This window comes from Symphalangus syndactylus, chromosome 10, assembly GCF_028878055.3.
Source record: "Symphalangus syndactylus isolate Jambi chromosome 10, NHGRI_mSymSyn1-v2.1_pri, whole genome shotgun sequence".
Lineage (NCBI taxonomy): Eukaryota > Metazoa > Chordata > Mammalia > Primates > Hylobatidae > Symphalangus > Symphalangus syndactylus.
This window is the reverse complement of record NC_072432.2, coordinates 93,717,384-93,789,472: the sequence shown is the minus strand read 5'-3', so window position 1 is coordinate 93,789,472 and position 72,089 is coordinate 93,717,384. Positions and strand designations below refer to the sequence as shown.

Below are 72,089 nucleotides of genomic sequence, written 5' to 3'. Positions count from 1 at the left end.
GGAGGCAAACAAGTTCCTAGGCAGGAAGGGGTGGATCCCCAATGAGGCCCAGACTTCAAATCAGAGATGACCTGAAGTCTGGGGGCTGGACTGCCAGTTCCACGTGGGGTCTACAATCCAGAGTGAGAATTTCCTTGATGCCTTTCAGCCAATTGGATTGTGATTTATTCAGTCCTGTGCATGGTCACCAATTACCAATCAGCATACACTTCCTCCTGCCCACAGACCAATCAGCACACACTTTCTTCATTCTGAGCCCATAAAAACCCCAGACTCAGCCAGACTCAGACACTGGCCTGACTGCCTGCCTGGCACTGGTGTGCCTGGCTATTCACAGTGGCTGGACCCCATGCTTGCTCATTTACACACCCATTACCACTCCATAACTGTCTCACCTTTGGCAGGTGTGGGATCTGCCCAGGTAGCACAAACTGAACACAGCCTGCTGGACCAAGTGGGCAGAACAGGTCTAGTGGATGCTAGCAAAACTCAAGCAGAGGCACCACTGGCCACAGAAGTTTCTGGCTAGTGAAGTGACACCCTAAGGATCCTGTGACAGTATTACCATTTTAATATTAATTCTTCCAATCCATTAGAATGAGATATCTTTCCATTTTTTGTGTGTCCTCTTCAAATCTTTCAACAGGGTTTTATAGTTTTCTTTGTATAGATTATTGACATGTTTGGTTAAATTGATTCCTAGGTATTTTATATTCTATGTAGCTACTGGAAATGGCAGTGCTTTCTTGACTTCCTTTTCAGATTGGTCACTGTTGGAATATGTAAATGCTACTGATATCTGTATGTTGATTTTGTGTCTTGCAAATTTACTGAATTTATTTATCAGTTCTGATAGTTGTTTATGGATTTTTTTGTGTTTTTCTAAACGTAAGATCATATATTATCAGTGTACAAGTCTAATTTGACTTTGTCATTTCCAACGTGAACACACTTTATATTTTTGTCTTGCCTAATTGCTCCAGCCAAGACTTCCAATATTATGTTGAACAAAGATGATAAAAGTGGGCATCCTTGTTTTGTTTCTGATCTTAGAGTAAAAGTTTTCAGTTTTTTTCCATGTAGTATTATGTTCACTGTGGGCTTGTGGATGGCCTTTATTATTTTGAAGTATGCTCCTTCTATGTCCAATTTGTTGAGGGTTTTTATCATAAAGGGAAGTTAAATTTTATTGAATTATTTCTCAACATCTATTAAAATGATCATAAGACTTTTGTTCTTGGTTCTGTTAATGTAATGTTTCATTATTGATTTGTGTTTATAGAATCATCCTCGCATCCCAGGGATGAATGCTAATTGATCATGGTGAATGATCTTTTTAATGTGTTATTGAATTCAGTTTGCCAGTATTTAAATGAGGATTTCTGCATCTATGTTCATCAGTGATATTGGCTTGTAGGTTTCTTTTGTTGTTGTTGTTGTGTCTTTTTCTGGTTTTGATATCAGGGTACTCCTAGCTTCATATAAAGAGTTTGGATGTGTTCCCTCCTCTTCTTTATATTGCAGGACTTGAGTAGCATTGGTATTGGTTCTTCTTCAAATATTTGGTAGAATTCAGCAGTGAAGCCATCACGTCCTGAGCTTTGCTTTGAGGGGAGACCTTTTATTACAGCTTCAAATTTGTCACACATTCTTGGTTTGTCGAGGTTTTCTATTTCATCCAGGTTTAATCTTGGTAGATTTTATGTCTCAAGGGATTTATCATTTCATTTAGATTTTTCAATTTGTTGATATATAGTTGTCCAGAATAGTCTTTAATGATTTTTACATTTTTGTGGTCTCAGTTGTGTGTTTTCTGATGTCATTTATTTGATTCTTCTCTTTGTTTTCTTAGTCTAGCTAAAGGTTTGTTAATTTGTTTATATATTTTTAAAAAGCAACTTATATTTTTCTAGGTATTCTGTAATGCTTTTTTAGTCTTTAATTTATTTATACTCTGGTCCTTTATTTTACTTCTACTAATTTGTGTTTGGTTTGTTATTACTTTTCTAGTTCCTTTAGGTACATTGTTATGTTGTTTATTTGATGTGTTTCTACTTTTATGTAGATATTTATTGCTGTAAACTTTCCCTTTTGTACCAATTTTGCCTTATCTCTTAGATTTTTGCATGTTGTTTTTTGTTTCAAAAAATTAATTTTCTTTTTTAATTTCTTTATTGACCTGTTGGTCTTTCAGGAGAATTTCTAATTTTCATGTATTTGTACTGCTTCCAAAGTTCCTCTTGTGATTGATTTTTGGCTCACACCTGTAATCCCAGCACTTTGGGAGGCCAAGGTGGGTGGATCACGAGTTCAGGAGATCGAGACCATCCTGGCTAACATGGTGAAACCCCGTCTCTACTAAAAATACAAAAAATTAGCCTGGCATGGTGGCGGGTGCCTGTAGTCCCAGCTACTCAGGAGGCTGAGGCAGAAGAATGGCGTGAACCTGGGAAGCAGAGGTTGCCATGAGCCAAGATCGCACCACTGCACTCCAGTCTGGGCAACAAAGCAAGACTCTGTCTCAAAAAAAAAAAAAAAAAAAAACCTGATATAATTTCCATACTTTTGAATTTGTTGGCACTTGTTTTGTGATCTAATGTATAATCTATTATGAACAGTGTGCTGACAAAAAGAATGAGTATTTTGCAGCAGTTGACAGAAATGTTCTGTGAATGTCAGTTTGGCTTATTTGTTCCGATATGCAGTTTATCCCCAATGTGTTTCTTTGTTAATTTCATGTCTGGATGATCTGTCCATTATTGAGAGTAGGATGCTGCAATCCTCTACTATTATTGTGTTATAATCTCTGTCCTTTTAAATATTAATGTTAGCTTTACATACATGGGAGCTAAAGGGTTGGTCACATTTATACTTGTCATATCCACTTGCTAAATTGACCCCTTTATTATTATAGAGTGACCTTTGTTGTCTCTTTTTACAGTCTTTGACTTGTAGTCTATTTTATCTGATGTTAATAGAGTTATTTCTGCTCGTTTTTATTTCCATTTGCATGCAATCTTATTCCATCCCTTCATTCTCAGTCTACCTGTGTCCTTATAAGTGAGATGAGTTTTCTGAAGCCAGCATATAATTGCATTTCATTTCTTTATCCATTTAGCCACTTTATGTCTTTAATTGGAGTATTGAGTCCATTTACATTGTGTTGTTATTGATAATTGAGAACTTGTGACTGCCATTTTGTTGCTTATTTTCTGGTCGGCCTTCCTTCCTTCCTTCCTTCTTTCCTTCCTTCCTTCCTTCTCTTTACTTTTGTTTTTCTCCTTCCTTCTTTTTCTCCCTCCTTTCTTCCTTTCCTTTCCCTCCCTCCCTCCCTCTCCCTCCTTCCCTTTCTTCCTTTTTATTTTCTGTCTTCTTTTGTGGTTAAGTGATTTTCTCAGGTGGTATGTTTAAATTTGTTTATTTTTAGTGTTTTAATTATGTCTTTGCATTGTGGTTACTGTGAGGATTACCAAATAAAATCTTATAGATATAAGAAGTTTATTTTGAAGAGATGATAATTTATCTTGGATTGCACACACAAAAGAATAGAAACAAAGACAAAAACTTGAAGAAATAACTGTGTTATAATCTATCTCTCTATCTTTCAAAAAATTCTATGCTATAGCTTAATTCTCCCATATTTTTCTTTTTGTTGCCTCAATTTACATATTCACATATATATCCCTTAATAGGTAAACTTATCTCTTAATAGGTTTCTGTAGCTATTATTGTTCCAATAAATTTGTTCTTTGGGCTTTATACTAGAGTTATGAGTGAATTGCACATCACAATTAATATTGGATTAGTCTGGAATTGTCTTTGTATTTAGTTTTACCAGACAGTTTTGTACCATCAAATGTTTTCGATTGCAGATTAGCGTTTTTTGTTTTTGTTTGTTTGTTTTTTGTTTTTTTGACATTGAAGAACTCCCTTTAGTATTTCTTGTAACATGGATCTGGTGGTAGTGAATTTGCTGTTTTTTTTTTTTTTCCAGGAAATACTTTATCTCTCCTTTATATTTGAAGGAAGGCTTTGCTGGGTACACTATTCTTGAATGGCAATTTTTTTCCAGCACTTTGAAAGTGTGATCCCACGTCCTCCTGACTGGTATGGTTTCCATCGAGAGGTCTATTACCAGATGAATTGGGGTTCCTTTATGTTTTATTTGCTTCTTTTCTCTTGCTGCTTCTAGAATCCTCCCTTTGTCCTTGACATTTTAGAGTTTGATTATTATAAGACTTGCGGTACTCTTATTTTGGTTGAATCACTTTGGTGTTCTCTGATGTTCCTCTACAGGCATATTCATACCTTTCTGAAGTTTTATAAAGTTTTCTGTTATTATTTCTTGAACAAGCTTTCTACCCCTTGCTCTCACTCAACTACCTCTTGAACACCAATAATTCTTAGATTTAGTCTGTGGGGTAATTTTCTTTACCTTGAAAAAAATCTTTGTTCTTTCACATTCCTGTTTTTCCCCCTCTATTGATGGTATAATTTCAAACAACTTGTCTTGAAGCTCACTAATTTTTCCCTCTGCTTGATCCATTTTGCTGTGGAGAGCCTCTTATGAATTTTTTTAAGTCAGCAAATGTATTTCTCAGCATGTTTTCTGGTTTTATTTCTTGTATTATTTCAATCTCTTTGAAAATTTCTGAACTACTTTTCTGGGTTACCTTTGAGATTACTGAGTTCCCTTAAAACTGCTATTTTATTTTTATTTTTTGAGATGGAGTCTCACTCTGTTGCCCAGAGGGGAGTGCAGTGCCATGATCTTGGCTCACTACAACCTCTGCCTGAGGTTCAAGTGATACTCCTGCCTCAGCCTCCCAAGTAACTAGGATTACAAGTACATGCCACCACACCTGGGTGGTTTTGTATTTTTAGTAGAGATGGGGTTTCACCATGTTGGCCAGGCTGGTCTCAAATTCCTGACTTCAAGTGATCCACTTTGGCCTCCCAAAGTGCTGAGATTACAAGTGTGAGCCACCATGCCTGGCCCAAAACTGCTATTTTAAATTCTTGGTAATGTAGCAGGCCAATTCTCCCTGACAATCACACAGACAGGCCTGCAAGACAGTCACACAGACAGGCCTGCATAGCACCCCAGATACACAGACAAATTTCTATAGTGCCTTAACGTTAAGCAAATAGTTAAACCTAGAGAAATCAGTGCCCAAACGTCAAAGCTAGAAATGAAACATATGGTCAGTAGGAGACTTGCATGGCCTTCTCCCTTGCTGTAGCAAGCCAAAATAATAGAAACAGTTTTACATTCCTACTGCCAGGACCCATCTTGGGTTGACAAAATCTGAGACAAGTCAAGGTAAAAGAGGCAGCTGTTTGAATAGATTTATTGGAGAGTCTAAGGCAGCTCTCGGGACCAAGCTATAAAAGAGATAAGATAGAAATAATCATATTATGCTACTACAGTAGACAGGCCTTTAAGGTACTGGGGGCCTTTTAATAGGACTTAGCATGCATTTTTTTTTTTGCCTCAGAACTTCCAGGTCAAACAAAATTAGTTACCAGTCAACTTAGGCGAATGCTATACTGCGTGTAGGTACAGAACCCCAACCTATATAAACACTGAGAAAATTGTAACACTTTGAATTGGTCCAGTGGGATTGTCTCCAGACTTCTCCCTGTAACCAGTTACAGCAATAAATTTCCTTCTTTCCTAGTTTTTTTCTCATTACTGGGCCTCGAGAAAATGCAGCCAGTCCTGGCTTGACCCTGGAAACAGTAAGAATACTCACATATCACTATCTTGTTAGGGCCAGTCACTGGTTTATTACTTTGTTTGGGGAGATCGTGGTTTCCTGTTTGCCATTGTTTCTTTTGGATGTATGTGTGTCTTTGCATTGAAGGATTATTTATTCTAGCTTTCTATCCTGCTTGTTTTAGTTTGTAATGGGTTTATTTCCTAAGAGATTCTTTGTGATTTATCAATTGAATGTCTCATTTTGTTTTCTACTAAGTTGCTGACTCCTTTTTGGCACTAGCTGGCACCTTAAGCTGAAGTTTGCCTCAACCCAAGCAATTGATCAGGATCAGAGCGCTGCCAATCCCAAATGGGGGAGGATTTAAAGGGAATTTCCTGGAAGTATGGGAAAGCTGGCTAAGGGTGTGTGCCTATGGGGCCTGTGGAACTTATCTCCTACAGTGTGATGCTGCTGAAGAGCCACTCTGATTTGGTGTCTCCTTTGGCTGAGTTACAGCGCAGAGTTTCCAGGGCTGGGAATAGTAGTCCTGCCTCTCTTCTTTTTTTTCTGGCCATCCTTAGGGATATTTCTTTCTTCACACCCTTGTGATGCTTCCTGTGGGTTGAAACAGGGACAGTTCTTCTGTCAGGAAACCCAAAATGAGGGAAGCTCATTTTCCCCTTCAATATCAAGTTTTCTAGTATAGAAATTGTGAGTTGGCGAAAATTTTCTATGTGTTTGGTGCTGAGTAGATCGAGGGAAGGTGCATTGGGAATATGGAAATCCCAATTTCTTACTGTCTGCTCAGAGTTTTTTTTTGTTGTTGTTGTTTTGTTTTCTTTCTTATCTGTGGACTCAGGAACTGACTCATTCTCATAATCGAGTTCTGGGATATTGCTAGTGATATTCTTGGTGCTATATACTTATTTGGTTTTGGTTTTCTATAGGAAGAGTGAAGCCGGCTTCCTTCAACACCACCATTTTGAAACTTAAATCTACTGATACATTCTTAATAACATACACTTTTTATACTAATATTTTTCTTTATTCTGTAAAATATTGTATTCATGCTTTCTATCTTATAATACTTGTTTTTATATTTATATATTATTTAAATATTTGAAATCATTCAAAAATTTTCTTTATGTTAAATAAACAAAATAGTTTTCCTTTATGTGGCAGCCTTTTGAATTGATTCCTGGATATTTGTAATTCTTAAGTTATTTTATCAATGTGGCATCATATCAATCATTCATACAATTTAATTTTACTTCTAATTTATGTCTTTGTTCTGCTGCATTTGACTGGCCAAATTACAGATTTTGTTTCAGAGATCCTTGACTTTATCATGCTTACATAATGAGGAGAACAAAGAAGGTAATTTACAAGGTAGCATGGCACATTATTTTGTGAGCAGGCTTTAGATGTAGAAAGCTCTGCTTACACTGTTGTTATGCTACTTCCCAATAGTGCATGGTCATATACAAGTTAATTAAGCTTCTGCAGTTTGAGGCTTCCCATCTATCCAATAGAGGAAATAAATGAATCTCAATATTTTTATAATACTAATAAGTATGTGATATGCAGCACAGCATTTGGCACATATAGGAGTATCATAATCATAGGCATATTAACCAATGAAAATTTGATTTGTTCAATTATCCATATAATCATTCAGCAAACATCAGTCATGAATGATGTTAAAATACAACATAATCAAAAAAATACCTAGAAAAATAGGAGTCTAGACCAGACCAGATCTTTGACTCTTCACACAAAGTCAGGGGTGGAAAGATTGTTTACATTAGAAATTCCCTTTCTAACATAATAGCATACTATATATCCTGTAGGATTTTTAAAAATGTAAGATGAAATTTCTATAATATACTCAATAGTGATTAGATCATTTCTAATGATTTTCTCAAAGGCTCAAATCAAAAACTCTTTCTGTTTATGTTATGTAGAAGTATCACGATGAGGTATTGTCTACCTGATTAATTTTCCTAGGATCCTGGTGGCCAAGGCACACAAAACAAGATAAGTGGTTTCTTTTATGAAGCAGTACTTTAGCAATATTATCATCATACATAGCATATAACCTCTTTCGAATTTTTAAATATACAAATAAAATTTATTCATTTTTGTTTAAAACTAAAACAACATACTTTAGAAACTTAATTATTCATACCATAATTTGGGGAGGTTCCTTTGTACATTAAGTAAATGACCATATTAATTTTCAAATAAATGATTCAGGAAAAATTCAGTCTTCCTTTATTGGACTTAATTCAAACTGCTGGTTTAAGGGTTGGGTGAATCTATATGTTTTACTCATAAAGATGATGTGAAAATAAATTGATTTTTTGATTCTGTGTATCTTAAAGTAGCTCATGTATGCTTTTGGCTAAAGTTCTTCCAATGCACTTTATTTGCTGCAGATGAAGCCATATATTTGCTTTAATTTTATAAAGTGTTATGAATTATAAATTTCACATTTGTATTACAATTATTAGATAGTTGAACCCAATATAATATTTTCTCTATTAGCAAGTCATTTCTTGAAAAATAAAACTGAGACAAAATGATTCTGTAATAATGAAATCATACTTATGCTTTTCATAATATCTGAATGAGATTGAAACGTAACAAATACCTTTTAATACGTCTGGAAATCTTAACTTCATAAATCTATGTGAATTTTCTCTATGTCTTATTGATTTGTTGATCAGATTTAGGTAACAAAATTTACTTCCAATTTTTCTGTTACTTCAGTTTCCCAGTGCCTTAATTATTAACACTCACAACTTGATAAGTGACATTTTTACCTGATGTTCATTTTTATTTTAAACATACATTGACCATGAATAAATTATTTTATTTTCTAAATATTAGAAATATTAGAAATTTTTAGAGTCAAAGTTATAGATCAGTGTATTAGTCCATTCTCATGCTGCTATAAGGATATATCCAAGACTGGGTAATTCATAAAGGAAAGCGATTTAATTGAGCCGCAGTTCTGCATGGCTGGAGAGGCCTTGGGAAACTTACAATCACAGCAGAAGTGAAAGTAAACCCATCCTTCTTCACATGGTGGCAGCAGAGAGAAGTGCAGAGTGAAGGGAGGAAAAGCCCTTTATAAAAACATCACATCTCATGAGAACTCACTCGCTATCATGAGAACTGCATGGGGGAAACACCACCATGATTTACTCACCTCCCATGAGGTACCTCCCCCAACATGTGGGGATTACAATTTGGATTCCAATTCAAGATGAGATTTTGGATGGGGAAACAGCCAATCATATTGTTCTGCCTCTGGGCCCTCCCAGATTTCATGATCTCACATTTCAAAACACAATCATGCCTTTTTAACTGTGCCCCAAAGTCTTAATTCATTCCAGGATTAACCCAAATGTCCAAGTCCAAAGTCTCATCTGTGGCAAGGCAAGTCCCTTCTTCCTATGAGTCTATAAAATCAAAAGCAAGTTAGTTACTTCCTTTAGACAATGGGGGTACAGGCATTGGGTGAATACACCCATTTCAAATGGGAGAGATTGGCCAAAATAAAGGGTCTACAGGCCCCATGCAAGTCTGAGATCCAACAGGGCAACTGTTAAACTTTAGAGTCCCCAAATGATCTCCTTTGACTCCATGTCTCACATCCAGGTCATGCTGATGCAAGAAGAGGGTTCCCAAGATATTGGGCAGCTCTTCCCCTGTGGCTTTGTAGGGTACAGCCTCACTCCAGGTTGCTTTCATGGGCTGGCATTGAGTGTCTGCAGCTTTTCTAGGCTCACAATGCAAGCTGTCAGTGGATCTACCATTCTGGGGTCTAGAGGATGTTGGCTGTCTTGTCACAGCTCCATTAGGCAGTGCCCCAGGGGGACCTTGTGTGGGAGCTTCAACCTTACATTACCCTCCATACTGCCCTAGCAAAGGTTCTCCATGAGGGCTCTGCCCGTGTAGCAAACTTCTGCCTGAACATCCAGGCATTTTCATACATCCTCTGAAATGTAGGCAGAAGTTCCCAAACCTCAATTCTTGACTTCTGCACACCCAAGGAAGGCACCAAGGCTTGGGCTTGCACCTTCTGAAGCAATGGCTCAAGCTGTACCTTGGCTCCTTTTAGCCACCGCTGGAGCTGAAGCAGCTGGGATGTCGGGCATCATGGCCTGTGGCTGTACAGAACAGGGGGCCCTGTGCCCATCCTAGGAAACCATTTTTTCCCTCCTAGGCCTCTGGGCCTCTGATGAGAGTGGCTGCAGTGAAGGTCTCTGACATGCCATGGAGACATTTTCCCCATTGTCTAGGTGACTAACATTTGGCTCCTTATTACTTATGCAAATTTCTGCAGTCAGCTTGAATTTCTCCCTAGAAAATTGGTTTTTCTTTTCTGTTGCATCATCAGGCCAGAAATTTTCCAAACTTTTATGCTCTGCCTCCTCTTGAATGCTTTGTCACTTAGAAATTTCTTTTTCCAGGTACCCTAAATTATCTCTCTCAACTTCAAATTCCACACATCTCTAGGGCAGGGGCAAGATGCCACAAGTCTCTTTGCTAAAGCATAGCAGGAGTCACCTTTGCTCCAGTTCACAACAAATTCCTCATCTCTATCGGAGACCACCTCAGCCTGGACTTCATTGTCCATATCACTGTCAGCATTTTGGTCAAAGCCATTCAACAAGTCTCTAGGAAGTTCCAAACTTTCCCACATTTTCCTGTCTTCTTCTGAGTCCCGCAAACTGTTCCAACCTCTGCCTGTTACCCAGTTCCAAAGTCATTTCCGCATTTTTGGGTATTCTTCTAGCAGTGCCCCACTACCTCCTGGTACCAATTTACTGTGTTAGTCCATTCTCACACTGCTATAAGGACATAACTGAGAATGGATCATTTATAAATGAAAGACATTCATTGATTATCAATTTTGTACGGCTGAAGAGACCTCAGGAAACTTACAGTCTTGGTGAATAGGAATCAAATATGTTCTTCACATGGCAGCAGGAGATAGGAGTGTAGAGCCAAAAGGGGAAAAGCCCCTTTCAAAACCATCTGATCATGCAAGAACTCACTCATTATCACAAGAACAGCATGGTGGAACCACCCTCATAATCTAGTCACCTCCTATGAGATCCCTTCCCCAACATGTGGGGATTATAATTCAGGTTACAATTCAAGATGAGATTTTGGGTGGGGACACAGCCACATCTTATCAGTCAAATAAAATTAAGATTGTAACATAACAACATCAGGATATTTGTTTCTATCTGTATCTATGGTCTTTCTCAAGCAAGTAATTCTATTTTTATAAATGAGACATAGTCATCTATTAATACACCTTTTTTAGTCATTGATAATAATTTTTTTTTTTTTTTTTTTTTTTTTGAGACGGAGTCTTACTCTGTCACCCAGGCTGGAGTGCAGTGGCTCAATCTCGGCTCACTGCAAGCTCCGCCTCCCGGGTTGACGCCATTCTCCTGCCTCAGCCTCTCCGAGTAGCTAGGACTACAGGCGCCCGCCACCACGCCCGGCTAATTTTTTTTTTGTATTTTTAGTAGAGACGGGGTTTCACAGTGGTCTCGATCTCCTGACCTCGTGATCCACCCGCCTCGGCCTCCCAAAGTGCTGGGATTACAAGCGTGAGCCACTGCGCCCGGCTAGTCATTGATAACATTTTGAGTGGCTTTACTGTAACAGAGAAATTTTTCTTTCAGTTTTTAATCCTATATCTTTTTTCAATTTAATATCTATATTTTCTTATGATTCATACAAAATTTTTCAAGTATAGATAGAGCATATCTACACATTGTATGTACAGAGTAAATTTAAAATACCAACCTTCACCAATAAAGTAGAAGCAATGGCTTTATTTATGCTCTGCTGATGTTGCTCAGGCTAAAGCTATCTTTCCAATAGATTTTCTTTACCTAAATGTTTTCTTAAAAAATCAATCTGGATTCAGTGCATTCATAGACTACTGAAAAAAATCATCTCCTAATAGTTAATTGTATATACTCCATTTCAGTACATTTGGAATATCATTATTGCATACACATTTAATAAATCATAAAAATTATTTTTATAAAACTTAACTGAACAGGATCTTACTTACATTTTAAAATTTATATGCAACAGCTTCCTAAAATCTAGAATCTATCAATTCATGACTGAGTAATATGGCAGTAAGATAAAAATTACGAGATTTTCCAGGCAATAATTAGTTTAGAAAACTTGAAATCTAGAGAGTTGACAATTCTAGACCCTTTCTCCTTATAACTAGGGCTGCTTTGGGGTATGCTACAGCTATACTCTAAGAAAGAGCTTCCAGGGCAGTCTTCTAAAGCATGCTTTTTCATATTACTCAAGACTGGAAAATTACCTTGATCCTTAAATTTTCACTCATTTTAAACAAAAGGTTCAAAAAAGAATGCCTGGCTAGGGTGGCACATGGAAATTTAATTATTCTGTGCTAAACTTCAAATTCCTAATCTGCTGGACAGCTTAGGAAATTGGTGGCATTTTCTCTGGAGATATAGGAGTATAGTCACTTCATGACTAACTGTCTCTGTGACCTGTTTTGTTCCTATGGAATTATTGTTGGCAAATTGTTCTGCCATTTACACACTTCCGTTTTTAGAGAAACATAAAAGGAAGCACTGATGATTAGAAATGCATTTCATGATTAGATTTGTGTTAGTGTTGATTTGTACATATTCAAATATCACTTTAAGCATCTCTGTGTAATAGTGACATAATGTAGATCAGCAGTTAGCTTATGAAATTGCCTTGAGAGAGAAGGTTCGTATAACACTAATATAGAGAGGCTAATACACTTTCCCAATGAAGTTTGTTTTGGATTATTCGCAGGGATGGCCTGGGTATTTGGAATAATAATTTACAGTAAGAAAAGAAAGTATGGAAAATTCAAGTTAATGAACAATTGGCTTGTATTAGAGAGTAAGACAATTTTGTCATTCAGATTGTCCTCTAGTTCCCCAATGTATATTTGACTAAGGCCTAGAGAGAAAGAGCTACAAATATAAAGCAAGAAACAATGCCAAAAAAAACCCCTGTTTCATTACACTTTCTTTGGGGGCAATAATACAATGTTGGTGTTGATGAATGTAATAGTTTTGATAGACACACTTTATGGAGGTGAGAGATTGGGCAGAGGCCTTGAATAGTATGCTGAGTACTGCATGTGAATAGTCTGACCAGCTGAAAACATCACAAAAAGTCAGTGTAAAAAAAGAAAAGAGTTATTAATTACCACATGTTCAACAAGAGGCTTTGATTCTAAGCATTAGTGAGACATCTACCTAAGTTCTAAGAAATAGTTTGCAGGACTTAAAGGGAGGTCGGGGTTCCCAACATGGAGAATAGGGATAGAACCAGAGAAAAACTGTAGTTATTGGTACCCATGTTTTATTCCAATGCTGACACGGTATTAAAAACAAACAATAATGTGAATGCATAGAGTTTTATGATAGGAACATAGGGAGCCTATATTTCAACTTCATGATTATATACAGGTAAGAATTTGAGTTTCTGATTAGTGAGGTGACTTATCTAAGGACAACAAGTTAGTAGCAGAGACAATGGAAGAAGGAAGGCCTTCAAATTCTCACTCTAGATCCTTTGTACTAAGCTGTGTCTTATTTTTAGCACACATTCATACCTTTTGGTGGTATTATAGCTTAGCGCCTCAGAGCATAAAAATCTGAGTGAGATAGACATGGATCCTATCCAGGTCCTTTTGTTGAAAGCTGTGTACTTCTGGACAAATGACAATCACGCTGTGCCTCAATTTCCTCATCTAGACTATCAAACTGAATATAATATCTGCCTAAAAGGGTTGTTTTAAGCATTAATGTAAATAGTATTAAAATAGAGTCCAACTTCATAAGTATTCAACAAAGTGTACTTACTTTATTTGTTGATATCTTATTAGGGATTATGCCCAAAGTACTTTTCTTCAGATGTCAACATGTTTTCATGTAGCTTTAAAGAAATTTCGGAAACCTAGTGGTATATTAATTTTCCATATTAGGAAATGAAGTTTTGTGGATATAGTGTTGACTAATTTCATCTAGAAATATTCATGAGTCATTTGTGTTAAACATATTTAAAAAATATTCACTAGGGTTACATAGTTTAATAGCATCCTGCCATATGTTTTAATTTCATGTTTAATAATGGACTGATAGACATATTAGAAAACCAAGAACCTAAAATATGGTTTGATCAAGCAATGAAATGAATGATTCTTATATCACTGATCCAGAAATATAAACAACTATCAGAACTCTGTAATAAGAAGGAAATTATTTTTTTGAATGATAAAATGTTTTTTGAAGAATTTACATGATTCTAAGAAGAAAGAGACTATCTTAACTTTTAAAACTTGTTTTAAATGTTGCTATGACCTGAATGTTCATATCTACCCAAAATTCATATGTTTAAACCTAATTCTCAACGCTAGGATATTTGGAGGTAGGGCCTTTGGGAGGTGATTAGGTCATGAATGAAACAGTGCCATCTGTGAACAAGAAAGTGGCCCCTCACCAGACGACAGATTTGTCAGTGCTTGATCCTGGGCTTCCAGCCTCCAAAACTGTGACTTAAAATAAATAAATAAACAAATAAATAAATAAATAATCTGTTGTTTATAAGCTACCCAGGTTGTGGTATTTTTTTTAGGCAGTGCAAACAGACTGAGATAAACGTTTAGCTGAAAACATAGTTTAAACAAGAAAGATAATTACTATTTATGGAGCACAGTAGATAGTATTGAAAAGAGAGTCATCCGTACTAAAATTCCAAGCAATTTATCTCTAATATCTTATTTAGAATACCTAATAGCAAGTTTTTAAGATGCTATTATTAATTTGTATTTTATAAGTAAAGAAAGAAAGGCTTAGAGGGTTAGGTCAGTTGCTCAAGGTGAAAAATTCAGTTCATAAGTGGAGAATGCAAGACATATGTTGTTATGAATCTACAACTTTGCTCAGTCTATGAGGTCAAACAATATGCTCATGGTGATAGTCTTACTATTGACACTTATTTGTAAAGTATGATTTTTGTTGCAATGCACATGTAATGTATAGGTGGTTATTTATATCTACTACATCTTATCAAAGCCAAAAACAGATTTATAAGTAGTTGTATGCTATATTTAAAACATAAATTTCAAAACTTGAGTAAACTAGATTGAATAGAGAATATTTTTATTTTTAGAGTAATTTAAATTTTCTCTAATTTCTAAAAGATTAGAAGCATTATAAGCAAGGAAAAATAGTATAAGTGAATATTAAACTCAGTGCTATTTTTCTATCAAGGAATGTAAATAAAGACCGAGTAACGTGGCTCACAATGTCTATTATGAAGAAGCACAGCTTATCAGAAATGAAAAATAAAAAATAAGAAAAGAAATAAAACCATGACATACACCTAGTGTTGACCTTTAAGGGAAATTTACTAGCAGGCTCTATGTGTAAGACATACTGAAGACCATAATGTATGATAGCCATAGCATTATATGACCTTTTTTTAGGTCAACCAATTATAAACCTTAAGACAAAATGTTAAATCCTAGCTCACTCAGTGAAGGTGTTTCTATGAAAAGCAGAATAATAGAGTCAGGCTACCCAGCTTGCTATCTGTCTGTTCTCTTCGAAAGGTAGGATTTTAGAGAATCTGTAGAAATAAATGGTTATAATGTCCCTTAGGTCAGAGCTTTCAAATATCAATTGTTAAGCTTTGACAGCAGCTGTATGAGACAAAATTTCAAGTTGAGAAGCCTGAGAGGTAAGTAAAAGTTGTTCAGAGTTTTGGATTGAAAGGATCCTCATGCTCCAGAGACCTGGGATATAGGTTGTAAAATTCACATTTTGAAATGAAAATTAAGCAGTATGACTTAATCCAACCAGTGCACACCTCTTCATACAATAGTTATTCTTTCTAGTTAAATGAAAGATTTATAAAAATGACAAAATCATTCTTTTTTTAGTGATTTAAAATTTAAAACTACTGCAAAGAAGCCTGTTTATGTTACCTCCAAGATTTTCATACCTGATGTATAACTTTATTGTGCTATATGAATACATTTTAGAAATCAAGTGCTTATTAAAAAAAATTGTTTTGACTTTCTTAAAGCTGTAATCTTCATGTTATGTAAAATATGTAGTTTGGTAGCATCAGGACATAAATAATTGTGTTTAATATCTATTTCTTCTTTTACTTTTGGTATTACGGGTTTTATATTTTGCCTACTGTATTTTAAGCACCATTATAATCTATGGTAGATTGTTTTTTAGGGTGATCTAACTCTGATTTCCTTCCTTCCACTCTCCCCCATGTTGGAAATGCATATATTGATGAATTCAACTGAAATTTTATTAATGAATGTGGAGAGAAGTTCACACTCATTGATAAAATGACAAGCTAATGTGCAATAACTCTTTTGCTGCAAAACCATTGCTTATGAATGAATACTACTAATTAGAACTACACAGTCATTGGCTATATAAAGAGAGATGGTTGCAGTGTTTATGTTTTGACATCCATCTCTACCCATATGACCAGTTAGAACTATAGAAATCAATTTAAATCAGTTAATATTAGAGAGTCTTCTGTGAGCAATGCATTATTATACCATACAATGTGAGGGATACAAAGATTCAAGTCCTTTATTCAATAAATACTTATTTAGCTTCTACTGTATGTCAACTACTATTCTAGGTACAAGAGACTCAAAGAGAAGGCAGTGAACAAAACAGATATAAAAATGCATTAGTCACAGCCTTCCCTTATGGAGGGACTATATATATATACACATTTATATTTATTATATATATTTATATTATATTAAATATAATATATAAAATTTATATATTAATTTATATATATAAATTTACATATATATAAATTTATATATAGAGAAATTTGTCTTATCTGTACTATGTACATATACATACATGTACATATACATACACTGTATATACATATACGTACACTATATTAGTACAGATAAGTACTATCTATGTGTATACATATACATACACTATATTAGATAGTACAGATAAGACCAATTTCTGAAAACAATGCCAACATCTTGTAAAGAGGCCAAATCCTTCAAAAGTTAACAGCAAAAATAGAATTGACCTTTTGGGTCTTGTCTTAGCCTTTAAAAATAGTTTTTTTAACCAGTAATCATTAAATATACTCTTGATTGAATAAAAACAGCATCAAGCCTAAAGTGACCATTTTCATTTTCTGATTACAGTTTATAATACTATGTTTATAATACTATAGTTTATAATAGGGTTATTAGATGCCATTTGAAACATAGCCTTTACATGATGCCTGTAGACAAGAACTAATCAAGCAATAACCACTTGGAATGTTTCCATCTTCTGGAGAAGTTTCTTACCATGAATATTGATTTAAATTGAAACTTATATTGAGACTATTTATAAGGTAACTCTGGCTGGGCATGGTGGCTCACGCCTGTAATCCCAGCACTTTGGGAAGCCGAGGCAGGTAGAGCACCTGAGGTCACAAGCTCGAGACCAGCCTGAACAACATGATGAAACCTCATCTCTACTAAATACAAAATACAGCCGGGAGTGGTGGCATGTGCCTGTAATCCTAGCTACTTGGGAGACTGAGGCAGGAGAATCACTTGAACCCAGGAGGCAGTGAGCTGAGATTGCACCATTGCACTCCAGCCTGGGCAACAAGAGTAGAACTCCATCTCAAATAAAATAAAATAAAATAAAATAAAATAAAATAAAATAAAATAATAAAATAAAATAACATAACTAACATAACATAACATAACATAACATAAAATAACATAAAATAAAATAAAATTAACTCTGAAGAATTACCCAATTCTATAAAAGGAAATTCTGACTTTTTTTGTACTTCCATAAGAATTGATTGATTGCATACCTCACTAATTCTTTCTAAAATGTATCAGAAAGTACCATACAGTACATGTTCACTGTACAAGGCAATGTACATGCATGTCTGTTTACATCATCAGAGGGCACTACTGGAGGACAAGGGTGGACTTCACTTACTTTGGGTCTCAAACAGCACCCAGCATCATGCCTAACGCATTGTGTAAGTGTGTATTAAACAAATGCAGAACAATTAAACGAATTTTAACAAAACTGGGTGTCTTGAGATCAGCATGGTATCACATTTAAAAGAAACAAAAGGCTGACTCCAAAAGTATTCAAAATATAATGGGTCTTTGTGGAAGTTTCATGCCCTTGTTTCTCCACCCAAAATCACTCTCATCACTGTAGCTGCTTCATTTTCTATTTCCCCTTTGTTTTCTTCTGCTTTTCAAATTCCTGACAGAATCCACATTCTGTAAACTGTTGCTCTTTTCTTGCCATTTCACCTTCATAGATTTATCTTCCCTTGTTTTAATCCATAGCCCTTCTGCACTACTTCAATACCTTTAGCTTCCTGCTGTTCTCACTATCTAAGTTCTACAGGCAAAACAAGGTTCAATTAATGCTGACCCCGAGTCAAAAAAACTCCTTCTCTTTAGGCAACTGGAGAGAGCCGGTGAGTGAAAGTGCTTAAAATAGTTTCTTGTCTTTGTTTTTACTTATATTAGTATCTGTCACACACAAAGGACTCACAGGTTGAAAATGTCTGTTTCTTTGAGGAAAAAAAAATAGGTAAAGGCATTTACTAAACACAGCACCTACGGGTTCCTGTGAAAGAGGAGGCATAGTTGGTGGTCCATTATATTGCAATGCCATAAACTCTAGCCAATGTCTAAGTAGGTTCTTGATACTCTGGCAAATAAGAGAGATGAGGATCAAAATAGCAAGCTTAAGGATCAAGCAAGAATGTCTCTCAAGGGCTGAAAATATTTGCTCTTTCTTTGCCTCTTCTCTTTAGCCAAGGAGTGGATAGCCTCAATCCCCTGAGTGTCAAACCCCCTGATAGTACTGCAGTTCCTACTTATGCTCACCTCTCAAAGACTTTCATTCTGTATTTACTCTCTCAAGATATCTCTGTTAGGTTGTCTCTCTACTGAATCCTGCCCATCAATATTATGAGATGTACGTACAACACTACTGTAGTATCTCTGATCTTGTAAAAAAAACCCTGTCTTAATCCCACATTTTCCTTAAACTATCGCCCCATGATACGGTTTCGTCTGTGTCCCCAACCATATCTTATGCTGAATTGTAATCCCCAGTGTTGAGGGAGGAAACTGGTGGGAGGTGATTGAATCATGGGGTCGAATATCCCCATTGCTGTTCTCATGATAGTGAGTTCTTACAAGATCTGGTTGTGTAAAAGTCTGTAGCCCTTCCCCCTCTCTGTTATGAAGACATGCTTGCTTCCCCTTTGTCCTTCTGCAATGATTGTAAGTTTCCTGAGGCTTTCCAGCCATGTTTCCTGTACAGCATGTGGAACTGTGGTTCAATTAAACCTCTTTTCTTCATAAATTACCCAGTCTCAGGTAGTTCTTTATAGCAATGTGAGAATGGACTAATACACCCCACTTCTCTGTTCTCCCACTTAGCAAAATGACCTCAAAGATTTGACAGGATCAGTCACTTTTAACTTCTTTATTTACTACCTCACTGGAATTTTCTTCTAATTCTCCTTGCTTGACTTCTCCTTAACTCTAAAAGTTGAAATAAATCAAAGCTTTATCCTGTGTAGGGTCCAGCCCTACGGGGCTTAGCGGGTGTTCTCCCCGTGTGCGAAGACAAGAGATTGTAATAAATAAAGACACAAGACAAAGAGATAAAGAGAAAACAGCTGGGCCCCGGGGACCACTACCATCAAGATGTGGAGACCGGTAGTTGCCCCAGACGGCTGGGCTTGCTGATATTTATTGCAGAAAGACAAGGGGGCAGGGTAAGGAGGGTGAATCTTCTAAGTGATTGACAAGGTGAAGCAAGTCACGTGATTACCGGATAGGGGGCCCTTCCCTTTTAGGTAGCCGAAGCAGAGAGAGAAGGTAGCATACATCAGCGTTTTCTTCTCTGAACTTATAAGAAAGATCAAAGACTTTAAGACTTTTGCTATTTCTTCTACCGCTGTCTACTACAAACTTCAAAGAGGAACCAGGAGTACGAGAGGAGCGTGAAAGTGGACAAAGAGTGTGACCATTGAAGCACAGCACCACAGGGAGGGGTTTAAGTCTCCGGATGACCGCGGGCAGGCCTGGATAATATCCAGGCCTTCCACAAGAAGCTGGTGGAGCAGAGTGAACCTCGACTCCTCCAAGGAAAGGAGACTCCCTTTCGAGGTCTGCTAAGTAATGGGTGTTTTCCCAGACACTGGTGTTACTGCTTGACCAAGGAGCCCTCAAGTGGCCCTTATGTGGGCGTGACAGAAGGCTCACCTCTTGTCTTCTAGGTCACTCCTCACAATGTCCCTTCAGCACATGACCCTATACCCGCCAGTTATTCCTAGGTTATATTGGTAATGCAACAAAGAGTAATATTAAAAGCTAATGATGAATAATGTCTATAATAATGATTGATAATTGTTCATGATCATCTCTATATCTAACTTGTATTATGACTATTCTTATTCTAACTATTTTCTTTATTATACTGAAACAGTTTGTGCCTTCAGTCTCTTGCCTCCGCACCTAGGTAATCCTCTGCCCACAATTCTGGGCCCAATTCTCCTTTCCATCTATCTACACAATGTCCACAGGTTATATCATCTATCTACTCCCATTACTTTAAACACCATAATTGTGCAAAATGCTCTTTGAAATCCCACAGTGATATACCAAACAGCCTTCTTGCCATCTTCATGTGTTTGTCTAAATGACATCTTACATATGGTGTTCTTGATTTTTCCCCTTAAATTTGTTCCATATCATTTAGCCTACTCTAATAAAGAGCACAACCATCCTCTCAGAAATATCCTGCTAACTTTTTTTCTCCCTGCTGCAACCTCTGATCCTTCTGCAATACAATTTCCATATGGGAGATAAGATATTAATATTGTACATAAAATATTATACATAAATATGTATCAGATCATGTAACTCCTCTGCTCTAAAGACTCCAGCTGTCTTTCAAAATTAGAACAAGCTCCAAATGTATCATCCTGGCTTACAATGCAAAGTGATCATCCTCTCCTTATCTCTCTGCCATGAAACTCAAGCCTCTACCTTCCTTGCCCAGCATGCATTTGTGAGTGGGACTCTCTTCAGATTTTTTTCAAAGTTGCTAAACCGAGGCCTGTTTAGGGACTTTGATCAAAATATTCCTTCCATATTTGGTCACATATTTTTTTTTCACAAATTAAAAAAAGTAGTAATCTTGAAATTATTAGCATTATCAGAAATCATCAGGCATTTCAAATTATTTATATTCTTATTTACTCAGCCAGGTTGACATACAGATATGCACAGGTCCTCCCTATGATCTTCACATGGCTAGCTCCTTCTCATCATTCAGGAGGCTATAGGAAACCATTCAGTCACTCTTTATCACATCACCCCTTTAATTTCTCTATATATCACTTAGTACCAGTCTGATATTGTTTATTTGTTTATTTGCTTATTGTTTGTCTCCCCCAATTAGAATATGAGCTCTATCAGAAGAGCATCCTTGACTCTCTTGTTCTTTGTTGTGTTCCCAGGACTGATGCCTGACCCAGAGCAGGCACTAATAAATACCATTAAGTATATCATATTGCATTCCTTATGGCATCTAGTGCAATACTTGGCTCATATTTTGAGTTTAACAATAGCTTCAAAATGTTCATATATTATGAATCAAATGTTGTACCCTTTTTATTTTGCCCCTAAAATATTTAGGTTGCTTTCCCTCCCATATCTGATTGTGAAAAATAAAGCTACAGAAGTGGAACATATAGAGTGTCTATTAAAGGAATTAACAGGGAATTCTGGGGAATCTCCAAAAGAAAGAGTAGAAAAAGTCTTTAGGAAACTTAAATTTCAGAAAAAAAAATTCAATACCTCTATTTGAATGGATGTAATATATACTGTAAAAATGTTCTTCACATCTCCAAAAGATAAAAGTATACACACAAACAAAGTAAAACTAAATGGGTGAGTAGTGATTCCATCTACCCATGTATAGAATGTAAGGTTAACATTTCTTCAAAGGTATTCCATTTTTCACTTTTATGTTTCCCATTTCTTTGTATTTGCAACAATTCTTCCAAGAATCACTCTACCTTGATGAAAAATGAGGAGATGTGTCGCCAGTAGGCTTTGTTGCTGCCATTGTTTTGGTTGTTATTTTCAAGTGGTTTCCTTCTCTATACTGTTGGGTTATACCTTACTTTGAACTTACTATTTTATCAGAAACTAAGTTAATTGCAGCCTAAATATTTTAGCAAATATAAAAATCTAAATTCATAGGAATGCCTGTTCTACTCTCAATTGAGACTGCATAGTTTCTATAGAGAAGGGGCTCCAGGGCACAGTCAAATACAAAATGGCTAAATTATTTGTACTAAAATGACATTTCTATAAGAAACAAAATGTTTTTCCTTAGTAGTTTTTATCTGGGGTGGTTTTCAGCAAAGTAAAGATAGTATAGAGGAGGGCACTAAAACTCCCATTCTCTTCTCCCCTCTATTACAATATGCTTTTCTGGTCTTTTCAGAGAGAATTTTGTTTCTGGTTTGTTTGACTTCTCGCCTAGCCTAACCTCCCCCTCCCCCTCCCCCCTTCTCCTCTTTACTGTCCCCTTCCTTTCTTCCTCCCTTCCTTTCTTCCCTCCTTCTTTCCTTCCCTCTCCCTCCGTCCCTCCCTTTCCTCCTCCCTCTCTCCTTGTCTCCCTCGCTTCCTTCTTTTAATTCAAAACTAAAGGCCAAATTACCAGCTTGTTTAAGAAACTTGAATCAAATATATAATAAACCATACTTTAGATAGAGAAACTTCTTGATTTGGTCTTACTTTATATCGTTTACTTTAAATGTAAGGTTTTTTTCCACAAAATATTAATGATTAATATAGAAATGATTATAATCAACAGAAAGCCTCATGCATTTACAATTCAGAAAAAGTAAGCAAAATTGACTTACACATTTGTTACCTTTTTAATACTATTGTATATTAAGTGTCAACTATCATTTACTGAAATCCACGTGTCAGGTGTCAAATGTCTGCAAAACAAATTACTAAGTAGTCAGTGGGCCAGGTCAATTTTCCTTCAAAGGAAATGTATTTGACAGTCCTTGCTAAAAAGTGACCTTATAGCATGAAAGGTGAGAAAACACAAACCCTGATGTATATTCACAAAATACAGATAACAGGATTTTATGATACAGCCTGTCTATGCAGTAGTTTGCTAAGTTTTAGAATGTTACATTTTTACTACAAATGATTCTCTTAAAATATCACTTTGAAAGTCAATGCTTTATCATGATTTTGCCACTCAAATAATGATAAAAGCGAAAGCTAATTTCCAGGATTACATTTATTTTTCTCAGTTATGTGTAATTAAAAACAGTTTTGCTAAGACATCGCAAGAAAACCAGGAAAAATTTAGGCTAAGCGAGAGTTGATTCTGAACATTTACAGTTTGTTTTCACTTCTTGGCTATTGTGAATAATACTAAAATGATCAAGGGTGTACACAGATCTATTTAAGAACCTGATTTTAATTTTTTTCTATAAATACCGAGATGTGGAATTGCTGCATTATATAGTGGTTCTACTTTTAATTTTTTGAGGAACCCCCCCAAACTCTTTTTCATATCAACAACACCATTTTACATTTCTACCAGCACCGTTCAAGAGTTTCAATTTTTCCATAACTTTGCCAATATTTGTTATTTTCTCCTTTGTTGTGTTGTTTTTGTTTTTATAGTGATCATCCTAACAAGCATAAGGTGATATCATTTTGTGGCTTTGATTTTCATTCCCCTGATGATTAGTGATGTCCAGCATATATTCATATACCTGTTGGCCATTTGTATGTTTTCTTTGGAGAAGTATCTATTAAAGTCCCTCGCCTATTTTTTAAAATTGGGTTATTTGTTTTTTTTGCTATTTAGTGGTAGGAGTTCTTTATTACTTAATGGGTATAATATTTCTTATTCCTGTGACAGATCTATTAAAAGCCCTGACTTCACCACTATGCAGTATATCCATGGAACAAAACTACATGTGTACCCATAAATTTATAGAAATTTAAAATTTGTTTAATTTTTTTAGATAGTAACTCCTTCTCAGATATATGGTTTGCAAATATTCTCTCCCATTCTATAGGTTGCCATTTTATTCTACTGATTGATTCTTTTGCTGTGCAGATACCTACATACAATGTAGTATTATTCGGCCATACGAAAGGAAATCCTGTAATGTGCTACAACACGGATGAACCTTGAGGACGTTACGCTAACTAAAATAAGAAAGTCACAGAAGGACAAATACTATGTGATTCTGCTTATATGAGAAATATCTAAAGTAGCCAAACTCATAGAGGCAGGAAGTATAATTGTGGTTTTCAGTGGCTGAGAGGAAGGAGACATGAGAAGTTGCTGTTCGATGGGTACAGAGTCACACAAGATGAAAAATCCTAGATATCTGCTATACAAAATTTTACTTACAATTAACAATACCGTACTGTATATTTAAACATTTTTTAAGAGGGCAGGTTGAATGTGTTACTTATCACAATATAAACGATACAAAAGAAAGTTCAGCCCAAGACAACTCTTTTGTGTAAAGACAAGGAAAAATATATTAGTTGATCAAAATATCTGCATATATGCTAAGAATGCTCTATTTCATAAAAATATTTCTGTAATATATGTACTTTTAACAGAAACATGCATTGTTATAAGCATACTAAAATACACGAGTGGAGATGGTGCCCTTTGGAAACTAGTAGCTCTGACTTTAAGAGCATGTGATTTTCACTGGCAATTCATGTTTACCATTATTTTTACATAGAAGTGAATTTTACTCCCTCATTTATAGCCTCCATTTTGGTACATGTTCTCTCAAATGCTGAATGGTCTTTCAGTAAATATTTTACTGCAGCTAATTAGTATTTAAAAGCTGGCTCATAGTAACCCCTATGACAAGACAAAACACTGATCAAAATTTCAGTATTTCTCTATGTTTTTTATCTCAATAAGATAGTCTTAAATGTTGGACTGAGTTCATGTAAGTTAATTTTCTTTGACACATTTGAAAATATTTTGAGAAATTTAATGTTTTTGATGTTTCATAGTTAAAGTGATCTATTAAATAAACTTGTTATTTTGAAGATGCACATTTTAAATATAGCAATGCAATCAATGATTACTGACATCAGTTTGGGTTTGGATAAAAAGATCAATGACTCAGCATGAATGTCCATCTGAGCACACATGAGGATTGGTCATTGATTTATGAGACTCACCTCTGCAGGGCCTGTGGCTTCTTACATCTCGAGGCTTAGGCTGCTTCTCACCACCACATGTGCTCCATGAGCTGTCTGCTCTCAGCCTCTGCATCAGGTTCAGCTATACAGGGCCATGCTGTGCCTGCACTTCAGGGCTAAGCTCCATGCTTTGTGCTTAAAGAGGTTCTCCATTACCTATGCTTGTCATTACTCTGTGGGAGTTCCTTATTTAACAAGATCATAGGTATTCTGAAACCAACTGCTCCAATATGTGTAGCTCTGCATCACAGTACTGCTACGAGCCTAACCACAATTCTAAAACAGCAACTATGTCTAGACACAATTTTTTTAAATCACTTAGCACCAGACATCAAAATATGGAGAGCATCAAGTTACCTGACTCTGTGCTGAACATCTTACAACCTAAAATGGTAGTTCGGTTGTACATTAGTATATAAGATGACACACTTGACAACAAAACTCCTTTTATGGAACTGAATTAAAATTTTCAGTCATCTTTTTTGTATCTCTGCTATTTAAAATATACAAATGAGCACTTTGTTCAAAATGCATTATTTTCTCATCTATTTTTATTATTATAGAAATGTAAATATGTTGGCAATGCTCTTTACTAGGCTAGTCAACTATAAGAAATCTAATGGGCTGGGCACGGTGGCTCACGCTTGTAATCCCAGCACTTTGGGAGGCCGAGGCGGGCGGATCACGAGGTCAGGAGATCGAGACCATGGTGAAACCCCGTCTCTACTAAAAATACAAAAAATTAGCCGGGCGTGGTGGCGGGCACCTGTAGTCCCAGCTACTCGGAGAGGCTGAGGCAGGAGAATGGCGTGAACCTGGGGGGCGGAGCTTGCAGTGAGCCGAGATTGTGCCACTGCACTCCAGCCTGGGTGACAGAGCGAGACTCCGTCTCAAAAAAAAAAAAAAAAAAAAAAAGAAATCTAATGGCATTTTAATGTGATTTAAATGTAGTCAGTAATCAATAATTTCATCTTCATGCTTATGTTTTTATTGGTTTGATCAGAATTCTTCGATATCCCCCACCCCTTTAAGTAATTGGTTCATATACATGAAGGAGAATTTACTTTTTAGGGCACTTAATCTATAGTGGTTTCCAATTGTAAAATTTTAATTAAGGCTCTGGATGCTGATTGAGTTATGCTGCATTTAAAGTTCTCTAATGGAATTCTTTAAACTTGTCATTTTCAGATGCTTTTTTAATTTTAACATTTCCAGCTGAGCAATAAAATATTTGCACCATATTGACTGCTATGTAGGTATCCCATGGCATGTATAAAACTGAAAGTCTGAATTTCTTTTTTTTTTTTTTTTTTTTTTTTTTTTGAGACGGAGTCTCGCTCTGTCGCCCAGACTGGAGTGCAGTGGCGCAATCTTGGCTCACTGCAAGCTCCGCCTCCCGGGTTCACGCCATTCTCCTGCCTCAGCCCCTCCGAGTAGCTGGGACTACAGGCGCCCGCCACCACGCCCGGCTAATTTTTTGTATTTTTAGTAGAGACGGGGTTTCACCATGGTCTCGATCTCCTGACCTCGTGATCCACCCGCCTCGGCCTCCCAAAGTGCTGGGATTACAAGCGTGAGCCACCGCGCCCAGCCTGAAAGTCTGAATTTCAATGATTTCAAAAATAGATTTTTATTTTCCCTCTTGTGAAAATAATAAACTCAGAGCCAGTTTATCTATACTGTTTTATTTCTCTTTTTTTCCTACATTCAATTCTACTTCAGATTCATGAAAGAAAATTAGAAAAATTCTAAATTCAATTTAAAAATTTTAAATACTGAGACTCCTAAGTGTCCTCAAAGAAATTCACCAAATTTTTGAAAAAATAAAAATAAAAAATAAAAGTATTCCTAATTATTTTTTATTGAAGCTAATGGCCATTGACCCATGTGTTTTATAAATCATTACATATTCAAATTTTGAAAATGTCTTTATGAGAAAGTTGACTTAAAACAAGGGAAAGCAGTTAACAAAATCTTGTTAAGAGTGGAAACTAGACATGTAGATAGCTTTTGATGAAAACATTAATTCCAAAAACTACACACACACACACACACACACACACACACACTGCATTCTTTTCCTATTTGGTTAAATAAGAATGGCTTGGTTTTTTGCAAACAGTTTTTCTACTTTTTAATATGCGTTTTTTTCATAAAAATCAAGCCTGCTGGCCGGGTGTGGTGGCTTACACTTATAATCCCAGCACTTTGGGAGGCCGAGGCGGGCAGATCACGAAGAGATTAAGACCATCCTGGCCAACATGGTGAAACACCGTCTCTACTAAAAATACAAAAATTAGCCGGGCGTGGTGGCGAGTGCCTGTAGTACCAGCTACTTGGGAGGCTGAGGCAGGAGAATCTCTTGAACCTGGGAGGCAGAGGTTGCAGTGAGCTGAGATTGCACCACTGCACTCCAGCCTACCGACAGAGCGAGACTCTACCTCCAAAATCAAAATAAAACAAACAAACAAACAAACAAAAGCCAAGCCTGCCAAGGCTGACTTCTGGTTATGGTCAACAAGACAAACCAGCTCTTCTGATACAAAACACTTAGAGGTTGAATAAAATCAACAAACAAATTCATAAATGATCTGAGAAACTCAGACCAGCTCGGAAGAATGTATCAGAAATTCTCAAGAGGCTCTTTCTACCACCATTTTTTCTGTTTCACAAGACCCACAGGAATCTGTGTGTGAAGGCAAAATAAACAGATCTGGAAGCTGGGGTTGCCCTTTGGGTTGCTACCAAATATAGGAAACTAAATTTTGGATATTAACAGCATATGGAGATTATGACCATGGACCTAGGCCTAATAAATTAAGACAGATAACCTTAAATCCACACATAAAACTGGGACTCTTAAAAAATATACCCTACCTGGAAGTATGGTATTAACTACACAGACACAGACACACACAGGCGCACACACACACACACACACACACACACACATTTTCTTAAAAGGAAAACAGCTATCTATTTGGAACAGCCGACCTGGAAACATTTGTTTTTATCCTCAGGCTCTATGTATGATAAAAATAAATAACCAAAACTATGACAATAATAATTTCCCCTAAGAAGTTGTGAGAGAGGCCTGGTCTCACAATATTTCTTGATTTGACATAATATTACCATCGTAATTGGGATATTCCATGTTGGTAGATTAAATCTGAATACACCTAGGTTTAGCAGCCCCACTCCACACCATACCTATAAATGCCAACTGAATCTGCACTCTGGTGTGCTCAAGACGTCTGTCAGATAGGTTAGCAAAATAGGAGCCAAAAAAAATATATCCAGACACAAAAGTAAAGAAATTCCACTAAGCTGTAGTAATAATAATGATTATGATAATAATAAAAGCAATCAAGATAGAGTCTCCAAAGCATTTTAGATACTGAAATATTAAAAAACAGGATGTAGGAGGGGCGTGGTGGTTCACACCTGTAATCCCAGCACTTTGAGAGGCCACGGCGGGTGATCACCTGGGATCAGGAGTTCCAGACCAGCCTGGCCAACATGGTGAAACCCCGTCTCTACTAAACACAAAAAAATTAGCTGGGCGTGGTAGCAGGTGCCTGTAATCCCAGCTACTTGGGAGGCTGAGGCAGGAGAATCGCTTGAACCCGGGAGGTGGAGGTTGCAGTGAGCCGAGATTGCACCATTGCACTCCAGGCTGGAGGACAAGAGCAAGACTTCATCTCAAAACAAACAAACAAAAAACAGGATATAATGCTCACATACATAATGATGTTTTGAAAAAATATTTAAATAAAAAATAAGAGACTATTTAAAAATGACCAGATTTCAAAATAACCAAATAGAAATGAAAACATAAATTATTAAAATTAACAACTCAATAGAGATATCAAAAAGCAGAAACAGTGGAATGAAGAGTCTGTGGCCTGCAAGATAAACTTTAAAGAAATAGCACAAAAGACAAGGAAAGAGGAAAAAGTTGGAGGGGTTTTATGGCATCAAGAGAAAAATAGAAAAATGTAAATTCTTAAAACAGACATCTAAATGAAGCACATAAAGATAATGCAAATGGAAAAATACTATGAGGCAATGATTGATCATTTGCAGAAATTATGAAAATTACGATTGAAACACCATGTATACTAAACATAATAAGAAGAAATTCCTTTGATACAAGGAGAAAGGGGTCCATTTCCTCATTCACAGGCGGCATCTTTTCACTTCATTCTCACACAGTGAAAAGGGCAAAGCAGCTTCAAAAGGCCACACCTTCAAGTACAGTGGGGACTTGCATTCAATAGATTTTGGGAGAGACACAAACATTCAGATCATAGCAGTGTTGAAATATGAGTTCATCCAACTTACTGGATCCATCCAGGAGCACACCTCTAACATCCACTGCAACCTTCATTCAGATGTCCAGGAAAATTTTCCTAATGCTCTTCGCTCCCGTCAACACTTGCCTGGCCACTGAGCCAATCACACATGGATTTTCTCCAGTTCTTATATTCTGAGTTCATTATTTCTTCTGGTTCCTTATAGCTAAATAGACATGGTTATTAACATCTCTGTCAACTCTATATTCATCTCAATTTAACTATCATTTTTTCTCTCTTGATAATTGAATTCCTCAAGAGATTTCATTTACTATACCTACCTCAATCAATTTTCACTGAAATTTTTAAAACAATAATATACTGTTAATTATAAAACATGAGCAAATCCATTTCTAGAATCTTTTTATTGGTGCCTTGTGCTCAGCATAAATATTTTGAGATTCACATTGCTGTGTGTAATAATAATTTATTGTTTTATTGCTAAATTCTTAGCTAATACTCTGTTTTATTATTTTAGTGGTCACTTGAGGATTTATAGTATTCATCTTTAACCTATCACAGCCTAAGTTCACTTCAAGTTTATACATTATACAGTTTCACATAAAATGTGAATCTTATAATAGCATGTTTTCATTATTCTCACCTTGACCACACTTGTGCTATTGCTGCTACTTGCATATGTTATAAACTCACTATATTGAAATTATTTTTATGTAATCATTAGTTATATTTTAAGAAAATTTGAATCATAAGAAAAAGTAATATTTTTGCCTATTTTTAGTGTTTTTTGTTTCTTTGTGTAGATCTAGATTTCCATTTCCATTTGGGATCATTTTCTGTCTTCTTGAAGAACTTGTTTTAACTTTATTTATTTATTTATTTTTTGAAATTCAGGTCTCCTGGTTATGAATTCTTCATCTTTTTTTTTTTTTTCTTAGACAGAGTCTTGCCCTGTTGCTCAGGCTGGAGTGCAGTGGCGCGATCTTGGCTCACTGCAACCTTTGCCTCCCGGGTTCAGGCGATTCTCCTGCCTCAGCCTCCTGAGTAGCTGGGATTTGAGGCCCTGCAAATTTTTGTATTTTTAGTGGAGACAGGGTTTCGCCATGTTGGCCAGGCTGGTCTTGAAATCCTGACCTCAGGTGGTCTGCCTGTCTCGGCCTCCCAAAGTGCTGGGATTATAGCCGTGAGCCACTGCGCCTGGCCTCTTCATCTTTTTTACACCTGAAAACATTTTATTTGGCCTGCCTGTAATTTTGTTTCTGCCACTTACTAGCTATGGGACCTTGATCAATTTCTCTAGGACTAATTTTCTTCAGGCATAACATAGAGATAGTGCATATTTCAAAGAATTGTCTTGAAAATTAATCAGTGCATGCAAATAATTTATAATAGAGTTTGACATACAGTAATCTCTCAATAAATATTTTAAATTTGGGGTGTTTCTAGAGTCAAGCAATAGTAACTTTAGCAATTCCGATTTATCACATTATGATGTTTGCTGGTCACTTAAAGGAAGTCTAGGAAGAGGAATTTCCAGGGTTGCTTTTGCAGCTCAATGATAACAGGGTAAAAGGTTGACATCCCAGCGATTTTTATCTTCCATGTGACACAAAATGATCTCCATATATTACATTTTCAAAGCAGTTTTCAAACGTATGAAGGAAGAAGAGATGGCACTGTAAGATCTCTTTATACTCCTGTCCCTTTAGGTAAAAAGCAGAATTTTTTTCCTGGCACCCTCCTAGTAGGCCTGCCTCAACATGATACTGACAGGAAGCTTGTCATATAACCACCGTTACCTGTAAGTGAGTAAAGTGAGTATATTCCTCAGGGAAAGGAATGATGATGAACCCGTCATAATACATCCCCTGGGGCTGGTCACAATAGTGCCTGTATAAAACTGGAGATATCTTCATAAAGCAGAAGCAGGGGTAGCTAATAAATAAATAACTTGAAAAAGATCCAGCTCTGAAAATTTTATATTAATTTTACATTTACATTTTTGTCTTGCAGGCTCTATTACAATAATGCAATGCAATATTTTATTCATTTCTACTTGCAGAAAAAAGTGTTGCCTGTTAATTTGACGGAAAATGGTTTCAAAGAATGTGGAAATAGGCTTTGGATGTGATTGAAAATCTGATTGTACTTTTTTTCTTTATGAAATTACTACTCTTCGTGATGCAAATTCTATTTGAACAAAATCACCTTTGGCAAGAAACATCTTCATTGAATCACAGGCAGCTGTGAACCTGACAATTAACTGATGTTTCTCTGATTGAATATGTGGAGCAATGTCACATATCCTGCCATGAGTGACTTCAGGTGAAACATGTTACACATTAATCACCTTGTTTTGCTTTAAAAAGATGGTCGTTTTCAATAGAATCAGTGTATCATTTCTTCTCTTGGCTTTAGCAATGTCTCTGGAGCAAATAGCAAAGTATCTTCCCCACCATTATGTTCATAGTCATCCCAATGGTTTCAGTTTTCTCCTGTGATTATAAGTTAAAAAAAAACAAACACAGATACATATGTGGATATGGACACACAAAATATCAGCGGCTTCTCATTTATTTATTCAAAAATCATTTATAGAATACTTCATTTCTCAATTATTGAAGTGACATGATAAAAAACAAACTCTCCTTGCTGGCAAAAATTGTAAGTTTTAGATATGTAATAGACTAGTGTGCCAGTGAAAGTTTTCCAATAATTATTATCCCATGTTTTTTCTTACTCAGAACACAAATGTTTAGGCACATTGTCACCAGACTTTGGAACTGGATTGGCCCAGAATTCTCTCATTTGAGTGCAGGGATACCAGGCTTTATCTCATTGCATCGCCAGATTTGGGGAAGAAAAGAAACATGACAACATCACGCTCCGGGGACTGTTGTGGGGTGGGGGGAGGGGGGAGGGACAGCATTAGGAGATACACCTAATGCTAAATGACGAATTAATGGGTGCAGGAAATCAACATGGCACATGGATACATATGTAACAAACCTGCACATTGTGTACATGTACCCTAAAACCCTAAAGTATAATAAAAAAAAAATAAAATAAAAAAAAAAAAAAAAAAAAAAAAAAAAGAAAAGAAACATGACCTTGAGTTAGCTTTCTTCCACCTACTGACAATCTTGGCCATCATAGGGTGAAGAAGGCAGAACTAAAGGATACGTGGAAACTCAGCTGAATACTTTAACCATTAACATCCCTAGCACCTGCTAGGGAATGAGTGCTTCAGTACCCAAAGAGTGGAATACCACAGGGTATTATCTCTGAGCTGTCACTTTAGCTATAACATTATTAGCTGCTAAATCACTCTCTCATTCTGACAATTTCTGGGAAGTGTGGCATGTGATAGAATCAGCGGAACCCATTGTCATACATCCACAGCTGTGCTGAATGAGCTGTAAATAGGTGATATTTTTTTTAATGTTTGTTTCCCATACCTCATGTTCGATGCTTACTGTTGGAGGTGGGACCTAATGGGAGGTGTTTTGACTGATTTGTCATGAATAGATTAATGCCCTCCCTGAGGCAGGGGCTGGAGTTAATTCTCACTCTATTAGTTTCCATGAGAGCTAGATGTTAAAAACAACCCAGCACCTCTCCCCTCTCTCTTGCTTCTTTTCTTGCCATGTGATCTCTGCACATACTGGCTCCCCATCTCCTTGCTTCCTGAGGCCCTCACCAGATGCAGATGTTGATGCTATCCTTCTTGTACAGCCTACACGATTATTAACCAAATAAATCTCTTTTTAAATCATCCAGCCTCAAGTATTTCCTTATAGCAACACTAAATAGACTTAAGACCTAAAATTAGTACAGAGGAGTAGGGTGTTGCTATAAGGATATCTGAAAATGCGGAAGTAGCTTTGGAACTGAGTAAGTGGCAATGTTTGGAAGAGTTTGGAGGGCTAGAGGGCTCAGAAGAAAAACAGATGACAGAAAGTCTGTAAATCATTTGAGATTGGGTAAGTCTTTGTGATAAAAATGCTGATAGAAATATTAACAATAAATACCATTCTGAGAGGTCTCAGATGGATATGAGAAAGTTATTGGGAACTGGACCAAAGTTCGTCCTTGTTATGCTGTAGGAAAAAGAAAAAAAGAAACAACACAAAACAAAACAAAAGAAAACCTTTGCTGCCTTGTGTTCATGCCCTAGGGCTTTGTGGAAGGCTGAACTTAAGAGTGATGACCTAGGGTATCTGGAGGAACTGCTTTCTCTTTTCTATTGCATGGCCAGGTTAGTGTTGCCATAAAGGGATACCTGAGGCTGGGTAATGTACAAAGAAAAGAGGTTTATTTGGCTTAAGGTTATGCAGGCTGTAGAAAGAAGCAGGTGTCAGCATCTGCTTCTGGTAAGGGCTTCAGGCAGCTTTGACTCATGCAAGGGTGCTGCAGAGCAATCACTTGCTAGAGAGATTTGCATGACTAAAATGCAGCCAGATGCTCAGAGTCAAAATGATGGAAAAAAGCTTCCAAAAGCATTTCAGAAATACTCAGTTCTTTCTCTCCCATCACAGGCCCTCTGGCCCAGAAAGACAGAATGGTTTCAGGGGCAGGACTGAGGTGCTGCTGCCCTGCTCTGCCTCAGGATGCTGCCTCTTATATCCCCACCACTCAGCCTTCAGCCTCAGCTCAAATATCCCCAGGTACATTTTGGGCACTGCTCCAAAGAACAAAAGCAGTAAGTCTTGGCAGCCATGTGGTGATGTGGTGTTGTCTGCAGAGTTGCTCAGAATGCAAGAATGATGGAAGCTTGGTGACTTCCACTGAGATTTCAGAAGATGTATTGGAATGCATAGGTGCCCAGGCAGTAGCCTGCCAGAAGAGAAGAGCCTCTTCAGAAATCCTCTACTACAGCAGTACCTAGTAAAGCCCAGGAAGAAAGTTATTTTGAAACTTTAAGATTTAATGTCTGCCTTGCTGGGTTTGGGGTTTGCATGGGGCTTATTACTCCTTTCTTTTGGCTAACTTCTCGCTTTTAGGATGGGAATGTCTACCCAATGCCTGTACAGCCATTACATCTTGAAGTAAATAATATGTTTTTGATTTTACAGGTTCACGACTAAATAATTTGCCTTGAGTCTCAGATTTTGGACTTTGAAATTTTTTGAGTTGATGATGGAACAAACAAGTTAAGACTTTTGGAGACTATTGAAAAGGGATGATTGTATTCTTCAACGTGTAAAGGACATTAATTTTGGAGGGCTAGAGCCAAATGCTACAGTTTGTATGTTTTCTCCTCAAATTTTCTGTTGAAATTTGATCCCTGATGTAAGAGACGGGGCCTGTTGTGAGTAATTTGGGTCATGGGGGCAGATTCCTCAAAAATAGATTAATGGCCCTCCTTGTGGAGGGTGTTGGGATTGAAAGTATTCTCACTCTATTCGTTTTCATGAGGGCTGGCTGTTAAAACAGCTGGCACCTCCCTCCCCTCTCTCCTGCTTCCTCTCTCACCATGTGATCTCTGCATATAATGGTTCCCCTTCACCTTGCACCATGAGTTGAAGCTGCCTGAAGCCCTCACCAGAAGCATATGTTGGCACCTGCTTCTTGTACAGCCTGCAGAACCATAAACCAAAGAAACCTCTTTTCTTTATACATTACCTAGCCTCAGATATTTCTTTATAACAACACCAAATATACTGAGACAGTAGGTCTCCTACCTGGTTCAGTGAAGAGTTTAACAGAATCCATGCTGGGGGCTCAAACACTCTGTAAAACTACTTGGATTTTGGTGCTGAAGCACTAGGAAAAGGAAAGAAAGACAAAACTACACTTGAAATATGAGTTGATTTTAACCAAGAAGTAGCACTGTCCCATCCAGGTTGGGAGGGGCCCAATGAAGGGAATTTGCTGAGTCAAATTTGTTCCCCTAGGGAATACAAAAAATTTCAGACAATATTAATTTGATGCCAAATATTTCTAGTTGAGTGTTACAAAATAACACCTTAATGACAGTAATCACTGAGACCAATCTTTTGGGAGAGTGGGCTCCTTGAGGAGCTGGCAATCTAACAGGAGGCCAGTACGGCTGAACCCTTCAGTTAAATATGTGTGTCACAGATGAAGCTGCTACAGAATGTGACTTATTTTATTTTATGCCTCAAAAATATACCAAACAATCACAACAAGAGTTGCAGTCAGCATAGTTTGTAAAAGGAGCATCAACATCAAATTTTATGTCATTCATATCCATCCAGAAAAATATTCAGTCTTGAGATTATTCTACATGGGGACCAGGTAGAGGAGATTGGGACATGGAGTTTTGCTTTGTGTCCACAGAGCTAGATTTAACAACAATAAAGTATTTTCTCTTTTTCTAATACATATTATTTAGTGTCATAATTCAAGATAAACAAAAACGAATGTGAGGGTGTGGTAAAGGGAAATTAATGAGCTTATTTCTTCTTTCTTTTGTTTTAAATTTGTTAATGCTGGCTCTAAAAATCATCTGCAATGGTGAGTCAAAAAAATTGAAAGAACATTTGGAATCAGCTGGGTTCGGTAAGACAAAAAAAAGACATGTGTAATAAAGTAGAAAAATAGCCAAAAGATGACGTGTCGGATTGGCACATGTCATCTAGCTACCATTTACTTAGCTAGGCATTAAAGAAACTTGCAAAAAACATAGAACAAGCCTACTCTTTCCATTATTTTGTTTTGTTTTGTTTTTGATAAGATAGTTATTTTATGTCAAACTGTGTTTTTGTTAATATGTAATGGGTTTATTATTGTTTATTATTTTAATATTTATTTTTTAATTTGACAGTTTTAATTTCTGCTATGATAAATACTGACAGATATAACCTAAGAATAAAAAAAAGCTATTTGTAGTCCTTGATAATGTTTAACCTTAAAAGTATTTTTAGACAAAAATATTTGAAAATCACTGGGCTAGAAGAAAGCAAACATTTGGACTTTGCTGCTTTAACTGTTTACAGAAAGATAGAAAAGTAGAGAAATTTAGAAATTATCAAGCAAATGGTTTAAGTAATAGACAAGGGGATCTATGTCAAAAACTACAAAGATGGAAAAATAGGATGAGATTGTAGTGATCATGGAGTGAAAAGGGTGATGTTCAACATCCCAGTGATGTTGAAGGGCTGATATAACGTGAACCCCGAGGTCTGTAGGTTGATATTAGAGGGTGACAGATTTGACTATTCTACTTTGCAGCTTCCATGTTTCCTGCATGGAAGGATTAGGGCTGGGAGGTGCAGTGGAATTTCAAGTCACTGAAAATGAAGCAGAGGAGTGAGGATATTGGATGGTTGTTCATTGAATTGTTGAAGACCCTCCCAATGAAGCCATAGATTGGGTAATGGTTCCAGAGAAAGGGAAAGCAGTGAGATCTTCAATACATGAAGAGAACAAAAGGAGACCAGCAAATGAGCCAAAACTATGGGGACAGAAAACAGCAAAAAGTGAGAGGAGTCAAAACACATCTGCTTTTAGAAGTAATAATTTCATGCATGATTCTTATTTTCACGGGTTGGAAAATAATAAAGAGTGTCCATTGCAAAGTGCTAAAGAAGATATGGTGCCTTCAGGGAAGATAGTTGTCTCCAGGAGAGTGTCTGGAGAGTTATGAGGAAATATGAAAGTTTACAGCGTTCAGATAAAGGAGAAATAGTGAGCTCCTTGGTATGGAACGGGGATTTCATGGAGCATCATGAAACAGATGTGGGTAAGTAAGAATGAAGGGCAGTTACGGTCAGAAAAAAGGAAACATAGACTTATGTTTACAAAATTCCATGACAGGAGAGATAGATGAAGACATTTGCAATTTGGAGATTGACACAGCATCATATAAATATGAATCTAGTGGGCTGTGGTAGACACCAAGGCTATTATTCAAATTATTCTCACCATTTGCCCTCTCATTCCCACATATTAAAGAAAGCAAACATCACTTCCTCCAATATTCTTCCTTCTTTACCCTTTAATACCTCTTTGACCCTTTACCCCATAATAGTAGTTTGAGGTTTTCCATATTATTGCATGCATCTTCCTAGTAAACATGGTACTTTCATCTGAATAACCAACTAATGTGATCCATAGAATCCAGAATCTTAGAATTAATGTGAATTAATTTCATTCACATTAATCCTAAGGAGGGGTGGATTTGAGGAGGGAGGATCAAACACGAATCATAACCTCAAAAGAATTAGAAATTGCAGAAACCTTCTCTTTAGATCACCTACAGGATGAAAGCAATATGTTGAACTTGATTTCCTCTAATTAGAAAGCTGAATTACTTTTGATCAGTAAATCACAGAGATAGATTTAGAGCAAATGCCATCATCCTACAAGTTACAACACTTTTAAGAAAACACTGTACAAATACTATCAGGAAACATTTGAAAAAGTTCACAAGTAATTAAATATATTTTTCAGCCAAATAGACATTTTATCTGCACATATTCAACATTATAAAGATTCATTTCTTATAAAATATTTCCTATTTTTGACTAATTAGTGAAATTATTCCTACAAGTTTTAAAATAAAATTTATACAAGTGTCAACAAGTAATTATATAGCATCTATACAATAAGTAACAATTTACCCTAACCATTCTCTGTTAGATGTGGGTTTGTTAGCGAAGCTCTTAGGGAAACATCTTTTCTCTTGAGTAAGTAAATTACCCCTTTGATCTCTGATTTATATACCTAGTTCTTAATTTTATGAAATTGATACATTTTTGGAGATGTTCACATATTTGATTCATTCAGTGACAATTTATTGAAATATTGTGAGTTCCTGGCATAGAGAGGTTTAGCTGAGGCAAACTCTGGATTTATCCTAGACAGATATGGCATGAGGGCATGGAAGTGAACTGCTAAAGCAAGATATAGTTCACAACAGGGGGACACACAAAAAGGCACTTCAAAACAGGAAAGTCCTGAAAAATTTGGACAGAAGAAATTGTAAGCACATTTTGTTTTGAAAGTCCAGCAAGGATTTTCTAAGACACACCAAAAATTCTCTTCTATCCATTTCCCTAAAAGAAATGGTTTCAAAAAATGTAATAAAGATCCATCAATCTCTTGTCTTTTAAAGTTAAATGCTTAGAAACATGCATATTTATAATGACACTAATTGTATAGAACTCTAATTTTATAGTTGTTTCAGAATTGCCAATTAAGTGATTTTCTTATATAGTTCATAAAATCTGAGTGAGTTAGGTCATATTGGAGCCTTAATGTGCATTATACTGTTCTAATGATGCCTTATAAGCATTGCAGAATAGTGATACAAGTAAAGATTACTTAAAGGTTGTTTGTCATAAAACATTATTTGTTCATTTGAACTATTGTAGATAATAGTTTATATAGCAATTCCAAGGAACTGTTATTTGAATCTACATTTTTATTTAATTTATAAAGTTGCTTTAAAACATTCCACCAAGCAAAACTCGTCCTCTCAACTTTTGTAAGTTCTTTATATTTTCTGCCAAGGTAAAAACTAAACCAAGTAAAACTGGATTCTTTATTTTAGAAAATATTTGTAATTCACCTATAACTTATAATTGCTATGAAACTTTAAAGTTAAAATTTATAACTGAGAGTGAGTGTGAGAGAGTATCCATGCATGAGAATGAGAGACAGGGAGAGAGAGAGAGAGAGAGAAAGGGAGGCATTAAGTGAACCAAGAAGGGGGCCTATAGTGATTAATTCTCTTATATTTTCTTTGCATTTTACCATGTAAAAGCAATCAGCAATTTAGCAGTTCATAAAAGACTTTGATAACCAGTGGACAGAAAAATGAGACTCATACAATGGAAGAAATATACACATGGACAGATGTGGACATGGAGAAAACAATTTAAACAACATATTTTCTGGCTGTAGATTTTTTACTTGACCTTATGAGTATTGGTTAATTTGTGTTTTAGTGTTGAACCACTATACATCCAGTGCAAACACACACACACACACACACACAGAAAAAAAAAAAACCTTGTCTTGTTAACCCTATAAAGGTCAAGCTAATCTAATCTAAATTTCTAGGCTATTTCTACAATGCTATATGTTATTTCTTGGTAATGCAAATAGTAATAAGTTATGTTATTTTTATGTCATGGATTTCTACATAAGGCCTGAGACTTACAAATATGACACATTAGTGATGTTAAAGAAACAGAATTGATAAAGCGTTGTCTTCCTCATCTAAATCCTATCAAAGAATGACAGGTAGTAAATTAGAGAGAATTGAAAATTGTTTCAGTTTCATTGACTTCATCCCTCAGTTTTAAGAAGAATCCCTCCATAATCTTTGACTGCTATCAAAGACAAAATTCTAATTATCACACTTTGCTAAATTTTTCTGTATATTTTAATTTTTAACTACTTGGGATAATTTATTGGTGGTCAGATATACCCTGCTGTGGTCCTTTACATTTAAGAAACTCATTCAATAAAATAAGTCCCCTTCTTCAAGGACTAGCATGAACTGTAATGAGTCATGCATCTTCACTATTTCTCCAGTGATGTGTTGCACTAATACATCATTTCTGAAAGCTGTCTCTTTAATGATATATTAATATAATACATCATCAGGCTAAGGGAGAAAAAGATGGATTGCTTAAAATATGGTGTCCTTCACAGAACAAAAGATTTTTAGAGCAGATTAATTTTAATTAGAGAAGAAAAGAAGTCTACCTTTAGCAAATTATATTAGCTCTACCCACTCAGTATCTGTATCTCTTCACCTAATTTAAAGATTACATTTAATCTATTTTATTTTGAAGCAATACATGTTGATTTTTGCTAGTTGTATTTGAAATATAGTCTTTTATGATTTTTAGTTGTTATATTCATAAGGCCTCTCCTCAACTAGTTTTAACTAAAACACACGTTGAAAAGGCCTTTATATAGGGATGATGTGATATTATGTTATTTTTAAGGATTCTTCATCATGTATGATAAATTATAAAAATTTGTGAAAAATACTCATCTACTGAAGCATACTCTATGTGTGATTAACTATCATAATAAAATGCTGATCAGTTTGCTTACAAGTTACTGGTTCCTATAGTTTATGTTCTTACCAGGAATTGACCATGATTTTGCCATCAATGTGAATTTTACAGGTCATATAATCTCTCTTAACCTTAATTCTTTCCCTATAGAATAAAACTCTTAGTACTAGCTAGTTTCTACATGCATTTTCAGCTCAAAGAACCTGCACATCTGTCTTTGACTGTGTGCCTGCATAAGCCTCTTTGCAAATATTTGAGTACAAAGTTTTTGAAAAAAAAAAATCAAATCTATCTGGAGCCCAAGGAAACACCTTCCTCTACCATACTGCATCTTGTTTATTTGGCGTTCTATCTTTTTGTTATTCCTTCTATCCCTATAATTCCTTTTACATTTGTCATTTGTATCTGCTTAATTCAGTTATTCAAGTCTTGCTGATCCTTTCTCTACATATTTTTATTCTTTCCTCATCTAGAATCATGTCAACTGGACATGCAACCAGAAGATCCAGGCTCAGATTTTCATTGTATCTTTTTATAAGTTTTGAGAAGTTAAAAGTCATTGTATAACCAATTTGGAAAATTGTGTTTAGGTGCTGACTAGAGTCAACCACGTATACCTTTTGTGAAACTGAGTGTGTCATCTGGGTGCAGAAGAAGAGAAATCTTTGTCTTTATTCATCTTTAAAATGATTCTACCTTGGGCAGCCGCATGCTGCCATAAAGTTAACAGACAATTTATATTGTATTTATTTTTTTACATTTGTATGCATACATAATAATGGTACATATTTATGTGATATATGTGATATTTTCATACAAGCAAACAATGTGTAATGATTTAAACAGAATAATTGAGATATTCATCACCTCAAACATGTATCATTTTGTGTGTGTGTATGTGTGTGTGTTGGGAACTTTCCAAATCACTCTTCTAGTTGTTTTAAAATATACAATATATTATTGCTAACTATAGTCACCCTGTTGTGCTACTGAGCACTGGATCTTATTTCTTTAATCTAATTGTATTTTTGTAACCATTAACCAACCCCTATTTATCCCTCCACACCTACTATCCTTCCCAGTCTCTGGTAACCATCATTCCATTCTCTACTTCCATGAGATCTGTTCTTCTAGTTACTACATAGGAGACAACACAATATTTGTCTTGCTATGCGTGAGTTATTTCAGTTAGCATAATGCCAGGATTTCTCCTAATGCATGTTGTTGCAACTGACAGAATTTCATGCTTTTTATGATGGAATAATATTCCATTGTGTGTATGTAACACATTTTCTTTTCCAATTCATGTGTTGATGGATACAGATTATGTTGATTCCATATCGTGGGTACTGTGAATACTGCTGCAATATATATGGGAGTGCAGATATCGCTTTAATATACTGATTTCCTTTCTTTTGGATATATACAGAGCAGTCAGATTTCTGGATTATATGGTAGTTCTATTTTTAGTTTTATGAGAAATCTCAATTGTATTTTCCATAGTGGTTGTACTAATTTGCATTTATCCTTACAGTGTACAAGCATGCCTCTTTTCCCACATTCTCATCAACATTCATTTTGAACTCATTTTGATGAAAGCTATTTTAACTGGGGTGAGATGATAACCCACTGTGGTTTTTTAATTGCATTTCTCTGGTGATTAGTGATGTTGAGAATTTTTGTATATACTTGCTGGTCATTGGTAGTTCTTTGTTTGAGGATTGTCTATTCAGACTTTTTGCTCCTTTTTAATTAAATTATTTGTGGGATTTTATTGCAATTGAGTTGAGTTCCTTAAATATTCTAGATAAATCCCTTGCCAGATAGATAGTTGACAAATATTTTATTTCATTCTGCTGGTTGTCTCTTCACTTGATTGTTTCCTTTGCTGTGAAAAAGCTTTTTAACTTGATGTAATCCCATTTGTCCATTTTTGCTTTGGATGCTTTTTGCTTTTGATGTGTTACTCAAAAAAATCTTTACCCAAAACTATGTCCTGAAGCATTTCCTCAATGTTTTCTTCTAGTCGTTTCATAGTTACAAGTCTTATGTTTATGTCTTTAATCTATTTCGATTTTTTTATAGGTGAGAGATAGAGCTGTAGTTTTATTATTCTGCATATGGATATTCAGTTTTCCTGGCACCATTTATTGAAGAAACTGTTATTTCCCCAATGTATGTGCCTGGCATCTTTGTTGAAAATGAACTGACTGTAAATGTGTCTATTTAATTGTAGGTTCTCTAGTCTGTACTATTGGTTTATATGTCTGTTTTATGCCAGTAACATGGTATTTTGGTAACAATAGCTTTGTCGTGTAATTTGAAGTCAGGCAATGTGATTCACATGGCTTTATTCCTTTTGCTCAGAATTGCTTTGTGTATTCAGGGTCTTTTGTGGTTCCATGTGATTTTTTTTCTATTTCTGTGGAAAATGTTATTGGTATTTTGGTGGGGATTGCATTGAATCTACAGATCACTTTTGGTAGTATGATGATTTTAAGAAAATTGATTCTTCCAATTAATGAACACGGAATATCTTTGCATTATTTTGCGTCTCCTCTTCAATTTCTTTCATCAATGTTTTATAGTTCTCACTGTAGAGACATTTTACTTCTCTGGATAAATTTTTCCTAGGTATTTTTGAGCTATCATAAATGGGATTGATTTCATATTTTTTCAGATTATTCATTATTGATATATAGAAATGCAGGTTATTTTCCATCTAATTCACTAGTAAGATCAAGCTAGTTGTCAAATTCACTTGTTTTTAGATGAACTCTATAATTAAGACACAACTTTCACTGTAAATGTTGTCACCAATATTTCTCCCAGTATTACAAACAAAATTTTTTTCTAATTGCTAAATATTTTTTAAAAAATATAGGTACTTTGTTACTATAAATTTGAAATATTTGGGTTCTATATTTATAATTTTTTATATGTTATGAAATTGCATATCCTAAATTGTATATAAGTGGTAAGATTTTTCTGCTTTTAAAAAATCATAAACTGAAATGGTGTATTGCTAAGTTCATATTATAACAGTTAATTTAAATTTGGCTGTAAAGCTTTTAGAGGTAATTAACATCGTGAGAAAATTAACAAACTTACTTTTTTTGTAAAATATTATTTAAGTAAAAATAAAAAATAATTATAGTAATTTAATCTATAGACGATTATATGGTTGTTAGAATTTGAAAATATTCAAATATGGTTTAGTATTTAATGGAGGTTACTTATTAATTGGGTAGCATTTCAAAATGCTACCCACAGTATGGATTTTGTTAGACATAAGAGAAAATTAAATCATTATTGGAAGTGCAGTCATGAGCCATACAATACTTTGGTCAAAAACAGACAGCATGTATGATGTTGGTTTGATAAAAGTATAATACCGAAGTATAATACCAAGTATAATACCTATTTTTTTTTGTTCAGATATGTTTAGAGACACAAGTACTTACCATTGTATTACAATTGCATACAGTATTCAGTACACAAACATGCGGGCAGGTTTTTAGCCTAATAGCAAAAGACTATAGCATATAGGCTAGGTGTGTAGTAGACTATACCATCTAGATTTGTGTAACTACACTCTATATTGCTGGCATGACAAAATTGTTTAATGACGCTGTATTAGTCCACTTTCACGCTGCTGACAAAGACATAAGCGAGGCTGGAAAGAAAAAGAGGTTTGATTGGACTTACAGTTCCACGTGACTGGGGACGCCTCAGAATCATGGCGGGAGGCAAAACGCACTTCTTACTCGGCAGCAGCAAGAGAAAATGAGAGGGAAGCAAAAGCGGAAGCCTCTGATAAACCCATCAGATCTGGTAAGACTTACTCACTATTGTGTCCGGAATTGGTGGGTTCTTGGTCTCACTGACTTCAAGAATGAAGTCGCGGACCCTCGCAGTGAGTGTTACAGCTCTTAAGGTGGCGCGTCTGGAGTTTGCTCCTTTTGATGTTTGTATGTGTTTGGAGTTTCTCCCTCCTGGTGGGCTCGTGGTCTCACTGGCTTCAGGAGTGAAGCTGCAGACCCTCGCGGTGAGTGTTACCTCTCTTAAGGCGGCGTGTCTGGAGTTGTTCCTTCCTCCCGGTGGGCTCGTGGTCTCGCTGGCTTCAGGAGTGAAGCTGCAGACCCTCGCGGTGAGTGTCTCTTAAGTGCTCTTAAGGCAGCGTGGACCCAAAGAGTGAGCAGTAGCAAGATTTATTGCGAAGAGGGAAAGAACAAAGCTTCCACAGTGTGGAAGGGGACCCAAGTGGGTTGCCACTGCTGGGCTCAGGCAGCCTGCTTTTATTTTCTTATCTGGCCTCACCCATATCCTCCGGCTGCACAGGAGCCCACGGAGGGGGTGGGAGGCTCAGGCATGGCGGCCTGCAGGTCCCGAGCCCTGCCCCTCAGGAAAGCAGCTAAAGCCCGGCGAGAAATTGAGCGTAGCACCAGTGGGCTGGCACTGCTGGGAGACCCAGTACACCCTCCGCAGCCACTGGCCCGGGTGCTAAGCCCCTCATTGCCCGGGGCCGGCCGGCTGCTCCGAGTGCGGGGCCGCCAAGCCCACGCCCACCCGGAACTCCAGCTGGCCCGCAAGAGCCATGTGCAGCCCCATTTCCCGCTCGCGCCTCTCCCTCCACACCTCCCTGCAAGCTGAGAGAGCCGGCTCTGGTCTTGGCCAGCCCAGAAAGGGGCTTCCACAGTGCAGCGGTGGGCTAAAGGGCTCCTCAAGTGCCACCAATGTGGGAGCCAGGCAGAGAAGGTGCCGAGAGCAGTGAGGGCTGTGAGGACTGCCAGCACGCGTCACCTCTCACTCTGATGAAAATAGAAGGGGAAAGACCAGCCCCCATGATTCAGTTACCTCCCCATGGGTCCCTCCCACAACATATGAGAATTCTGGGAGATACAATTCAAGTTAAGATTTGAATGGGGACACAGAAAAACCGTATCAGACACATTTCTCAGAATGTATCCCTGTTACTTTATTTCCTTACCACCTACTTGATTCAGTTGAAAACTATGACCCTCCAAAAACCTGCACCCAAGTTTTTATAGCAGTTTTATTCATAATTTCTAAAACCGGAAGCAACTAAAATGATGTTCCTCAATAGGTGAATGAATAAGTACTGTGATACCACTATAGAATGGGATATAATTTGGCAATAAAAATAAATAAACTACAGAGCCCCCCCCCAAAAAAACCAAAGGAACCTTAAAATCATATGGCTAAAAAAGCCAGTCTGAAAAGGCTGTATGCCGTATGATTCTAACTGTATGAAAATGGAAAATTACATAGAGAGTTAGTGGGTGAATTGGTGAAACGGGATTGTTAGAACAATGAAACTATTTTGTATAATACTATAACAGTAAATAAATGATACTATGTATTTGTCAAGCTCAGAATTGTATAACAGAATTAATATATTATTATTATCTAAACTTCATAGTTAATGTCAATTATGGACTTTACTGAATAGTAATATATTAATTTTGGTTCATTAATTGTAAAAATGTGCAATATTTATGTTAGATGTTAATAATAAGGAAACTGTGTGTGTGGGGGGGTGGTGAGGTACATGAGACCCTTCTGTAAAGTCTACTCACTTTTTTTTTGTACATTTAAAACTATTCTTAAAGGAGAGATTTAGAGCTGAGAACCTTTGGTTACAGTTTTTCTTCTACATCAAGTGACCCTAGGAGAAAAACATCAGAAAATCTCCTTTGGCCTTACTTTCTTTTCCCCCAAAGCATCTTTACCCTTTATAAATAGATAGAGTCTCCCTGAGATTTCAATTTCTATGCTCCTTTGAAGAAAGAAGTATCTGAATATTATGCTTCTGTTTGTACCTACTGTATTTGTACATCATGAGATTGATGTCAGCATATTTTGGGCTACACAAATGAAATATTTCCTAGAGGATTTTATTATCTTAAGATAATCTTTTTGATGCTACTGCAATTATCTCAGTTTTAAAAATTATATATGCAAATGACCTTAAGTGTAAAAGCAATTGTCATGCTCAAAGAAAGACCTGGTGAAATAATGAATCTAATCAAATAATTGTATTTGGAGAAGCTATTGTTATCTGAAACAAAGTACTTCATTGGCAAAAAATAATAATGTGTGGTGTATAAACACATAAAAGTCATTTTAATTTAACTTGAATATTATTTCCCCTTTCAATTATAATTTCCCTCTTGATTATTAATATAAATTCATTAAAAGTTATGTCAATAGTCAAATTCACTGGGGAAAGAAATAAAGAAGAATAGGGAGAAAAGAAAGACTGTTTGTGTCTCAGAGATGAAAGAGTCAGAAATCCTGATTAGCATGGGAGCGATAAATCATTAAATCTATCCACACTTCGTATTTTTAATCTCTACTATTCAATTCTGCATCCATAAATATTCTCATGCAATCACTGGTAAAACACTAATTAGTATTTTTGAACTGATGAGTGTTGTGCTTGACCTTTATATAAATTCAGTTTGTGAATTCTGTTTTTTGGTATACAAATGACTTACCAAAACTGATTGCTTCCAACTCTAAAAAATTAATGTTTAATTAAAATAGCTTTAGCCGTTTTAAAATAACTCATTTTTTCCCTATTTATTGAAGCTACATTTCATCACAGCATGAAGTGACTTCATTAATTATTTTGGGAGTAAGAACATTATTTTTAGTAATTCAATTTTAATATAGATCCCTTTTGAATGATTCCTAAAGATTTGAATAGGATTTTAAAACTGTAATTATGTCTCATACTATGCCATAGTTTGGATGTTTGTCTCCTCCAAATCTCATGTTTAAATTTCATCCCTATGGTAGAGATGGGGCCTATTGAGAGGTGTTTGGGTTATGAGGGCAAATGTCTCATGCATAGATTAAGGCCCTATCTGGCGGTAAGAGTAGTGAATTCTGGCTCTGTTAATTCCCAGGAGGGCTGGCTGTTGAAGAGAGTCTGGTACCTCTCCTTTTGCTCTCTCTTGCTTTCTCTCTTGCTGTGTCATCTCTACACACCCTGTCTCCCCGTCACCTTCCTCCATGAGTAGAAGCAGCCTCAGGCCTTAACTAGATGCAGATGCTGGCATCATGCTTCTAATACTGTCTGCTGAATTGTGAGCCAAGTAAACTTTTTTTATTTATAAATTACTCAGCCTCAGTTATTCCTCTATAGTAACACAAAATGGACTAAGGCATACTGTCTTTTCTGCATAATTGGAATGTAGAGAGTATTGTAATTATACTGATGAGGAAACGATACCACAGAGAGTTAAAATAATCTTCCCAGTTAGGCAACAATGGAAAATGAAAGGAAAAGTTAATACGTCCTTTATTTTGCTTACCTTTTTTCAATAAGAAGTACTACAGGAAACATTTGCTACATTCCTAAGGGTGCCAGCTGCGACTCTGGATAGGACAAAATTGCAAAGTTCATATTCTCCCTTCTTTGTTATCCATGTCCCAACTTCAAACAAGCAGAACTACCTGTCTTCTACATATGTGGGTTCCAAGTAAGCCAAGCCTTTGCTTTCAGCTTATTTCATAACGGAGTATATTTTTAAAAATAACAATGAGAAAGACAGCTACTTGTTTAAAACTTGAGGACTTTTTGTGCGTGCCTTCTACCTCCCAGTTATTTGTCTACTGTTTTTCCCTTTGTCAACTGTGAACTCCCCAAAAGTCCACCAGAAAACCCTACTGGTCAAACAAAACCAAACTTACTAGTTTAATTTTGGCAAGGGAGAACACCACCTTGGTAGAATTTTTGGCCATGTCTCAAAAGGGGAAATCAAGGGAGAATATTACCGACCTTCAAATTCTGGACTGGGTAGTTTTTAGGCAGGTCTTGCAAGGTGAGAAATGGGTTTGCATTGTGATATACTAGTTTTGGGTTCATGAACGTAGTAAGGAAAGTGTGTTAATAAGATTCTTAATGAGTAAGTTTTGATTAGTAAGCTGTTAAGTTGGTTCACAATCTTATCTTCCAGGAGAAGGTCTTTCTTAGAGAAAACAGGCTATTTTCATTTATTTTGTGTATTTACCAAAGGAGGGGAAGAGAATGTCTTTTCTCGGTATTGATTAAAACAAAGACAAGGCCTATGTTCATTTCATTTCTTATTTTTTGATATCAATTTTTGATATCAATTGCTACAAATCTGGGTGTGAGATGAAAATATTTTAATTCAGCTGAAATCTAACTTACAACTTTCCAGTTTAGTGCACAAGTCAAACTTTATAATTATTGAGACTTCCTTTTCACAAGACCGAGAAACACAAGAATCTGAGTGTCTATGTGGCGCTTACAAATTTAGGGAAGGGCTTCTGCTTTCTAGTCCATCATAGATGCTGCTGATATTTCTGTTGTCTGCATCCATGCAGTCCCTCTTGAATTCCAGGGCATTTTGCTTTCATGATCTTACAGTACATGGGAATACTTCCCTAGTTTTGCAAGGTCAGAAGTGGATTTGGGGTGAGGGGGTATAATTAATGAAGCTTAAGCTTTAAGAATGCTTACATGAAAAGGCCCCTTTCAAAAAATTTTGATGGGCACTAGAAGAATGTTAATATATTCATACAGAGTTTTAAAAATAAATATTGTAAATTAAGATATTTAACAATAATTGGCTAAGATTGATTTTGTTCCCCACTATGGTGTCCCCTCCATTTCACCACCCCTCCTGTCTGGTGGTGTCAACCCTAATAAAGGGGAAAGTAAGTTGAGGATAATTTGGTTTGAGTTTGGTAGGATATACTTAGGAGGTTCTCAGGCACTTTCCTGTATAGTTAAGTAATTAAAAGCCATCACATGTAGGCATGACTTCCAGAAATACTATTTCTACCTACTACCACTCATGTGATATTATGACAAAATAGATGTCATAGATGAAAATGTACAGGATCAGAATGTGTTCCACATTGCCTGGCAATGGAAGTATATAGGTAGCTGATAGGAAACAAAACTTGGGATGCATGGAGTCATAAATTATAATTAATAAGCAGATGCATAAAACAATAAGCAGAGGATTTACTTCTCCTTGATGCACAGAATGGAATTCTTCTCCAATCAGAAATATGCTCCAAAATACAGCAGTGGACACTATGAATATTCAATTGTAATAATTTTGTCCCTGTGTATGTCACTGTACATAATCCCTTTCAACTGTTTTTTTTTATTGTGGTAATATACATATTATAAACTTTACCATCTTAACTATTTTTAAGTGACAGTGATATGATATTCATAATGTTGTGCACTATCACCACTATCTATTTTTAGAACTTTTTAAATCTTACAAAACTGAAACTCTATATGCTTTAAAGAATAATAGTCCATTACCCGATGTCCCCCAGTTCCTGACAACCATCTCTCTACTTGCTGTCTTCGTGATTTCAACTATTCTAAGTATTTTTAAATGAAATCATGCAAAGTTTGTCTTTTTGTAGCTTATTTGACTTAGTATTTTGTCCTCAAGTTTCAACCAAGTGGTAGCATGTGTCAGTTTTATTTGTTTTTAAGCCTGACTAGTATTCCATTGTGTTTATATTGTATATACATTTTAAATCAACTTTATTTTTATTGTTTACAGTCTGTTTTTGTACCAGTACCACGCTCTTGTGGTTACTGTAGCCCTATAGTATAGTTTGAAGTTGTGTAGTGTGATGCATCCAGCTTTGTTCTTTTTGGTTAGAATTGCCTTGGCTTTTTGGGCTTGCTCTTCTTTCTATATGAATTTTAAAATAGTTTATCTTAGTTTTGTGAAGAATGTCAATGATAGTTTAATAGGAATAGCACTGAATCTATACATTGCCTTGATTAGTATGGCCATTTTAATAATAAGTTCATTGCAGCACTATTCACAAGGACAAAGATATGGAATCAACCTAAATGCCCATCAAAGATAGACTGGATAAAGAAAATGTGGTACATATACATCATGGAATACTATGCAGCCATAAAAAAGAACAAGATCATGGGTTAGCAGGAACATGGATAGAGCTGGAGGCTATTATCCTTGGCAAAATAATGTAGGAATATGAAACCAAATACCACATCTTCTCACTTATAAGTGGAGATAAATGATGAGAACACATGGACACATAGAGAGGAACAACACACACTGGGGCCTATTGGAGGGTGGAGGGTGGGAGAAGGGACAGGATCAAAAAAAATAACTAATGAATAGTAGGCTTAATACTTGGGTGATAAAATACTCTGTACAACAAACCTCCATGAAATGAATTTTCCTATATAACAAAACTGCACATTTACCATTGAACTTAAAATAAAAATTACATAAAAATAATAAATGATTAAAAAAGAAAAAAGAATAAAGCTTCTATAAATATTTGTCAACACTTTTTATATCTCATTAATAATTACAGAGGAGTGTAGGTGCTGGATCATTTCATAAAGCAATAGTCACCATTTTCCAAAGCAGATGTACCATTTTACCTTACCACCAGCAATGTAACCTTCCATATCTTTGTCAACATTAGGTATTGTCAGTTTTTAAAATGTTAACCATGTTTTTGAGTATACAGTGATTTTAATGTGTTTGAGTAATGTTGAGAACCCTTTAATTTATTTATTAACTATTCATATATCATCTTTTGTGACACGCATATTCTTATATTTTGTTTATTTATGAATTGATTGTTGTTATTAATGTATTAGACATTTAATATCTTCAGGAACCAAGTCTTTTTTTCTGGTATGTGCATCACAAATATTTTATTCTGATCAGTGTACTATCTCTTAATTTTCATAATATCTCTTTCAGGGCAAAGTCTTAAATTATGATTAATTTTAACATCAGTTTTTGTATTCTGGTTTATCTTTTTGCGTCCTATATAAAAATTCCATACCTGTTACGAGGTTGCAAAGATTTCTTCCTGTTTTTTTTTCCTATTTGGATATGGAGTTTTTTTCAGTAACATTTATTGAAAGGACATTCTTCCTTTGAATTACGTTTTTGCCATTATTGACCTCTAATATATGGTTTTTATTTCTGGACTCTATTTTATTTCATTTAACTATCTATCCATCTATCTAATGTATATTTGTGTGTATGTATATATATTAATGTGTGTGTCTGTGTATATATACATGTATATCTCACACACACACATATATACATATATATATATATATATTTTTTTTTCCCACCAATACCACACTCCTTTGATTACTGTAACCAAGTGTGAGTCTAGAGGACAGGTGGTGTAAGTTCTCTATATTTTCCTTTACAAAACTGCTTTGAATTTTCTAGATTTCTTGCATTTCTATAAACCGTTAAAATTAGTTTGTGAATTTCTACAAAAGTCTATGAAAATTTTAGATTGTTTGAATCTATAGATTGATTTGTGTCAATTTCAGAAAGTTGTACTTCCCAAGGAATTTGTCCATTTTATCTAAGATACCAAAATGTTTTGGTTTAAATATGTTCATGATAGTCTTGTTATTCACTTAATGTGTGAGAGATCTGTAGTGATAACCCCTATTTCTTGATATAGGAAATGTATGTTCTCTCTCTTCTGTTTTGTTTTGTTTTGTTTTGTTTTTTGGTTTTTTTGATATGAAGTCTCACTCTGTCACCCAGGCTGGAGGGTAGTGGTGCCATCTCAGCTCACTGCAAGCTCCACTTCCTTGCATTCAAGCCATTCTCCTGCCTCATCCTCCCCAGCAGCTGGGACGACAGCCACACGCCGCCACGCCCGGCTAATTTTTTTGTATATATTTTTTTTTAAGTAGAAACGGGGTTTCACTGGGTTAGCCAGCATGGTCTCGAACTCCTGACCTCGTGATCCGCCTGCCTCGGCCTCCCAAAGTGCTGGGATTACAGGCGTGAGCCACTGTGCTTCTTCTTGATCAATTTAAGCCAAGGTATATTCATTGTATTGATTTGCTCAGCAATCATACTTTAGCTTTATTAATATATATATTTTATCTTTTATTACCTTCTGAAATCTTTGCTGTATCTTATTGTTTACTTATTTAGGTTTACTCTACTTATTACTGTCAAGCAGCTTACAGGAATACATTAGACCTTTCTTCTTTTAGAACTTTCTTTCATTATAAAATAAGCATTTTCAGTCAAAAATTTTCTCTAAAATACTGTTTTAGCTATTCTGTATTTTTATTATCATTTGATCTGAAATACTTCTAAAATCTCTTGTGATTTCTTTTTTGAACTATGAATAATTTAGATGTTTATTTTCTAATTATTTAGTAACTCCTTGATATCTTCTTGCTGATTTTCAAGTTAATTCCATTTTGATCAGATAGTAAACTCTATGTCAGAGCAGTATTTTTAGACCTATGGAAATTTGTTTGTGGCTAGGCATATGGACTATATGGTTAAAGTACATTCATTTAGAAACAATATGTCTCCTGCTGTTATTGGTGATCCATAAAATTCAATTTGGTCAAAGTGGTTTATATCATTGTTAGGATTATCCACGTCTTTTGTAATATTTTGGTTAATGTTCTATCAATTGCTTAGAAAGGGCTGGTGAAATTTCCTACAGTAATATAGAGATTTTTAAATTGTTCCCTTTAACTGATGAACTTAATTTTAGCTTCATATATTTGAAGGCCTTGTTATTGGGCACATAACATGCTTCCTAAGTCTAATGAGTTAACATTTTCATTATAAAGCATCCCCCTTTATCTCTGGTAATAGTCTTGTCTTAAAGTTAACTTTGCTTGATATTATACTCAATAAATTATTCTTAAGCTATTCTTTTCAAGGTACAGTTGATTCTAACTTTCACAAGTACGTTTTGTAAAGTTGTCATGTACACTAAATTAGGGAACATTGTACCATTGCTTCTAGGGAAAAGACAGGGTTAGGTTTCTGCGGTTGCAAAATTTTCATTCACCTATGAGTAACAACTTTGTCTAATGTGTGTTTCTGTTAGAGACACCTCTATTATATTTATTTAACTAATTTTGCTTAACTAATAATATTTAATATATATCATTCTTCCCTGAACATTGAACTCATTGTCCACAGCACTACAACTTATGATTTAGAATGATTTTCTAACACACGTATATTTCCTTTAAGGTGCATCACAGCCTTCTTGCACTTAAGAACACTAGACAGCACTTTAGCACCACATTTACGGGCAATTTTAAAGAGAAAAATCACCAAAGCACAGAAATAAAAAAAAAATGTGGCACTAAATAAAACGCGAAAGAACACTTGCTTATACTATGAAAGCTGAAACAAGAAGTCAGAGAGCCACTTTGTTTTGACCTCAGCAGGGAACATGGGCATCAGGCAACTCAATTTTTTGCTGCTTTGCACATGTCTGCTAATGATCATGAAAGCATCGTAAGTATTGATTTGGTAGTTACAAGTATTGATTTGGAATTTACAAAACAGAATCTACAAATGATGAGTATTGATTGTATATACTTTTTTCACTTATGTGTATCATGTACTTTTGGTTTACCTGGGATTCTTTATATAAAGTTAATGTCAACAAACAGAATTGGGCTTGCTTGTTTATCCATTCTGGCCATCTCTGCATTTAACTAGAGTAATAATTTGTTCATATTTGATGTAATTACTTATATGTCTGAACTGAAGTATAAAATGTCGTTATTGTTTTTATTCTGTTTGTTGAGTCTGTGATTCCTTTGCTCTCTTTTCTCACTTTGTTTGAATTATTTAATTTTCAATTAGAAGTCTATCTTAATTTACCAATTAGATTTTTAGCTACCCATGACTTCTATTGTTTGCTTCATTAAAGGATTCCATTATAAATCCTTTAATTTCCACAGTCTATTTATACCTAATATTTCAATGCTTCATGTAAAACATAGAAAATATTCCAATTTATAGTGCATTTACTCTACTCCCATCATTTTTTAGAGCATAGTTATCAAAGGCATTTTATATATATATATATATATATCTCCATATGTGTGAGTGTTTGTATCCATATGTGTGTGTGTGTATATATCAAAGGCATCATATGATATATATTATGATGCCTTTGGTAACTTTACCATAAAGAATGAACTATCGTGAAACATATATATTCCATGAAAAATTATTGTAATTTCAAATTTATAGTCAAATTTATTTAAATTTTTAATGATTTTTTTTTTCAACGGAGCCTCCCTCTGTCACCCAAGCTGCTGGAGTGCAGTGGCATGACCTTGGCTCACTGCAACCTCCACCTCCAGGTTCAAGTGATCTGCAACAGCCTCCCGATAGCTGGGACTACAGGTGCACGCCACTATGCCAAGCTAATTTTTGTATTTTTAGTAGAGACAGGGTTTCACCATATTAGCTAGGCTGGTCTCGAACTCTTGACCTCATGATCCGCCCACCTCAGCCTCCCAAAGTGCTGGGATTACAGGTGTAAGCCACCGCACCTGTCCAATTTTTAATGATTTTTATTAGTTCCTAAAGATATGAATTCCTATTGCAGTCTGAAGTACTACATTTACTATTTGTAATAGTGAAGTTCTGCTGGAAGCACAATGTATTGGTTTTCTTTTATCTAAACATGCTTTATTTTGTCATAATTTTTTTAATTAAAATTTTATTTTACATTCAGAGCATACATGTACAGGTTAGTTACATGGGTATATTGTGTGATGCCTCTAGCTTTGGGCTTTGAATGATCCCATCACCTAGGTAGTGAGCATAGTACCTAATAGGACTTCATTATATCTGAAGCCAAGTCCGCAGTCCACAGTCATTCAAATCACTGTTGCTCTGTGTTCTAATTACCTAATGTTGTATAAAACCTCCCCAAAACGTAGTGGTCTAACACCAACAGCATCTATTCTTCTCATGAATGTGCACTCTGCAGGGCTTGGCAAGGATTAGCTCTTCTATGCTCCACTCGGTGTGTACTGGGATGGCTCAAATGCTAGGGCTGAAATTATCTGAAGGCTTACTCACATAGTGTCTGTTACCCGTTCTGGGAAGATTAGCTATGAGCTAAAACAACTTGATCTCACCTGGTTCCTTCCTTCATTCTAAACTGTAACTTACCTAGTTTATCAGATCATTCCATCTCACTTTTCCTGTGTGACCTGGACCACCATGGTTCTTTGCAAGTTTTATCCATTGTGGTTGCTGCCATCATGACCTTCATAACTTTCTATGGAAATAAAGAAAATAAAATGAAAAGGAAAATGTATAGAAAAGCACAGAGTTCGGTTAGATGTCACTCACCAACATATTTAGGAGAATTGCTATATGTTTGTCAACCTGAGGTTGGAAATCTTCACCAAACATATTTCAGTAGATGAGAGAAATGTTGCTTTTAAATTCAAGATACAACTTATTTTTACCTTCCTGGATTGCTTTAAAACATTTTTTTTTTTATCAGAAACCACTCAAGCCTATTTTGCCATGAAAAGATGACCATCAACAATTTCTGTACATTTATCAACAAAATGGTATTGACTTGTACTCTTTATTTTTGTACTTGGGCCTGTTATTTGACTTCCTTTTAGCTTTTTTATCTGGAAGACATCTTCTATACTTTTCTAAACCATTTTGCTCTTGTTTTTTAATCACAGATCTTTTCAGTTCTTACTGACATTTCTTATTTTCCTTTTGAAATTTTACCCTCTATAAGATTAGTCTACTCCCTTGTTTGGTGTGAAAGATTTACTGTGGAAGAGGACTCTATATATATATATGATTTCTCAGATTTATACTATCCTTAGGAAATGGCAATATACTAGGAAAAAGCAGTTAATGCTTCACGCCTCTCCAAAGCATAACTGTAATACTAAAATTACACTTAAACATTTACCAAACATCTATGTTCCAGACTTTCTTATTTTCTAGGTATAAACCATTATTAAAACAACTTATTTTGAGGCCATTACAATTTAGCTGGAGATAAGATGACTTAAATACTGTTAAAATACAATATTAGAAAAACTGCTAAGAGAAGTGCTAGACAAAATGGCATGAATGTTTTTTCTTTCTCAATTTTTTAAATTTTAGGGATGAAATAACAGCAGCAATAACAAATAGTAGTTCAGTTTCTTAAGTGCAGAAATATAAGTTACATACAACTATTTTACAGTTAGCTCAAAATTCTTTATGTATTTCACACAAATACAGATACAACACAAAGCAGTGACTATGAATCACTAATTATGATTCTTCTTCTCCTAAAACAGCTATTTCTCATTTACCAGACCTGGAAATAAAATATATATGCTGAACATAATTTCCAGGTTGTTACTTTATTCATGTATTTATAAATATTCCAAATACTCTGGACCCTTTGCAGCTAACGTCTTACTCCATGATTTTGATGATATTGCACAGAGGACTCCTAAGTGTACTATATGCAGCTAGTCTCATCTGCATTTGCCAGCTGATTCTGATGCTAAAGGTAACTTCCACTGAAACCCAGTGACTGTGTTGTTTGGCAGAGGGGCTCAGCCTGCATTGGAACCCTTTGAAAATCCCATCTAGGGACAACATACAGCTTCCTTTCTTTGAGTTGCTCAGAAGTGCTGTAGTATTCCATTACCTTCTATGTTTAGAAAAAAAGGGACTTGGCACTATGTAATCCTTTTAGGGTTTCTTTGAATTTTTGTTAACTTTTAAAATACTTTCTTGTTTTCCTCTTTAATTTCCTTCTGAAATGGGCAACTGTGTGTACCAATAAGTTGCCGGGGGGGCATTATGTTAACTATGTATTTTAAAAGGTTTAAGAAAGAATCCACGTTTTCCAATGGCTCCCATTTCACTCGGAGTAAATGCCAAATCCTTACAACAGTGGCCTTAAAGGCAATTCATGATTTGGCCCTCAATACCCCTCTTATCTCACCTGCTTCTTCTTCTTCTTCCTTTAGTTTATTCGGCTTCAGCCACTGTTTCTTGCTGCTCCTCAAACACCCCAAAAATTTTCCTGCCTTAGACCCTTTCTTGGTAGATTCCTCACCTGACAATTACTTTCCTCAGATAAACTCATGGCTTTCCTTTTTTAAGTTTTTGGTCATTTGTGCCCATGATGTCCACTCTATTAAAGGTGAAATTCACCTATCCATTTCCCTTTACGTGGTCTATTTCTTGACATAGCACCTACTGCATTTTAACACATTATATCATTTATTTACCTATAATTTCCTTTATTGTCTGTCTTTACAGTTAAAATAGTAGTGTTAAGAGACAAAATTTCAACAAATTTAATTTAAAGATATAATTGCATTTCATTACTAATTAATTAAATGGTGAGTATCTCATTAGAAGATTTAGAAAAGACCCTCTGGTGATCAGAGCAGATGAGGTGGATTTCAGAAGCAGAGAAGAGCTAAAGAAACAGAAACAAGATAAAAAGTGGATGAACCTTTTCCTTACAGAGTTAAAACAGAGGGGGCTAACTTATAAGGCTAGCTCAAATTAATAAGCCTCTTTATATTGATTGTTGTGAATCTGCTGTTTTTGTTTTGTTTTGTTTTTTCTAGCCCATTTTAAAGTTCACTTTGATTACTTGGCACTTAGTATAGGTGACTTTATTCTTGTTTGGCCTGGTCTGTTGGGTTTAGTGTAGGAGCTCAGTCCAAAATGGTGGCCTCTCATAATTTTAACAGTAGGCACTCAATAAATATTTGTTAAAACCATTTTTAAATGCTAGGAATGTATTATGATAGTTACTTTTTCACAGATCATCTAAGAATTATGGAACTTAGTACACAGAGGGTCTATTCTCTTAAAATAAATTACTTTTTGTAGATGTAAGTTTTAGTATAAGACTGATTTCATGCTTAAAATAAATAACAGGCTTTTCTTGGATATATAAAAGAGAGATTCCCAGAGTGTGTGTAGGGTGGTGAGTTGGGGGTTCCATAACAAGAGATCTTACTGACATTGCCATGAGGAAATGGTAGAACCTCAGGACAATGGCTTTGCACAGATTCACAGGTCTCATGTATGCTGCAGAAGATGCAATGCAAGAGATGCAGACCCAGGTGGGCCTGAAGGAACCCTGTAGACTGGGAGACACCAGGGTATACTCAAGGTTGAAGAAAAGGCAAGAGACGGAGCAAGGATTGGGAATTAGGAAATTACACATAATTTTCTATCTGCCAAATAAAATAAGAACGCTGAGACAAAATGAACTTAATTTTAAGAATGCAGTGTCTTTGTTTCTGCTTTGGGCACAACTAGGTTTGTGGACTCAGTTTCACATACCCTAATGAAGGCTAAAATTTTTTTCCAAAGGTAATATGTAATAAATAATATCATATCTCAAGGATACCTCAATGCTAATGACTGGTACATTTTCCCCTATTTTTCCATGGTATTTAGTCTTCCTTCGTGTGTGTGTGTGTGTGTGTGTGTGTGTACCTATTCTCATGTTCTTCGTGTCAGTATGCACCTATAATACTATTAATTATCTGGTCATTCTTTATCCTATGGAATTAAAATTCTAATTTCCACGGCCTCAGGTTTAAGTCAGGTGCCTCAGTTACTTCTCCACAGCACTCTGGTTATATCAAAATTGTTGACTTCTTTGACTCCTAAATATAATCATCTTAATAGTCACAACAGTGCTTTTGTTATTTGCTTTCACAGTGCTCACAACATACTTAGTTGGTGATGTTTCTGGGAGCCTCCAGTTGTACGTATTTTGAGATATATTTTTCTTTAAAATAAATACTAGCAGATTTTTAATAGACAAGTCTATTCTAGTCAATATACATTGACTGCAGTCTGCATTCTAGTCGGTATACATCTGCATCCTAAAACCATGCACTTTCTTCTCTAATCAAGCTGCATCTTTCCACATGAAAAGCCTTAGCAGTATGATTCCCATATCAGAAGAGTGTATATTTGAAAATCATACAAGTTTTAGAAAATTTAAGATTTTGGGTGGTATACAGGGATAATTCATGCAAGAGAAGCTCAGGAGTGAACCAGGAAGTATAGAGACTTCAAGAACTGGAGAACTGGAGATGCTTTTTGCCAGCACATTCGCTTTTAACCTCATCTTTCTTCTTTCTGAGTGCCACCTTCAGCCTCTCAAACTGACATGCTTTGTACTCATAGACATATGAATCCATGACTAGAGAGGATTTAGGAAAACTCCAGGGAAAGATTCTGATCTCATGATGAATGCTGCTCCAGAGTGAAAGAATGGTCTCAACAACTTATGTAACCTCGACCTGAGGTCAAGAGACTGCAAGATTGGAGCCCTGCACATTGCTGGTGTGGGGAAAAGCAGTTCCCTCATCAAAATGAGGTGTCATTGCAGGAAGAAGGAGCATGTAAAAGATGTTGGATTGATTAACGTAACATATATTATTCTAATAGATATCAAAATGTGATATTCTAAGATATTCTTAGAAATCTCAGACACTAGGCACAATAAGGAAGTTTATTTAAAGTTTCTTTCACAATAATACTCCTCTGGAATACATTGAACTGCTTCTAAACAAGAGGAAGATTTTAAAAGATTTTCTTATTCATTCTTTCCCAAATCCTGTCCTTACATGAAAGCTTAGGTGGAGCTGGAATGATTCCCAGTGAGAACAATACTTACTGATATTCTACTTCCAAATTCCAAAAACTACTTTGGAAATAGGTCTGAATAAAATTCTATAGTCCTCTAATGGAGCACCCCCAAACAGGGTAATTATAACCCCTCCTGAGGCTACTAGGAATCAAATCCATTTAAGAAGTTACTTAAGTATCTAGTTTTTTTCCACTTCTTTTTAGTGGAGAACAGTTGACTACTAGGCAGCTATGCCATACCTTTCCCAATAAGCTGGTTTTCATTTTTAAAGTCAGACTTCCTCGTTGTAAACCATGTTGGCAGAAAATTGGCTAAATAATGATATGTTCTTCTCAAATCAATAACCCTTGGTGATGTTTTTACTAATGTAGTACAAGAGATTCCAGAGATACTTAACACGTGAAAAGTAGAGGGCATTTCTGATCTGCTCCCTTTATTTCACTATAGAAATGGACATGGCAGGTTCAATGCATTATTTTCTAAAAGGGCTATTTTCTAATTTTAAACAAATTGATGCTGGCTGGTGGCAAAGAAACCATTGAAGAGACTACTATGAAATCACTGCAGAAAGTGATGGACATTGATAACAGGGTGTAGGCCTAGTAGAAATGGAAAGAAAGGTGTAGTTCAAAACTTTCTAAAACAATATGATGTTTCTACAATATCTTACAGTGACATAGAGGATGTCATGAATCACATATATTGATATATAAAAGGATTTAAAAGCCACTGAGTTTTAAGTGCAGTATATGAAAATATGAAATCTTAATAATTACAAAATGCATTGCTAGAAAGAATACCCACCTTATCAATAAATATTAAATATCACAATCCTTCATTGATAAACATTAATTGACAACCAAAATCATGAAAAACAGCACAAAAACAGGGCCAAGATGAACAAATGAACAAACTAAACATAGAACAATGAGAATATCAGACAAATCACTGATCAGGTATGACAGTAAAACAAACCTAATTTGGACAGGCAAGACTCAGACGTTATTTCATTCTCAGACAGTCTCTGTCATATTTACTTAGAAGGTACTGTAGCTGTTTTAAGGAGTTCGAGGCATCCAAGAGGACCTAACCTAGAGAAGTAAAGAATGACAATTCTAAATGGTTAATTGTGAAGCTGGCCTAAAAAGCAATGGGTGCAAATTAAAATAGAAATCATTTGCACTTCTAAAAACAGTCTTTAAAATGTGCTGTATATGATTAAGTAGGGAAGAGGACATTAGGCATAAAGTGAAGTGGCTGTTTAAAGAGCACACAAGGAAATAAGGAAGCAAGTGTATTAATAAAGTATAGGTGAAATAGATCAATTCAAAATGCTTCTTCCTTCTCCCTCCTTTCTTTCAAAAGTCGACATGCTCTTAACATTTGAGTAAAGAAATAGAAGTTTCATTGTTCTGTGTATGTATGTAAGTTATAAATAGAATAAATGAAAATGTATATATATATTGTTAGCAAGGACTTGGAAGAGTACAAGGAAAGAATGGCAGTGTAATAAAGTAAGTAACAACTTTTCTGGCAGGGGTAGATTATGTTTAGTACTCAAAAATTTATAAATAGATATATACATATAATATTTGCAGTTATTCAGATAATTATCTGAAAACCTAAAAGGAGACTTTTAAAAAGTGTGTCTGAGTAGAAGGGAAGTAGGCTTTCATTTTCATGTTATATCCTTCAATATTGATTGGATTTGTTATGAAGCACATGTATTACTCTTGTACTACAGATAAAACAAATGAAAATGGAAAAATAGTTATATCCCTGATGCATCATCGAGAATGATTACTAAATTGAAAAGATGATGACCTAGCACATTATTATATTTGTATTGCTGCTTACACTTACTACTACCTAGGCTACTGGCCTAAGACTTGTATATTCCCACCAAGTGTCATCATCCCTCGCTCTGCTAATGCATAAAGCAACTGTTTTATCCCTTTCACAGCTTTGCTTGTATGACTCTGGTCCAGGCTACCAGTCACTATACCTTTATAAGCAATAATGATCTCTGTGAAGCAAACAGTGACTACTGGATGACAGATCTCATTATATTCTTCTTTGTATTACAACTTTCACAGTAAAGAAGACAAACTTATTCTGGCGAATCTAAGAACCAGTTTTGGGTTATTACAGATTTCTATAAAATAAATATATTGGGTATAATACTTAGAAGGCCCAGACACAATCTTGCATCAGCATTCAGCATATGCAGCATCCTTATCCATTCTTTAGGGCACTTTTTTCTCCTCTGTGATAAAAGCTAGGACTAGGCTAAACCAGCCAGCTTTTTCTTTTCCCTGGAGATAAAAGGAAGTGGGAATAAATTACAGCTGGACTGTTTTCTACATCAAAGAGAGTAGGGTGGGGAGTTCTTAAAGAATATTGTTATGATTATCTGTCCTTGGGAAAGAAAGAAAATAAAGCCCATGAGAAAGCTGGAGAATTTGGTTTGTAAAGCACTCTCTTCAGAAGGAAAAACAGATAAAGTTTTATACATATCAAGATTTATTTCCTTCTGTTATTTCAGAATTCCACACAAGGCTTCACAAAACAGTTGAACCAACAGCAACAACAAAAAGGCTCCCTGCGTATAATGAAATGGCCTTAGAAATTATAAAGCCGATTAGAAATGCTGATACAAGAAATGTAGGGAGACGTTCTTATGTTCATCAAGTGCCATCAGTGGCAATGACCTTAAGTGAGGTCGTACTCGTATGCAGGCAGCCTTGGGAACAGGCTGAGACCGCTGCTGTGTGCAATCTGTTGATCTAAGTGATATTAACTGCACACCCAATGTACTGGTTTCTCTCATCGAAAGAGGTACTAAAGTAACGGAACAGTGGGTAAGCCAAGGGTCAAGGGGAATAACTATCTACCCTCACTTAGTTCAAGCAAGCACACTTGGACTGCGAAAGGATAAGGTGTCTTGGGTTCAAGAAGGAGATATTTTTTTCTTGGGGGAGGTGGGGTAAGAAGTATTGAAGCAGTAGAGAATTGACCTCACCATTTTGTTTTTCTTTTTTTCTATTATACTCTTGATAGGCATTTGTTTCCGGAGCTTGGGTGTAATGAGTACTTAATTCAGTCACACCACGTGTAGTCCCCAGGGAGTTTTAGGATAAATCGCTATTCCTTTTGCTATTTGAGGTGCCATTCTAAACCAAGGTGGGAAATCAGGTTTGGACAACAGTAAAGAGAAAGGCATTGGTTGCCTTGTATGATGATGGTGAATCAGGTATTGATCTATTTAAATAAATCAGAGATAGTTTAGAGGTAGCAAATAAAGGTAAAAGATACTAGACTTGGCAGATTTATATCGGGCTGATTTTAATTTGCTATGTTTTGATCTCATAAGGAAAGTTGAGATATCCAGCAGCTAACAACTACTATGTGCAGTGAGCACATGCTTGAATAATAATTGTTATGTATTACTCACCTATTAAGCAAAAGGATTTTAACAAATAAGCTCTCTATATAATCGCTTTATAAGGTAGATACTATTCATCCAATATACAAGATGAGGAAACTGAAGCTCAGCAAGTGTAAGTAATGTACTTAAGGTGACACAGAACTAAGTGCCAAATCTAAGATTCAAATCTAAGTTGTCTGACTCTAAAACCAATTCTCCTCTCACTACACTACTGGACATATCGAGTACTATGTGTTTTAACAATGGTCTTTTGTATATTAAGCTTTTTTGTTCCCCTTGAATTTATACTACCATGCACCTATTTGGCCCATGGAAAGTTAGGCTGTGAAATGACTTGGACTTCTCAAATTTCGAGCTTTAAATGAAAGCATTCCATGAATGGTGGCTCCAGATGACATCTGACATCCTAGTCCTTCTCATACTGGCTTCCTCATACCAAAAAGCAAATCAATGAGTATTATCATTAATCTTAGCGAACTCAATTTATACATTAGTGTTAAGTTCCATTTATGCTTCAAAAATTCAAATAATATCAAAAAAAACAAGCCTAAAATATGGTATATATGTATTATGTTCTTGCAATTGAAATATCTTGAATTATGATTGTTGTTATTGTTGTATTTAAGAGATTTAAAAATTTCGTCTTTACAGATATATTTTAATAAAGTTTTTCTGCACTTGACCAATATTACAAAGTTTATTAATCTATCATAAATATAACATTAAAAATGGAGATGTTTTATGCAGTGAACCCTATCACATGAAGGCAAATTGAATAGGAAAAACATCTACACATATTCCTATAAATTGAAATATTAAATTATCTATTATTTGAGAAGAAATTGAGTTAAATTTTTTTCAGTAAAATGTCTTCTATATTCAAATGTCATTTTAATTGACATATTTTGAAAATATAGTTCACAAAAAAGTTATGTAAATTTACATAAAACCGTTTCAACAAAATATGATTATACTAGTATGTATACATTTGAGAATAAATTCATTTATATTTAGATTTTTAGTATATATGAAGACTACTCTTTTAAAATAATTAAATACTGAAATCAGTTATGGAACATATCTCAATTGTTCCATGAAAATAATTTAGTTCTACATTGAGAAAAGCATAAATAAAATCATCTAAAATAAAAAGTTTAAATTTTAACTATCTACAACATTAACATTTTCAGAACCTGATAAGCAAGACCTGCATAATTAATATTTAGTTTTAAAATATTGCTACCATATTTAAAAAGTAATTACACCATTTGCCAATAAATCATATAAAAATATTCTATATTTTTTGTTGTCCATACTTATCTATGGTTTGTTGTCCATACTCCTACTGTCTGTGGAACTTTACATAAACATTACAATTAAATATGTAGTATTAAAACTATATATAATTTCATGGTGATTTGTTTCTAAAAATATATTTTATCATTGAAATATTCATTCAATGACAATTACAAGTTACTACAATATAAGATAAATGGTTCTCAGGTCGTTACACATTGTAAAACTATAGGTAATTGCCAATAATAAAAAGTATTATTTGTTCAAATTATATGAGTTAAGTTGCCTAAGAGATGTGTGAATTTTTACTAAAGAAATCCCCATTCTTAAGGGATTTTAAGTGTAAGTGACTTCTATTTTTATGAGGTTATTAGCTCAGAAAATCAAACTGCCATTTAATTTGGCTCTAGTGAGCCTATTGTCTTCATTTCATGTCCTTCTTGGGACACATTTTTCTCTGTATTCCTAAGGATTTATTCATAAAATCCCATTAGTATTAATAGGGGTTGTATAACTCTATCCCCTGCACAGCCAGAGGTAAATGAAATCCCTTTGGCATAGTTTTCTAGCATTTAAATGAGTCTTGGGCTTTATAAAATACAATTATGGTGCAGTGTTACTAATGTAAATACTAAGAAGATACGGGAAATGAAATTAAAGGTGCCCTTTATAATGACACTCATGAGGCCATACTTTCTCAAACTGAAAGACACAATTGAGAGAAGTTCATACAATATCCATCTGATCAACAGTTTTGGCCAACAGTGCTGTCTTTTTTGGAATTTATAGATATTAAATCTAAAACCTAACAATGGATAAGATAGTTTTATTTCTTAATATGGGAAATAAAAGGGCAAAATTATTTATGGCTAGTACTTCTTAAACTGTAGGTATAGTATTTACAGCTCACTATGCTTGCAATAACTGTAATAATTTCCACATTTATTTAATTTGAGTAACCTCAATGTTGAGAGAGTCACATAATTTCCAATGGGAAGGGTCATAAATAATGATAAACAGACATCTTAAAGTGGGAGCATATGCAATGCACAGTGCTAAAAAATGCCAAGCTTCTAAAGATATCAAAAATGTTAACTTTTCCCTCTGCTCAAAACACCTGCTAGGGTTTTAACCTACAGGGTTAAGTTTGGTTCCTTCTTACAAGTACGTGCAGTGCATATTACAAATATAGGTATAACAGTTAACTGAACTTTTTACAAATCTCACCCCCATATTATGTCACTATTCCATTGATTGTACTATTAGTAATGTGCTTCTTTGTATCTCAAATAATCTTTTTTCAAAATGTATTTTGAAGATCTTTGTAAAACTCATCTTAGGAAAAAAAATAATAGCTTATGTCAGGAAGGAGCAGCATGGTAAGCCATTAATTGTTTGGTGGAACGTTCTTTTATACCTGGAAAGCCAACTGAGAATCTGGATTTATTTAAATGGAACAAGTGTTAACTAGAAGAGATGGGGCCACAGAGTCACAGGGATGGGGACAGAGTGGTAAGAGATGGAAGGTGGGGGAACACTGGGAAACGTCTCTGACCAATTCACAGTAAGACAGAAGTTGGCTCTACCCTTGGAGGTAGTCCAAGATTACAGTTACCACCCAATCTCATGGACTCACTTCACTGAGTGTTTCATAGCACTAAATTTTGAAGTAAGGGCTTTGAGTTGAACAAGCCTGGATGGGTTTCTTTTATCTTTACCTAAATATTGTTCTCATTTGATAATCCTGGATAGCTATTAGCAATAGATGACAACTAGTTGGGTATTTGGCATGTGGTGATATTCCCTAAACATCAAGACAGAGGTGTCTACTGGAACTGGTAGCCACCATGGTCATCAGTGAGATCTTCCTCTTTTAATGGTAATCTTAATCTGAATATCCATCATCTTTGAAGATCTGTTTCTTAAACTTGGTTTTGTCTCATGAATAATTTTAAATGATTTTACATATATTTTGATATTTAATAGACAACTTCAGTTGCTGTGTCATTCTTTCCATATGTGCTGCTTATTCTAGAGTGTTTATTACTGTGGCTTTTTATCCACAGCAGCTATCCAAGATCCTTTTGGAATGCAATTTGAATCTAGGCATCAGTAAATGTAGAGAGCATGAGAAGTGTGTATAAAATGCCACACGACTAAATTGTATAACTCGTTTTTAGGTCAGGTAAGCTTGATCACATTTCAGTTGGGAAAGCATGAATTTCTATTATGGTCTCACGTTTATTTTCTCCACCCTGCTAATCCAAAAGCATAATGTTTGGAAAAGGCTAATCTATTAGCTTTGTAAAGGATGAATTGGAGAGTGGACCAGAGTTGGAGAGTGGAAATATCTGTTTCAGCAAATAGGTATTGAATTCTTCTTATTTTTTAGATCAAATGCAAGCTGTTTATGTACATTTAATCAGAACGAGCAATGCTAAGTTGCTGTTAGGGCCTTCTGATTCCAAAGAAGGTATTCTGCATCACATAGGTCAGCAAATTATGATTCACAGGCAAAATCTGGCCTGCTGCCTATTTCTGGAAGTAAAGTGGCTTTTGGTGACACAGCAACACTCATTCATTTACATAGTGTGTATAGCTGCTTCTGTGCAACAATAATGAGCTGAGTAGTTGCAACAGTGTGTGGCTCATAACCCTAAAATATTTTAATTCTGATGCTTTACAGAAATAGTTTGGCAAGCCTTGAATGTACACGAAGTATGTCACTGATCGTATATTGGCAACTAAAGATGCAGTAAATGTTAAAATCATAGATATTCAATTCTTTCCAAAATATTTAACTAAATCTAAACAATGATTTTAATGTCATACAAGTAATTTGTATTTACTTTAATATGGTCTCATATTGTCAGTTACATTTAATAAAAATTGTTAAATATTTTTGAGAAAAATATTTTAAACATTAAAAATAATTTTAATTTTTACTTTTTCATATTATAACGAGTATTCATTTTTAAAATTTTTAAAATTGTTATGGGTACATAATAAGTCTATATATTTATTGGGTACATGAGATATTTTGATACAGGCATGCAATGGGTAATAATCCCATCACAGAAAGTGGGGTATCCATCCCCTTAAGGCTTTATCCTCTGTATTACAAACAACCCAATTGCACTCTTTTATTTTTTAAATGTACAATTAATTATTATTGACTGTATTATCTATTTTTGATTAAATATTTTAAAATTCTTATACTTGGAATACAATTACATTTTAATCCTTTAAATAATTGAGAACAAAGTACAATCTAAAGGACTTGATATAAATAAACATTACGAAAGTGGACCTTAAGGAAGAGCCAAAGGTGAAAAGAAAAAATGAAATTTTGACATGATGACATAATATTTAGTTGGAGTAGGATGGCAGAACACAATTATCAAGTATTTTGTTAGCTTGGTTTATAATTCTGTATATTTACACCTATGGTACATGGGCCTCCATTTGTGCTCTTGTCCCAGAGCCTGCAAATGGTTGGAATGAGGCTGTTTTGAGTTGCAAGCTCGGCAGCATTCAGCTGCTTTGGTGTATCACTGCCTGGATAAATAACCCTAAATTTCACCAGATTGTGTGTCACTCTTCTACTGTAGTGAAGAGCAAACCAAACCTAATCCTGGTGGGCTACTTAATCAAAAGAGAGAGCCTTTCATCTTCTTGTGGACAGTTACAACTTGCCATTTGTAGCTATCAACCAAGACAAGACTGAACATAACACTACACTTTCTCATAGTTTCCTTATTTTCCATAATTATGTATCTGTTACTAGGCACTGTTGTTTTTAGCAATTAGGATTTATGCAGTCTCTCTCATTAGAGTATAAACTTGTGATTGCAAAGTCATGTTTTCCAAGAAAATATACAATTAATACAAACTAAATTTAAATTAATATATCTGTTTGCTTAGATATACTGTAAAAACCACATGCAATGGTCTTCTGCAACAAATATAGTTAATTTTATTTACTTATTTATTTTAGCATCAGGAGAAAATACTTTGGATTCAGTTTAACAAAATATTTTTATGGTGAAATTAAAATAGAGGCCATATTTACAAAATTTGCTTAGTATGCAGTCATGCTTCAGAAGTGAATTCTGATATGCTTTATTTATTTGACAATGTGAACCAAGAAAAAGCCAATCGTTTTGAAACTGTGGAAAATGACCTTCAAGAAGATTTCAGATGCACTTCCTCAAGTAGTCTAACCCAGGGTGAGGCAGTTACATTTATTTACTTAACAATTATTAATGTTTTTCCAAGCAACGAGGGTTAACACAATTAATCTGAAATAAACCTAAACATACATGCATCTAATAGGGATATTTTAGGACTGTTTCTGCATAAGTTCTTTGACACACTTTGAACAACTCCATTAAAATTGTAGGGTTTTCTTAAAGGGCTTCCGCAATTCTCTCCGTTGAACAATTTATCAACTTCTATCTTTAGCTGGTTTATGAAGCTTTGTACTAATTTAACTTACTGAATTAAAACACATAGTCCTTTGAGTGTTAGGAGATGTGTTACCCTACTTGTCTGAGTGGTTTGAGTGAATGCTTCCTAAATGATCCAGATCTCATAAAGGTAAGATTGTTTCCTCAGCACATGGAATACTGTGAACCTAACTCATAAAGTAAAACATGGCTGATTTCCCTGCTTGTATCTATGACTTTTATGTCCAAACATACACACACACAAAAGATGTTCCCCTTTTGTATTTTTACCTTCTGCATGACAGCTCTGAAACTGAAGAATATTTAAAATGAACTTGGCAATCCCCTCTTAAGTTTCTCTTGATCTATATACTTAATTGGTTTGTTTACTAGTCTCTGCATTCAATTCAATTCAGCAAACTTCTATTGCTAAAGAGTGTTTCACTTTGTCCGTGTCTTTCCATCTCCACTGCCATCAACCTGCTTAGCCAAAGTCGTCATTATCTGTATCTTACAGGACTACATTTGCCTCCTGAGTGGTTATTGCTATGATTTTTGCCCCTACACAGCCTATTTTCCATATGGCAGGTAGACTTTCTTTTTAAATTATCTACTTCCTCTTCTTAACGTACAGGGTCTTTCCATCACCTTCAGAGCAAGAGCCTACCTCTTTAATATTGTCTTCCTGAACTGGCTGCCCCAAATCCCTATCTCAGATATTCTTCCCTTTCAAAATTATGATCCAGCTGAACTGGCTTCTCTCAGTGGGTTCATTCTTGTTTTGTGCAGCGTAAACATATAATAGAATTGAAGTCTCCCAATCCAAAGTAGGCTTTCCCTTGCCTTTTCTTGGTCTCTCTCTCTTGTCTTTTTCCTTCTCAATTACAATTTTCAACAAATTTTTTATTTGCTAATTTTCTTATGGCCTTTCTTCTCCATTATACTCTAAATTTTAAGAAGGCAGAGTCCTCATATCTTTTGTTTACTGCTGCCACTTTATTTTCCAGAATTTAGGATAGTACCTGACACATTGCAGGCACATGATAAATAGATATTGAGTGCATAATTCATGGATTAACTTAATCCATAAATTATTTTAGAAAGACATTAGAATCTTAACTATGGCCTTAAAGGAAGACTTTTCTGTCCACAAAAAGAGCTTAAAATATGGATAATATTCAGATAGGCAAGGAATATTAGTATTAATAGAGAATACTAATACTTCTATGACTGTGTTGTACAATGTACATAAAAAATGAAGATGTATAAATGTTAGAAGTTGAGAGTGTCAAAAGAATACGTATGGAGAGGTTTGTTGGAACTGTATTTGAAGGTGACAAAGTATCTGAATTTTAGCTTATAAGGAAATGAATCACTGAGGGATTTTGTGTAACAGGTTGATATGATCAAGTTTGTGTTTTATTAAAATGACTTCAGTCAGTGTGTGTATGTATGTGTGTGTGTGGTAAGACAGGATTGGTTTGACGAAAGCAAATGAACTAAGGTAGACGAAGGCATTTAGCAGGACACTGAAATCATTTAGAAGAATCCCATGAGGGTCTGTAAAGGAAAAGCATGACATGGAATTAACATCACAGTAATGTAGGAAGAAAGAAGTAGTCACGAATGAATGCATATTTCTAAGTTGAAAATCCCTGAAGCAGTTGAATGTTTATAGAAGCATATTTATACATACAACATATATGATAATTAATGAATATATTTTATACATATTGAAAATTTTGTCTGAAGTTGATATTTCATCAACTGAGTTTCATCATTCAACTTCCCTCTTGTTATTGCCAAACACAACCCCACAAAAATGGAGAACCCCGAATCCTTGAGATTGCTATTCTGCATATACCACTGGGCTGGGAATACTGACCCTTCAAAGAAATTCTGACCTGTAACAATAGCAAAGTTGTTACCTCTCGGAATAATAAATACATTAGTCAATGAATTAATGATGATACCAGATACACTTTTGTGTCTGGAATTTATTCCTTCTGGTGGTTTCTTGGTCTCGCTGACTTCAAGAATGAAGCTGTGGACCCTCATGGTGAGTGTTACAGTTCTTAAAGATGGTGTGTCCGGAGTTTGTTCCTTCAGATGTTCAGGTGTGTCCAAAGTTTCTTCCTTCTGGTGGGTTCATGGTCTCGCTGACTTCAGGAGTGAAGCCACAGACCTTTGCAGTGTGTGTTACAGCTCTTAAAGTTGGCGTGTCCAGAGTTGTATGTTCCTCTGGGTGGGTTTGTGGTCCCACTGACTTCAGGAGTGAAGCTGCAGACTTCTGCAGTGAGAGTTGCAGCTCATAAAGATAATGTGCACCCAAAGAGTGAGCAGCAGCAAGATTTATTGTGAAGAGAGAAAGAACAGAGCTTCCACAGCATGGAACGGAACCCCAGCAAGTTGCTGCTGCTGGCTTGGGTGGCCAGCTTTTATTTCCTTATTTGGCCTTGCCCACATCCTGCTGATTGGTCCATTTCACAGAGCGCTGATTGGTCCATTTTACAGAGTGCTGATTGGTCCATTTTTACGGAGTGCTGATTGGTGCATTTACAAACCTTTAGCTAGACACAGAGCACTGATTGGAGCATTTTTACAGAGTGCTGATTGGTGTGTTTACAAACCTTTAGCTAGACACACAGTGCTGATTGGTGTGTTTTTACAGAGTGCTGATTGGTGCATTTACAAACCTTTAGCTGGACAGAAAAGTTTTCCAAGTCCCCACTCGACCCAGGAAGTCCAGCTGGCTTCACCTCTCACTTTTACCCCTACTATATAAAGTATCTATGAGACACCTGGTTAATTCTGCTAGAAGACAGTAAGGACAAACACTAAGCAAAGGATCAAGTCAAGCTTCTGTAAATGCACAGTGTGTACAGTGAAAGAGCCAAATGTTTGGTGTCCAGTTGAATGACCCAATATGAAATAATAATGGTTGTTT

At 35.5% G+C, this 72,089-nt stretch overlaps 1 long non-coding RNA gene across 1 annotated transcript; it reads right to left on the bottom strand.

Annotated features, from left to right (window-relative positions):
• Positions 1-35,115: 35,115 nt before the first annotated feature.
• On the bottom strand, positions 35,116-47,837 carry LOC134731544 (uncharacterized). Its single transcript, XR_010113896.1, has 2 exons — positions 47,779-47,837; positions 35,116-35,198 (listed from the first exon to the last, which is right to left on the bottom strand). It is a non-coding gene; the product is annotated as an uncharacterized lncRNA (long non-coding RNA).
• Positions 47,838-72,089: the final 24,252 nt, after the last annotated feature.